The following is a 72,089-nucleotide window of genomic DNA, read 5'->3' as shown; positions in this document are numbered from 1 at the left end:
GAGGATACAATTCCGTCTCGTGGAGTATCTGTGCGTTAGAAGTACTCCATAGTCGGCAATTTTGTTTGTTCACATTGCCGTTTAAATCGAAATGGGCCTCATCAGACATGAAAAGGCAGTTTTGGTCTTCTTCCACCATTTGCAGGATCTTCTGGCAAAATTCCAAGCGAATCGGCAAGTCTGCTGCATTCAGTTTGTTAACCATTTGAATTTTGTAGGGAAATAAGTCTAAATCTTTGTGCATTATTGTTTGCAAAGACTGTCGGCTGACACCAAGTTGAGCAGATAAGCTTCTTGTTGAAACCCTTGGATTGCTTTGATCGTTTCCTCCATCCGAACTGGTGGGTTTCGATGATAAGGCCTTCTTGCAACAGTTCCTTGCTCAGCAAAATTATTCACCAGTCTCATTATGGTCCATCTGCTCGGGGGATCGCCGCCAAACATCCGCCTGTACTCTCTCTGTACCAAAACTACGGACTCCAGTGCGTGATAGCGGCGGACTATCCAAATTCTTGTTTGCGTGTCCCAGTTATCCATTTTAATAAATTTTAAAGATCAATCTGCAAATTAAAACAAAAATGGAACAGATAACTTAAAAAGAAAAAAAGTTATTCAATTTTTTTTTGGTAGCGGCTTTCATCAGCCACCCTGTACTTTACATGCCCGTATTGCACTTTGTACCTGCTTAAATACACATACATTCACAATTTCAACAAAGGGCGTTAAGCAGTTATTTTATCGTTTGCAGCAACTTAAGTGGACGATATTGCCGATTCCAGTGTTGTTGTTACTCCTGATAGCAACATGGTTTTTTTTTGTTGCTTTTTTGCCACGCTCAAAATTAGTTGCTCACCTTGCTATTGCTGATACTACTTGCACGACGTCAGCTTGCCGTTAAGTTGTTATTGTATTTTTCAAAATATTATAGAATTTTCATCATCGCGTTTTGTTTAGAAACTTTTAATTAGTGTTGCAGAAACTTTTTCAATTAACACCACCTGCAAACTATTTATTTCCTTTTAATTTAGTACGCTGCCATTAAGAATGAACAACAACGCGCGCGCTCTCAAATACACCCGCATGCACACGCACCCCCACGCACACACACATACACCCTTCTAAGCAAGCAAACAAAAATGCGTAGCCCACTCAGCGCACTTTTGGCGGGCGGCAGATTGAAAGAATCTTCGTGTGAGTTGCGCTACCTAAAGCGCAAGATCCTTAGTCCTTGCCCGCTTTCTCATTCTCTTTCGCATTATCCTTATCACTGCCGTCATCATCGTTTTATTTTATTGCTGCTGTCAACAATAAATTACAAAAATATAACTCCAGCTTCCCTGTTCAAATGCATCAGCGTCCAAACGATTGGCTGGCTACAGCCACTACTGGTGACCTTCAGAGTGTTTGCTTTGTATTGCTAAGATTTCGCTCTGAGAAAATGAATTTTAAACCCTAATAAAATAATAAGTTTTCGAGTTCTTCGGGTGTGCATTGAAAGCTTCGTTCATTCCTTACCTTCGCACTTTACTGTAGGTAACAAATTACACTGCCCCGCTGCTATGTTGAATGGTCCATTCCTTGGCGAAGTGCTGCAAATCTGCAAATGCTTGGTATGCGTTAATTGCTTGAGTTTGCCTGTGTGCGCCAACTTAATTGAAATATTGAGAAATTGTTGTACATTTGGTGGTGCATTCCAAAGTAGTAATGGCATTGGTTGGCTGTTAAAGCAGTGAAATTGCAGAAATTTCTATTTTGTAAACCTGACAAAAGAAACAGTCAACTATTGTAATTGCTTTAGATTTAGCAAAGTGTGGAACAGGCGCGAGGAAGGAGGTAGAAATGGCTTCTCAAAAATAGTGATATTCTTCTACACTCAACAAGCTCTAATTAGATCAAAGTCAAGTTGCATTAGTGCAGGCAAATGTTCGAGTTTTGAACTACTCACTTATAGTTTGCTTTGCAGCTGAAGAAGTTCGCTGTTCTATACTAGCAACTGGTAGTTTGCTGATTTAGTAATTAATTACTGAGCGATTTCATATCAAGTAATTAAAGTAACGGGTGAGTTTTTAGCTATTATCTTTTTAAACAGTTGGTTTAACCAGCTGACGCACGTTTCGTGTTTTGTTTCACTGTCAAACATCTTCAGTTTTGTCTATAATTTAACCATGAATCGTTTTACAAACGAACAACGCTTGGAAATCATTGAATTTTAATATAAAAATGCGTCTTCTGAGAAAGTTTATCGCGCTCTTCTTCCATTTTATGGTCAGTTTAATCGACCCACTGAAGCAGCTATTCGAGCTATTGTGACTAAATTTAGAACTAAATTTACATTATTGGACATCAAACCACCAACACGCTTACGTAGAGTGCGAACTGAAGAAAATATCGCAGCTGTATTGGCCAGTGTTAATGATGACCATCAATTATCGATTCGGCGCCGTTCGCAGCAATTGGGTCTGCGTCGAAGCTCATTTTTGGATCAATGGGTACGTAAATAAGCAGAATTGTCGATTTTGGAGTGAAGATCAGCCAGAAGAATTGCAAGAGCTAGCAATGTATCCAGAAAAGGTCACAGTTTGGTGCGGTTTATGGACTGGAGGTATCATTGGACCGTACTTCTTCAAAGATGCTGCGAATCGTAACGTAACTGTGAATGGTGAGCGCTACCGTGAAATGATATCCAACTTTTTTTGCCCAAAATGCAAGAGCTTGACTTGCATGACATGTGGTTTCAGCAAGACGGTGCCACGGTTTCACGTTCGGGACTTGTCAATTGGCCACCCAGGTCGAGCGATATAACATCGTTAGATTATTTTTTGTGGGGCTATGTTAAAGCTCATGTCTATTCAGACAAGCCTGCTTTAATTAACGCATTGGAAGGCAACGATCAAGCACTTATATGTGAGATACCGGCCGAAACATTGAAAAGAGTATGCCAAAATTGGACTAAGCGGATGGACCATTTGAAGCGCAGTCGCGGCCAACATTTGCATGAAATAATCTTCATTATTCACATTAAATTATATGGACTGTACTATCGATTTAAATAAAAATTTCATGCTTTTTTGTGAATTTTACGTGTGTTTTTTTTTTAAAACTTTCCTATAGCTCTTAAAAAATGGCCCTTTACTTTCCATTTATTTAAATATTTTTCTTTCTTTTTTGATATGAAATAAATTCTTTAAAAAAGCTTTGGGAAACTTTTAATTTTATTTCATATTTTAAAAAAAATTTGGATTTTGATGAAAATATTGGAGTACAATAGAATTTTTTAAGTGAAATATCTTCAGTGTTTTTTTAACATTTTTATATATTATTTTTGTTAAATCTCATTCTTAAAAATTTTTTTCGGAAAAATTTTTAAAATTATTTTTTTATTTCAAAAATTTGTTTTAGGAAATTTACTATTTAAAAAAAATTTGGAAACTCTTTTGGTTAAAACTTTTAAGATTTTCAAAAATCATGAAATATGTTTTTTTTTAGAAAATTTTATACCATTTTTTTCAAAAATTTAAGAATTTTCAAAAATGATAGACGAAGTTCTTTTCTTAAAGCCAATTTTTTGGGAGAATTTTTAATTGTATTGGAAGCGTTTTCAATTATATTTATTAATTTGAAAATTGTTTTTTTGGACTATTAACTAAAACAAAATGTTGTAATGTCTTTTTTTTAATTTTAGGATTTTCAAAAATGATAAAACAAAATTTTCTGGATTTTCAAAAATGATAAAAATAGAATTTGAACAATTATTTTTTTTTTAAATTTGAGAATTTTCAAAAGTAGCAAAAACAAATTTCTCTTCTCAAAACTAATTTTTTTCCAAACAATGCGAAACTGATTTGGTATAAAATATATTCTTAAAAAGTTTTTATTTTGTTGGGAAACATTTTTAGTTTTATTTATTAAATTAAAAAAAATTTTTTGGGAACCTTAATAATTAAAAACATAAATTAAAACATTTACAAAATGTTCTTTTAATTGTTAGATTTTCAAAAACGATAAAACAAAATTTATTAGAAAATTTTATATAATAATTTTTTAAAAATTTTTGAATTTTCAAAAATGACAAAAGCAAATATCTCTTCAAAAACCAATTTTTTTCAAGCAATGCAAAGCTGATTTGGTACAAAACATATTCTTAAAGAATTGTTACTTTTTTTGGAAACATTTTTTATTTATTATATTAGTTTAAAGAAAATGTTTGGGAAATTTATTAATTAAAAAAATTACAACATTTACACAATTTTTTTTTAATTGTAAGATTTTCAAAAATTATAAAACAAAATTTTTTGGAAAATTTTGTATTCTTTTTCTTTCAAAAATTTTAGAATTTTCAAAAATGACAAAATAAAATTTCTCTTCTCAAATCAATACAAAACAGATTTAGTATAAAATGTATTCTAAAAAAATTGTTACTTTTTTGGAAACATTTTTAATTTTATTTATTAAAAAATAGGAAAAATTTGAAAAGAACCTATTACTTAAAAAAAAATTTACAACATTTTACAACATTTGTTTTTAATTGTAAGATTTTGAAAAATGCCAAAAGAAAATTTTTTGGAAAATTTTATACATTATTTTTTTTTTTTTTCAAAAATTTTAGAATTTTCAAAAACGACAAAAACCAAATTTTCTTATCAAAAGCAATTTTTTTCCAAACAATACAAAACTGATTTGGTAATTAAAATTTAATAAAATTAAAGTAATCCAAATATTTTACCGTTAAATTAAAAAAAATTAATTATTTGTGAGCTTGGGTATAATGAGGAGTAAGTTTAAAGAATTTTATAATTTTTAGATATATTCAATGGCCATATTTTGGAACAAACTATTTAAGAATTGTTTTTTGGTAATTTGTTTTTATTTTTTTTTTTAAAAGTTTTTGAAATTTCAAAAATGACGAAACAAAATTTTTTCGCATTAACAAAAAAAATACTAATTTTTATAATTATTTTTGCGTATATTTGTTTTGGAAAACTTTTATTTGGAAAATTTGGGCGTGGAAAAATCTTCTTAGACATTTTTTAAATTTTTTATTCAAAAAGTTTTGAATTTTCAAATATGATAAAATGAAATTTTTTTCTAAAAAACTTGATACAAAATATCTATTTTTTTTAAATATTTTTTAAGCATATTTTATGAAATTTTAATGAAATTTTGTTTTGGTTTTAGGTCAAAACAGCCGAAACAGTGAAATATTCCTTTTAAAGAACTGTATATCAAAAGTTTCAAAAGTGAGCAAATTTCAAAATTTTAAAATGTATCAAACATTTTTTTAGTTTATTTCTTATCATCTCAGCTTACACCTAACCTAATTTTCGAAAAATTTAGAACAATGTCCAAAATGCTTGAATCTCTTGACATGGAATCCCTCTGTTATATATAAACTAAAGCAGACACAGCAACAATACTCTCCGCTTTTTTCAATGGTAGCAACTTCCATTTTGGCAACTAATATTTCACTAAGGGAGCCAATACTTCACGAGTTCCGCTTGACTATCCGATGTTAAAGAAGGAATTTACGTATTTTGAATTTTTTTTTTTTTTTAGTTTATATATTTTTTATATTTAACTATCTGTAGTAATTTTTTCCTAATCTAATCTCATCCAATACGATGGATGGCAATCCTCACCGATCTTATATAATATAATTCAGTACTCTACAATCCACTTGATTCGATTCCATTTTAATCCATTCTAATCCAATTCAATCCAACCAGTTTCAGTTCAATTCAATCACATCGAATTCAATCCAACCTAATGCAGTCTAATCGAGCTTCACCTAATCCAATCTAATCCACTCACTCATCTAATTCCACGAAATTTCGCTAAATTCCATTATATTCCAGTCCATTCCATTTCTTTTTGTTACATTCCATTTCGTTCCACTTCGTGCGAGTCCATTGCGCTCTCACACTTTTCACTCCAAAACTGTCTAGCTGGGGTTCTTAGGCAATTCCTTCCATTGTATTTGTACTTACGAGCATTCAAAGCCTATTATCGAATATTTTGGTTTTCATTCCTTTATATTTGAGATAGTTTTAATTTCTGCTACCTTTCGAAATATGTTTGAATTCAAATACATTTTTTTGTAATAAAATTTAGATATTCTAAACACTCTCAAATTTCCCTTCTTTTCATACAAGCGACTATTACACACAATAAAATGACAACAACATTTGTGTATGAGCATTTTTGTATAACGACAAAGGGTAGCCAAACATAAAAACAATAAAACACTCAGCCACCGACTTGTATTAAAAGCGAAAAATGAATATCATCGAAATGAGTTTGCAGATTTTTGCAATAATTGTCGGCGCATTTTTCGCAAAATTTCAACGCTACACAAATAGCATTACATAACTTTGTGTATTTGTATAGATGTGCCCGATTGCCTGTACAATGGCGCCCGCAACATTTGGCGCCGACCGCAACGCTTACACAACTCAAAACACCAATACGAGCAACAAACAACAACAAGTAACTCCTGTGGCCGCCACAACATTGGCGATGCCAATACCTGGCATTGTCGATACGCCTACACAGATATACTCGTACGTGAAGGGTACGTTGAGTGTGTGTGTGTGGGTGTTTCCATTTATACGAATGTTAGTTTGGAAAAGTGCTATGCAAACATTTATTTATAAGTGCGATATGAATAGCTCTCCAAAATCCGCAAATACTTTGGTCGGCATTGCTCTTTTGCATATAGGCAGGTATGACCACCACATTTTCAGCTATCGCTTAGATTGGCTTTCACTAAGCCAACAAAACAACAAATATTAGTACTAACTTTATGGTATTATTTTTAGTTGTTTAGCCAATTTTATATATACCTATACATATATTTTTTTTTGTTGCATATTAAGTTGAGTGGATGTTGTAGGTAGTCACACAATAGGCGTATAAAATAACTGGTGACACTATTGGCATGTGGCCACCAACAATAATATCACTAGCAGTGGCACAAAGCTCACAAACTCATTTAGTGCGGCCACCAGCTAACCATAACTTAAGCCGAACTCTCATCTGGAGTACCGCAAATGTATTGGCAATCACCATCGCCATCACCATCGCAATCACCATCAAGCACCTACGTAGTATCGAGTTTTGTTGTTGTGTTTGTGGCTATCTGGTGCTTCTACCGCCATTTCATTACTTTTATTACAAAACTTTTCATATTTAATTTTACATTTTTGTGCTACTTTTGCGCCGGATATTTGTTAATAAATATAAAGTTTGTTGTTCTCTTTCCATTTGGCACTCTTTGTTTGCTATTCTTGCGGTGAAAAGCATGCAAATTTATCGTGAAATTTTTTTATTAAAAGTAAAGGAAAAACCTTTTGTTTGTAAATTGACTGTAGTGATGGAGTATTTAGAATGTTTTTTATTCATATAGTTCAGTTTACTTTGAAAGTAATATTTGTGGAAAATAGCAAATAGAGATACTCATTTATTTGTGTTGTGTATTTATCAGCACTTACGTATGTACAGGCCGCGAAAAAAATCTAGCACCTCAATATTCTGGCCAGTTGTGTAGTTATTTTTTTCCATAAAATTATTAAGGGACAATGGGGAGTTGTGAGACGGGTTTTGTTTTTGGACCCCTATTACTCAAAATCTTAATATTCTGCATATGTCAACGATGGAATCTTTAGTCAATGAATACTGGAAGCTATTGGTATGGCCTATTTAACAAAACTACAATTTTCCTTAAAATTAAAATTGTATATAATAATATAAAATATAATACAAAAATGTGGGGAGTAGTGAGGCACCATGGTTTAAATCAATAAAAATGACTTATTTTAGTTGTTAGTTCTTTATTAAGATGAAAAATAAAAAGAAAAGACAATTGTTATAAAAAAGTGTATAAAAAATGCAAGGCCATTAATCTGATGATTCGCAGTGAGAACATGTATAATAACCAATTCGTAAATTGGCACACTTTAGGTGCACAGCTCGATCGCATACAATGCAATGAATGGAGTTGTTTCTGCTTAATTTTTTCGGCATTGCACCTTTGCAGATGATGCAAAAATGATATAGATACAAACAATTCAAGAATATTGCGAGGTACTTATGAAAGATGCGTTAAAACGTCGAAAAAACGGTGTCTCACAACTCCCCACATTTGTTGTCTTACAACTCACCAAATCGTTTTTTTTATAAATGGCCGCGTAGTCATAAACACATCGAACGTTCATGCCCAAGTGAAGGTGTAAATTCAAAGCTAATAGGACAATTAATAATTTGTATATATTAACATTTGCAATTTGCTTCAACAATTGATCGAATGTATCGCAAAACAAATGATAAAAAAAACTTACCGAGAAATTCCAAAACACAGTAACTGGAGAGACGCGTCGAATGCGTGTAAATATGACCAATGCTAGCTAAAAAGTGAGATCGCATCGAGAACACTTGTTGACACTTAAAATGGAATGTAAACAAATGAATAATGCCGAAAGGTAACAATGTCTCACAACTACCTGTGTCTCAAAACTCCCCATTTCCCCCTATTATTTAATAAAAAACAAACCCAAAAAGCTCAAAAAAACATATAAATGAGAACTTTAAATTTTATACAAAAAATAGAAAAATTGGTAGAATTTTTATCAAAATTTAAATATTTTTATTTGGAATTAAAAAAATAGGTATGCAGTTTTAAAGCTCATTCAGTTGTAATATACTAAAGAGCAGCTTAGAAATTCCTAGTAGATCATCGATTTGCCTTTTTCAAGACACATTCCACTCGAAACACTCCCTTTCATTTTCTACTTTCCCTATCATCGTCCCATTCTCAACAGTGAAATGGTTCATTGCCATGCACATAGGAAGAAGGTAAATGCAAATACAAGTATGTGAATTTATATACAAATGCGCATATCTTCTTCTTAATTGGCGCGATAACCGCTTACGCGATTTTAGTCGAGCTTAACAAAGCGCGCCAGTCGTTTCTTTCTCGTGCTAACAGGTGCCAGTTGGACACACCAAGTGAAGCCAAGTCCTTCTCCACCTGATCTTTCCAACGCAGAGGAGGCCCTCCTCCTCTGCTACCACCAACTGGTACCGCATCGAATACTTGCAAAGCCGGAGCGTTTGTATCCATTCGGACGACATGACCCAGCCAACGAAGCCGCTGGATCTTTATTCGCTGCGCTATGTCTATGTCGTCGTAAAGCTCATACAGCTCATCGTTCCATCGTCTGCGATATTCGCCGTTGCCAACGTGCAAAGGTCTAAAAATCTTACGCAGAATCTTTCTCTCGAACACTCCAAGCGTCGCTTCATCGGATGTTGTCATCGTCCAAGCTTCTGCGCCATACGTTAGGACGGGCATGATGAGAGTCTTGTAGAGTGTTAGTTTTGTTCGTCGAGAAAGGACTTTACTGCTCAGTTGCCTACTTAGTCCAAAGTAGCACTTGTTGGCAAGAGAGATTCTACGTTGGATTTCAAGGCTGACATTGTTATCGGTGTTAACGCTGGTTCCTAAATAGACGAAGTCTTTTACAACCTCGAAATTGTAACTGTCAACAGTGACGTGGGTGCCGATACGCGAGCGTACCAACTGTTTGTTTGAAGACAGGAGGTACTTCGTTTTGTCCTCGTTCACCACCAGACCCATTCGCTTTGCCTCTTTATCCAGTTTGGAGAAGGCAGAACTAACAGCGCGGTTGTTAAGGCCGATGATGTCAATATCATCGGCATACGCCAATAATTGTACGCTCTTATAAAATATTGTGCCTGAGCGATTAAGTTCTGCGGCTCGTACGATGCTCTCCAACATCAGGTTAAAGAAGTCACACGACAGTGAGTCACCCTGTCTGAAACCTCGTTTCGTATCAAACGGCTCGGAGAGGTCCTTCCCAATTCTGACGGTGCTGCTGGTGTTGAGCAACGTCATCTTACATAGCCGTATTAGTTTTGCGGGGATACCAAATTCAGACATAGCGGCATACAGGTAACTCCTTTCCGTACTGTCGAATGCAGCTTTGAAGTCGACGAAAAGATGGTGTATGTCGATTCTCCTTTCGTGGGTCTTTTCCAAGATTTGGCGTATTGTGAATATTTGGTCGATGGTAGACTTTCCAGGTCTGAAGCCACACTGATAAGGTCCAATCAGTTGGTTGACGGTGGGCTTCAGCCTTTCACACAATACGCTCGCTAGAACCTTATAGGCGATATTTAGAAGACTAATCCCGCGGTAATTGGCACAAATTGCAGGATCGCCCTTCTTATGGATTGGGCAGAGCACACTTAAATTCCAATCGGCAGGCATGCTTTCATCCGACCATATTTTGCATAGGAGCTGATGCATGCACCTTACCAGCTCCCCGCCGCCATGTTTGAATAGCTCAGCCGGCAGTCCGTCGGCGCCCGCGGCTTTGTTGTTTTTTAGCCGTGATATTGCTATTCTCACCTCGTCATGGTCGGGTAACGAAACGATAATTCCGTCATCAACGATTGGGGTATCGGGATCTTCACATTCTCTGTGACATGCGCAGCTGTCACTGTTTAACAGGTTCGAGAAGTGTTCCCTCCATAATTTAAGATTGCTCTGTACGTCAGTCACCAGATCACCGTCTTTGTTCTTACAGGAAAACGCCCCGGTCTTAAAACCTTCTGTAAGCCGCCGAACTTTCTGGTAGAATTTTCGGGCGTTGTTCCTATTGGCCAGCATCTCAAGCTCTTCGCACTCACGTATTTCGGCCTCTCGTTTCTTTTTTCGGATAATACGTCTCTCTTCCTTTTTCAGCTCTCTGTAGCGATCCCACATGGCTCGCGTTGCGCCCGATCGCAGCGTGGCTCTATAGGCGGCATCCTTTCTTTCTGCGGCAGCATGACATTCCTCGTCGTACCAATTGTTTTTTCGGGCTCGCCGGAATCCGATTTCTTCTTCGGCGGCGGTACGTAGAGAACGAGAAATGTTGCTCCATTGTTCGTGGATGCCGGTTTGTTGGGCAGTACTCTCTGAGAGCAGGAGTGAGAGTCGAGTGGCGAATCTTCTGGCTGTCTGTTGTGATTGCAGCTTTTCGATGTTGAACATTCTTTGCGTAGGTAGATGCACGTTTTTTGCTGCACAGAGGCGTGTGCGCAGTTTGGCTGCAACAAGGTAGTGATCCAAGTCGATGTTGGGTCCTCGGATCGTACGTTCATCTAATACTCTAGAAGCGTGTCTTCCATCTATCACAACATGATCGATCTGGTTTCGTGTTTTTCGATCAGGAGACAGCCAGGTGGCTTGATGAATCTTCTTATGCTGGAATCTGGTGCTGCAGACTACCATGTTTCGGGCCCCGGCGAAGTCGATCAGCCTCTGTCCGTTACCGGATGTTTCGTTGTGCAGGCTGAATTTTCCGACTGTGGGACCAAAAATTCCCTCCTTGCCCACCCTGGCGTTGAAGTCGCCAAGCACGATTTTTATGTCGTGGCGGGGGCAGCGCTCATAGGAATGTTCCAGGCGCTCATAGAAGGAATCTTTGCTCACATCGTCCTTCTCTTCCGTCGGGGCGTGGGCGCAAATTAGCGATATGTTAAAAAAACGCACTTTGATGCGGATTGTTGCGAGACGCTCGTCCAACGGAGTGCACGACAGTACTTGGCGCCAAAGTCTCTCTCCCACAACAAATCCGACACCGAATTTGCGCTCCTTTACATGGCAGCTGTAGTAGACGTCGCAAGGTCCTATGTTTTTCTTACCTTGCCCCGTCCATCGCATCTCTTGGATGGCAGTGATGCCAGCCTTTACTCTCACGAGGACATCAACCAGCCGGGCAGAGGCACCTTCCCCATTAAGGGACCGGACATTCCAGGTACATGCCCTCAAATTATATTCCTTATTTCGTTTGCAGGGGTCGTCATCAGTGTTGGAAGTTCTCATCCGAGGCTTTTTTAATCTTTTCATTGGGAGGGATTTTTAAGTGGCGGATCCCAAACCCAGCGCACAACCAGCTATCCTGGGATGCTTCGCCTTCTCACGTTAGCTCACTCCCGAACGGTTGTTCGGAAGCTAACCAGAGGATACGTGGGCTAATCCCGGACGTTGTGAGCTGCTTGAACCATATGTAGAAGAATCGTCCTGGCCACTCCCAAGTGAATGGCGATCAGTAACTTTCCCCACTTGCGTGGACTTCTACACATGGAACCATCCTCCACCATACATATATATGCTCACTCAAGTAGGAGAGAGCCAGATGTCAATCATTGCCGAACGCGGGGGCCGATTGTGCCTCTTTGTCGTTCGTTCCGCGCTCTCGCTTGCAGTTCAAGCAAGGTAACGGCGATTGAGCAAGGTAACGGCGATTGAGCAAGATAACGACGAATGAGCAAGATAACGACACATGAGCAAGATAACGACCCAATGTTTAGTGCATGCAGCCGGCTACATCGAATTATAAGACGTTATCACGTCAAAAAAAAATTAATAATTGTAAAAGTTGTGGCTATTTGTGTGGACCCTGTTTCTCCAGTAGTTCCTTGCGGTGATCATCACAAGTCTTGGAAATTCATCTAAAATCAATTAAACAAGAAAAACTAGTTTTATTAATAAAAATCTTATGTCTCATTGAAGCTCTTTTTTCCAAAATAGACAATATGTCTGCTTCAGGAAATGTTTTTCAGATTTTCGAGAAAAAGCCGACAGTTAGTAAAAAAATCGAAATTTTTGAAAAAAAAAAATCTTTCGATTAGGCACGACTTTTTCAAAAGCAGCGACTTTTAACTTACTGTGATCACCAGTTCAAAAAACATAGTCTAAAAAAAACCCCAATTAAAGTTTTGTTATTTGCTCTTGAACGTTCCGGAGCGGCTGAGCGCCCTATGTTAATTGTTGAATAACTCGAAAAGTATTTCTCGGATTCACTTAAAATTTTCACACAATATTTCTAAGATATCATACTTTAAGGAAATGTAAAAAAAGAAATTTTTTTAAAATTCTGACTACCCTTAACCCATTAATAATATTTAATAAATAATTTGTGTTATAAATAATAAAGTATCGAATACATCGGGGAGGCGGTATTTTGAGCTATTCGATTCTGCTGATTCTGATTCTGGTGTGCGTATTGAAGACGGCGCATGCTCTGGCAGACCAATCACCGAAAATCTTAAAAATCGTCCAGTCGCGCCAATACGGCGTAACTTTTTCCATTACCTGGGAGTTGAAGATTACTCAGAGAACTGATTGTCATAATTTGCACAAAAATCACTATAACTTTGTTAGCTTCATTGCCGAAATAAACCGAGAAAATGTTTGCAACTTGGCACCAAAAAACTGCATAATTTATTTATATTACAACAAAGTTCATCTACTATTTGGCTTACATCTTATTTCTTTATGCAATCCGTACTTTCTCTATTACTAAAACTACAACTCGTGCATATAACAAAAGTGTTTTTCTGTTTGCCAGGCAGAAATCTGCATTTACTTACTCCTATTCAGATGCAGCGAAGCTTGCTTTTGGCACACTGATCTTATGTAAGTAAATATTAAATGGCTGCTTACAAACACTTTTTCTACGTTCTCTCACATTTATTTAACTTTCAGCACTACAAAATTACAATAAAAAAAAACGAAGAGAAAAAGTTTGCAAAAGTTTAGAAAAGTTAAATAAGAGTGTTAGCAGACCCAAATAAAACACTTTACAGCCACCTTTGCGTGCGTTTGCAGGTGAAATAAGTAAAAAGTATTGCACTCGTATTCCCACTTTCACAAAGAAATATAATATTAGTTGGAGAAGTGGAACTATTGCAAGCAAAATTTGTGCATCTTTCTAAGCTCTTTGGCAGCAGCACAAAATTCTCGCTCCGCCCACGCATACATTTCTATTCACTTATATGCATTTAGTTTCAAAGCAAAATATCAAACATGTTTTGCATAAGTGCAATGGTTACTTAGAAGATTTTGCAAAATTTATATCTATGTTTTTTTTCGTGCTAAGTACAGCTGAAGAGCGTTATGTGGACTTTGAAATTTGGCTACAGCAAAACTTTGCCAAAAACAAAACTTGACTGAAAAATAACTACAAAAACGCATAAATACAGAATTTTTGAATAGTTTTTGCATCAAATTTTGCTTAATACACGTATTTTGTTTTAAGTTTGCGTGTATGTAATATAGTTGTGTGGGTGCATATTTTTATTAAAGCAATTGCGTGGCGTATGAGTAACTTCTGTGCATTAAAAGTTAGGGTGTAGTTGCCTAATAGAACTAGTTCTATACTATGCTTAGATATAGCACTTTGAAACTAGCTGGGTGTGAATAAAGAAAATACAGGCTTTCAGTCTGCACTGCTAAAATAGGGAATGTTTCACAGAGCGCAGCTTCAAATTAGCCCATATGAGGCCGATATGTAGCAGCAGCCAGCTACGGGTATCCATAGCCAGTGGGTATACAAAGCTATAGCCATAAGCGATAAATTTCGGTTCGAATAAAGGCTGCCACTTTTCATATTATATGATATGTATATATATATATATATATATATAATTGGCGCTCCTCCTATTTGTGGCGTGCGTCTTGATGTTGTTCCACAAATGGAGGGATCTATAGTTTCAAGCCGACTCCTAACGACAGACGTTTTTATGAGGACCTTTTTCATAGCAGAAATACACTTGGAGGTTTGCCATTGCCTGGCGAGGGGTGCCCGCTATTAGAAAACAACTTTTTCTTCATTTTAGAGTTTCATCGAGATTCGAACCTACGTACTCTCTGAATGCCGACTGACCGAACCTGACCACCATAGGTAAATAAAAGACAGCTCTCATTCGAGGCTTTGCGTAGTTTTTCATTGGGGGAGATCTTTTCGTGGCGGATCCCAAACCCAGCGCACAACCAGATATCCTGGAATACTTCGCCTTTTTACATTAGCTTGCTTTCAAACAGGTGTTCGGGAGCTACCCTGAGGATACTTGGACGAAGCCGCCCGGAAGATGTGAGCTGCTTGGATTTGTATGCAGAAGAATTCTCCTGGTCCCTCCGAAGTGAATGACAATCAGTACTTTCCTCACTTGCGTGGACTTCTACACATGGAACCATCTTCAGCATCCATCCAGACTCGAATCTCAACGTGGCAATTGAGTAGTAAAATGTTCTCTCGACCAACAAAACTCACACTTTGTAAGGCTCTCATTATGCCCGTCCTATAGTGTGGCGCGAAAGCTTGGACGATGGCAGCATCTGATGAAGCCTTGGAATGTTTGAGTGAAAGATTCTGTGGAAGATTTTTGGATCTTGGCAAGTTAGCAACGGCGATGAAACGATGAGCTGTATGAGCGTTATGACGGCGTAGACAGAGATCAGCGAATAAAAGTCCAGCGGCTTCGTCTTATGGTCCGAATAAGCTTCACACGGTAGAAACTCTTCACGGTAGAAACTCCTCTGCGTTGGAAAGATCAGGTGGGGAAGGACTTGGCTTCACTTGGAGTTTCCAACGGGCGCCGGTTAGCAGGAGAAAGAAACGGCTGGCGCGATTTGTTAAACTCGGCCAAGTTATATAAAAAAATAAAAAATATATTAATACATATATAAATATGCAACGTTGTTAAAATATTTACTCTAAGAAATATGAAATAATATCGGCTAATACATCCGAGTTAAGCAGCATATTTACTTGTGTGGCGCTTCAGTCTTGTGTTGGTTGCGGCCAAATCCAAAATATCGCGCCAGCTGTTTGTCGCCTGCGCTCGCTGGTGCCAGTTAGAAATTCAGAGCGCTGACGTGACGTTTTCCTTCCCTGTCTTTCTTTGGGGTTACCGAGTCTTAGATTCGCTTTGCTGGAGCGGCTTCGTTCATCCGAGTGGCACGGCCAAGTCTGCATAGTCGCTGTACCTTTACATGCTTAACTATGTCCATGTCCCTCTATAGTTCATACAGTTCGCTTTTTCTCCTTATATGGTACTACTTACTAACGCAATGGTCTTGCGGAGAGCTTTTCTCTTGAAGGCTCCCCAAACTTTTCCCAACTGCTGTTAACATCCTCCTTTTAACATCACCCCATATAAAAGGGCAAGAATGAATAATAAGCGTTTTCTAGAGCTCGATTTGGCTTAAAGAGTGTTTGTTTGGGCCTTCGAGATAGAAAGTTCTACTTCTTAGTTGCCTACTGTGGCCAAAGTAACACCTCTAGGCAAGAGTATTTTCCCTTTTAGAAAGGCATTATTTTCGTTGTTGGTCTTGTTTTTGATGCTGATCCTAAGATAGACAAAACCTTTCACAACTTCATATTCCTAGTTGTTAACACCAACATTCTTGCCTGTTAACAGCAGGTTCTTGGTTTTGCTCTTCTTCACCATAAGACCCTCGTTGCTCGGCTCCATATTGAAACTGGAGTATGCCCGGCATATAGTGTGGCTGGTTTTGCCGATAATGTCGATGACATCGGGGTGTGCTAGTCGCATGGATCTCTTGTGGAGGCTAGTACCAGTGCGGTTCAGCTCGGTAGCACGAAAGATTTTTTCGAGTAAGAGGTTGAAAAAATCACAAATTAGAGAATCACGTTGCCTGCTACCTCGTTTGCGATCGAAAGGGGTAGAGGGGTTACTTCCAACTCTGACAAAAAAAAATACCGAAGATGAAATTAAAAAAATATACAAAAATGCTGGGGAGCAATTTGGAATTAATGGCTTTGTTTGAATAAAAACTCAGGCTAACGATTTTTTAAATACAAAACGTTGAAGCTCATTTGAATATTTGGTATAAAATAATTAGCAGACGATTATAGAGCCCGAGGAAAGACCACATGCAGTTTTAAAAGCCACTGGACTGAGCCGAACTCTGACCTAACTTTTGTAAATTGTTTTGTAATATCTCAGTAACATGATGCCAGAAACATGATGCGGGCAACATTTTTTTACGCCGACTCAAAATGCACATTTAAAATTGAGCGAAAACTGACAGTTCATTTGCGCGTAAAGTGCCTGAGTTCAAATAGTCCGAAGACATGGCATTTTCAAGCAAAACGTCTTGGCAAAGAGTGCAAGTAAATATTAAATAATTTAATTTTATATTTTTTTATATCCTTGCTTAGTTCGCTCCTGATGCTAGGGCCTCGGCAAGACTCTTCCATCGTTCACGGCTCTAGGCTGTTGCTTTTGCAGATCGCTACCTTGCGTGTAGCTCAGTGTCCTTCTCGTGATGCTATCTGGTGGTTTTCTAAGCGTTTGATTTGGAATGGATACCATAGAATGAGCTCCTCATTCGTCAACCTTCATAGGCCGTCGTTGTAAATGATTTTCGGCCAGAATATTTCATAGGCATTTGTTGATGAAAGATTAAGACCTCTGCCAGAGACCAACCATGTTTTCCTTCCGTAAAAGATCACTGCCTTCCCAAATGAATTGAATAGTCGCAGTTTAGACCGCCTGGAGATTTGCGAACCTTCCGATACTGTATGCATACGTCCGAACGCTGCCCTTGTTTTGTTTAGCCTGCAATTGATAGTGCAGCCGTCTGTCCTGATAGTGCAACCGAGGAAACAGAAGCTTTCGCCTAATTCCACCAGACACCCGTCAACCATTGTAGGTCTTACTTTATTGTGGTTGACTCTCATAACCTTGGTCTTGGCGATGTTGACCTCCACTCCGACAGTGCATGTCAGTGCGACTGGTCTATTCCCCTTCGCCTGCATGTCAGTAAGTTTATGAGAGAGAAGGCAAATGCCATCGGTGAAATCCAGATCCTGGTCAGTGTCAACGTCAATAATCCATTTGACAAATCATCCATTTGACAAAAAAAATGCCAATTGCTTCTAAAGCGATGCTCGTGAATTCGACATTTCTTCTCATTTCACAATCAATTTTGCTCGCCACATTTCTCGGCAAGTCAAATGCATGTTGCTGGCGAAATTTCAAGGCTGTGAAGTACTTACTAGCCTTAAGGCTTGATTGTAACCCCAAAAACTAATCCGAAAAACTACCGCAAGTGGACTAGTTACACATTAGTTACTCTGCAAGCATTACACATTTTTGTTTGGGTTACTAAAAGATATTCTTTGAATATTATGAATAGTAAATAAATATCTAATGGAAAACTTCTTCGTATATGACCTTCAAACAAAAAGTTTGCAATTTCGCCTGCATACATGCAAGCACCTGTTCGTGCGCAAATACTTTACTTTGACTAAACAGTTATATGCAAACTGCATACATATACATATACATATGTGCTTCTGTATGTAGTTGGGTGGAATAATATGCACATACATTTGTGCTCATACTGGCAAAAGTTTTCAAATACTCAGATAACAGCTGCAGAAAAATGAGAAGCTCGAGTGAAACATTTTCATTTCAATCCGGGGAAGTGAGCTTATTATTTTGGAAATTTCAATTATTTGCATTTTGAATTAGTAGAAGAAACTTTTCTATTTATCTTAGTAAATAAAATATAGATTGATGTTAGGATGACTGAGGGAATTGCAGCTGATTTTAATTGTTTTTTATTGCGATCTTTAAAAAAAATATTTTTTATGCATCAGAAACGAAGTAAGGAGAATTTATTACCGTATACCGTCGCAGTAAAACTGTTCATCTTTTGAGGATATCCATTTCTTGATGACTTCATATGAATAGAACTGCTGGTCAGCTACACCATGTGCTATCAATCGGAACAAGTGATAATCGGATGGCACAATATCTGGAGAATATGGCGGGTGGGGTAGGATTTCCCATTTCATGTTTCCAGGTAGGTTTTAACGAGTTTGGCAAGGAGAGGCCGAGCATTGTCATGCTGTAGAATCACTTTTTCATGCCTCTCCGCGTATTGCGCCGCATCTCGCGCAGTGCTCGGCTCAATCGCATCAATTAGAGTCAATACCGATCACCAGTGATGGTTTCGCTTGGTTTTAACAGTTCATAATAAATAACACCAACTTGGTCCCACCAAATACATAGCATAACTTTCGCAGCGTAAATATTCGGCCGAGTCGATGACGTAGAAGCATGACCGGGCATCCCCCATGACTTTCTTTTCTTTGGATTGCCATAATGAATCCATTTTTCATCACCCGTCACGATGCGATGAAGAAAACCCTTCCCTTTTTGCTGCTGGAGCAGTTGTTTGCTGGCGATACAGCGAAAAAACGACTTACAACATCACTTGGTTTTAACTCATAAGGAACCCAAGTCTCCTGTTTCTGAATCATTCCCAAAGCATGCAATCGCTTGGAAATGGATTGGCGGGTAACTCCTAATACTGAAGCAAGCTCCTCTTGCGTTTGACTCAGATCCTCATTGAGCAATGCCTCCAATTCAGCGTCTTCGAAGGTTTTTGGACTTCCTTCACGCGGACGGTCGTCATCATTAAAATCACCATCATCGTCTTTGAAGCGACGGAACCAATCTTGGCACGTTTTTTCACTTAAAGCAGCATCTCCATAAACTTTTTGTAGCTCTCGATGCGCTTCAGCCGTTTTTTTTCGAATGAAACAGGAAAATCAACACTTCCCGCAAATCACGATTATTCAGCACAAAATCTGACATTTTCATAAAACCAAAAGTATCTGATGCCAAAACAAAATCACTAATGTGTCGAAGCAGTTTGCTTACCATATGTCGAAGCTTGGTTTACGATGTTTAGGTTATGTTAGAATCGACTAGCTCACACTGCTGGTGGCATCTATTGACAAACAGCGAGAACTTAGTTGCGCACCTAATATTATCAACTTAAGCCTATATTTTTGTTATAATTGCGATCTGAAAGATCTATTGGGTGGATTCTGAGGACTTCAAAAGCCCGGACTATCTTTCTGAGTCCAACTTCCTCAATAAATGCAAGGTTTTTGAGTTGTGCGTGAAACACATTTCTTTTTATTATAGAAAAGTATAAAATACACCTTGGCATACTAAACGGATAAGGTATCTAAAGAATGTGAAAAAGAAATTTGACAAACTGTATAAAAGGACTGGTGCTGGGACGTATTATTTTAAATTTCAGTACCATTTAAGTTCTTTTACAGATATTACATGTTGAGTTTTGAAAGCAATATTGTTTCTAACTCGAAGGTCTTTCGGCAATTCATCGAATCAAAAAGGTCTTGTCCAACGGTGTCAAATAATGCTTTTTATAATAGTAAATTTGCAAGTTCTGCCATAGATTCTGCCAATTTATTTTCTGACTTTTTTGCTTTCATTTTGAACACGATTTGGACTTGGCTTCTAATATCCCTCCAATAGTTTTTCCTTTCTTAATTTTGGGTCATTGTGTCTATCTGTTGTTGATGCCGTCAGTGGTGTTAGGAAGGTGAAGTCCACATCTAAAACCGACTTGTATATCCTCTCGGCTATCTTGCTGAAGAACTGTTGGTGTTTTGCTCATTTATTATTCGTATCATTATTGGAACCGTAGATTGTTCTTACATTTTAAGTAAAATTCCTAACAAGAAACTTCGACAGTACGAAACCTTGTAAATTGGCTTCTCGACCACTAATTGCGGGGTGAATGCTTTGATTTTTGTGGCAGGTGCAGATTTAAATTTATTTTACAATTCTTCTGGTGCTGATTTTACATGGCCGTACGGAATCTTAGTCAACCATCTTAAATCGTTTTTTATTAATTAATTACTAATTACTAAACTATTGTACATTAGCTTACAATTATAAGTAAGAATGTATCCGTTGAAAAAAAATATAAATAAATAAAAAAGAATAAAAAAATTAGATTTACGTTGAGAAATGGCTGAGTTTCAAGTCTTTCCTAAGCTAACTGGGTGTCGTAAAAAATATGTAAATTACGATATGTTTTGCTGTTGGGCTTTCTGAGTATTTTGCAGAGGATCAAAGGAAATTTTTTTTTTTTTATTTTATGGCAAAATTGTTATGATTTATTGTAGTTAGGAATAAGTTATTGGTTGTATATCTTAAGAAAAAGTAATTAGAAGCATTTATTTTGTGTAATTAGTGAATTTATCACTCAATTATGCTAAGTCTAGAAAAATAATACAAAAGAAAATATACAAGGAGAAGTCCAAATTAAACAAGACTGGCGTCATAAAAAATGTTTTTGATGGCGCCATCTTTTTAAGGAGTTGGTGCTTTGGAAGCTACATCTCTAGCTGACTTCCAGTGAAACCTTGGTGGCATTCGGCTTAGTGGAAGCGAAGTTGTTGCGTCTAAAGTGTCAGTATGTTTGTGTCATTGGTCCAAAAAAGAGTTTCGAACAAAGTGCGAATATCAAATTTTGTTTTAAAATCGGAGTACTTCCTTTGCAACATTGTAACTGGTGATGAAACGTAGTTTTTCCAACGTGAACCTGAAACTAAGTGTCAAAGTGCCAAATGGAAGGCCCTAGACGAGCCACCACCCAAAAAATCGCATGTGGAGAAGTTGAAAATCTAGTCGATGCTCATTTGTTTTTACGATTTCAAGGGAATTGTCCACAAGGAGTTCGTGCCAACGGGCCAAACCGTCAACGCAATTTTCGATCTTGTCATTTTGAAGCATTTGTTGCATCGCACTCGTCGAATTCGCCCTGAATACCGCAAAGAAGGAAGCTGGCGCTTGTTGCCTTATAATGGCCCATCTCCTCGACTCACTCTTGTGACTGATTTTTTGACTAGAATTCGCATGTTAACCATCAATCACTCACCGTATTCGTCTGAAATGGCTCCCTGTGACTTCTACCTATTCGGAAAATCGCATTTGGCCATGAAAGTAAAACGTTTTGCATCCGTAGAAGCCATCCAAAAGGCGTGCACCGATATTCTGAAGGACATTCCGGTCAATGACCTAAAACACTCTTTCGAAAAGCTTTTAGATCGTGCAAAAATAGTGTATCAAGACCAGAGGGGTCTATTTTGAATAAATAAACTCTAAGATATAAGAACAAAGCTCCTGTCGTTTCCATTTTAGCTCAGTTTTGTTTATTTTGCTTGTAAATCACTTGTTTTTAGAAACAAAGTATTATTTCAAGGACTTCATTCTCTCGGTGGCACAAAATTGATCATCCAATTTTTGGTTTTGTTTAAATAACTTTTCTACCGAATAAAACAAAAATTCTTTGAGTGTTGAAAAATAATTATTTTGACCTTTACGCACTCCATTGTTTGTCTGTTTGTATACTGCAACTGCAAAGAAGCGAAGAGCCTTATCCCTTTAAATCAAGAGCGATAGTATATGTAAAAGTGAAAAAAAAATTACAAATTAAGCGCAGTAGTCGCTATTTATCCAGGTTCAAACTCTCTATTTATAAATCGCTCATTCGACCAGTGTTGACCTACGGCACATATATCTGGAGCATAAATCTTGCAGACGAGGGGCGCCTAAAAATATTTGAGCGCAAAATATTGCGTAAAATATTGGGCGGAATATGCGAGGAAGATGGGAGAGTAGACAATCAGGCACAAAAAGGAGCTGCTAAGTCGACGACCTCAATGGCAAAGATATTGTAAGATTTATCAAGTCGCAACGCATCGATGGACAGGTCATATCATCCGCATGTACCTATAGCGGAAAAACTTCTGCTGGACTAGAATGCTTTATGCTCAACACTGCGTGGCAGATAGAGAACAACTTGGCTACATAACATCACCGAGGTCCTGAAAAAATTAGGTATCAAAAACTGGAAATCTCTAGCGCTGGATTGTGTTGAATGCAGGAAGATTGCTGAGGCAGTTAAAACTCACCCCTCACTCACTTTTTTCCTTAACGCTAGTAGATGTTGATGAAGATGCTCCTAGTAACAATTTTTAGTTGGAAGAAAATTTTGAGTTATGATCCAAAATTCGGCACCAAATTCAACCAAACTCTTTTTGCTGAAGAGTAATGTTGCATAGCGTAATTATTTTAATAATTTTAATATTTACAGTGTAGGATAAAACCAATAGTTTACATGCATTTGAGCGAGAGCTGGCCGACTTTGATGGCGTTGCTGATTGGCATTTTAAAGCAAATTTTAATGGAAAATCTTAATATTAGAAAAAAATATTTAAAAAATATTTAAAAAATGTAAGGTGTGTAAAGCTTTGAGAAAATTACAAATAAATCATTTTTAAACGAAGCCGAACTGAAACCGAACCGAGCTTTTCTGTCCGAACGTTAGCGAAGCCAAGCCCACGGCGAAGTTCGAGCAGTCTCTAGTTGGGGAAATAACCAATGAATTGCAGAGCACTCACATTTAGTTAGATTCGCTTGTTCACCTTCACCTCCTCATCTATCCCCTTTCGCAATTGCATTAAGCGCAAACACATTTAGTTGTTATTTAATATTATACTTCTTGCCAAGCCGAAATGTCAACAGTCAGCTGCAAAGGCAACTGCAAAGAAAAGCCAAAATCATAGCAAAAAAAATTTTTTGCAAATGAAAAGTGTAGACCAACCGCAGAATGGCACATTGATAAGAGGGAATTGCGGCATAGTGGATGCATGCTAAGAAGAAGCGGAATATAAATTCATTGAAACAACAACAAAAACTGGCATAATACAAAGCTAGTGCTGCAATAATAATAAAAACATACAAAACTATGCTGGAGCAGCATAAACTTTTCGCTTCAGTACAAACAATTTTCACAAAGCTTTATTTATGTTTGAGCCATAACTTTAATGTTGTCTAAATAAACGAAAATTCCGAATGCAAGCTGCTGCTGCAACAACTCTGCCATGCAGCTGGCAACAATTCGGCTTTGCTGATGTTAGCAACATTTCGTCGTTGTTCTGCTCTAAAATAGATACTCACTTTTTTCCTTAATGCGCGCCGGCTTCAACTGTCACCTACACTTGAGTGGCTTCAGAGTGCAGTGGGTGTGTGTGTGTATGAGTGTATGTGTGTGTGAGTGAGTGAATGTGTGCTAAACTTTCCTCACTCAAGTCTAAGATTATTGCATTAACCTCCACTGCTTGCTGTACCTCTCAACCCCACTCCACTCCATTCCATTCCACTGCCCTTCTCCACAATCCAGCTGCCACTACTCTTCTTATTTTTGTTCGCACATTGCGCTTGCTACTATTTAGCGAAATTTATTTTTGTTTGCAATTTAGCTAACTTTTTCTTTACAATTTTTTGTTCACTCCTCTTCGCTTTTCGCTGTTCTTTTCCCAAGCGCTGCCATTTCTTCTTACTGAAACTACTTTCAGTTACGTTTCTATTTCGGAAAACTGCTAAATAAATTCTTCAAGTTATTTCTTATCATCAATGGGAGGTTAGCGGGTGAATAACGGTTGCGTGGTAACTTATGCTTGTATCTGTTGCTAAATTTACTGACAAATCCCAGCGAACGCATTGGTACAATTTAGAATTTACTAGCCCGAGAAAACTTCTATGTATTCTTCTATGAAGGCTTCAGAAAGTTCAACGCATGGCGCTTATATGAAACAGCAGTGCGACTAATCTCTTGATGGGTTGTCACTAATTCCATGTGATTGTGCAACAACTATCCTCATCTCGACTTTGGTCTAAATTTGTATAATTTTAAGCAGCAATCTTAAACTAAATACCCAAAAGCATTTCGTATAAAGCAGTCTGTAAGATTTATCTGTAGACTGAAAGGAGTGAATGAATAAATAATAAATGCTTGCTGGGTTCAAAATAGCTGCATGTGCATACGTAGATACATTTTTGCTTAAAGAGTTACACAATAAAGGATATCTTCACGATAATTGAATTTCTAGTTTTGTAGTAAATTTCAGCACTGGAAGATAAGAATTAGTTGCCGCTTTATTGCTTTTAAGTTGGAACAGTTTTTTGGCTTTTACCGAAATGCTGCCATGAATTAAGGTGAGTTATATAGTGGACCGTTAATGCTTTAAAACAAGTTGGTTGTGCGTTTGTTGGCAACAACGAACTACTTCTCAAAGATCATGGGAGGTACCTCGGAGTAATACTGGACAGTAAATTTCAGTGGAAGCGCAATGTTGAGAAAAGGGAGAAAAAGGCCATGCGCTGTACCCATGTAAAAGAATGCTGGGCTTTACTGGGGTCTATCAGCCGCTCTTATGCATTGGTGCTACACGGCAGTAGTTAGACCAATATTGCTGTAAGGGGCCTTAGAATGGTCGACTACGACAAGAAAACTGACATATTTAATGCCACTGGAAAGGATTGAGCGACTCGCTGCTCTGTGCATTACAGGAGCGATGAAAACCACTCCAACGGCGGCGCTGGAAATGTTACTCAGCATGCTACCTTTTGACCTTATGGCGCAAAACCTGGTAGTGAAATCCGCGATGAGGTCAGTGACTGGTGGGGTATTCACCTGTAGAAAGTGGAGTTCAGGTTGCACAGACTACATGACTCCGTGCTTTAATTGGGTGAGAAGGTTTCGTACTACAATTGAAGAGTAGGGATGGCACAAAGGCATGAAGCCTGGCCATAGAACTTTTCACATCCATACAGACGGCTCTAAAACTTTAAACAGAGTGAGAGCGGGCATTTACTGCTCAAAACTAGGGATAAGGTAGCTTATCACGCTGCTAGACAGCAGCAGTATTTCCAACCGGAAGTTTTTGCTGTAGGGAAAGCCGCGAAGCTAGCCTACGCAAGAGCAAGAAAGTACTCAACACTTAATATATACATGGACAGTCAAGCAGCAATAAAAGCAATACGCTCATATTGTATTAAGTCCGAAAATGTTCAACGGAGCAGGAAGGCCAAGAAAGGCTAGGCGCAAACAATAGGCTGCATATCTATTGGGTACCTGGTCACAAAGGCATTATGAGGAACGAAATAGTAGATGAGATGGCAAAAAGTGCTGTTAGACTAACATTTGAACAAGAGAACGACATACCAAAACCGCTAAATACAATATACAATGAAATGGACGACTACACGAAAAAGCGAGTGGATGCTAGGTGGACTAATCTGATCACATGCAAAACAGCAAAAGTCATGTGTAGAACTAACAGCAAAAAACTGACTCAATTCGTACTAACGCTCTCACAAAAAGGCTGCAGAACTATCACAGGTTTGCTAACAGGTCATAATCTATTGGCTGCACATGCGTGCAAGATAGGGTTTGCTAACACGGACAAATGCAGGAAATGCAGTGAGGATGTTGAGCAACTTTAGAACACCTTTTGCGCGTTTGTCGAACATTATTAAAAACGCGTTTAAAATGCCTTGGAGTCCATTGTTTGAGGGTCTGGAGGACGTCTCAAAATCGGATCTCCCAGCTCTGTTTAGATCCGCCAAAAGCGCTGACATCCTACATGATGTCTACTTTCGGTATTCATAGAGGTCGGTATCCATCTGGTATCACTAGAGACCAAAATGTGTATGCTTGGCTTATTGTCAACCAGGCTAACCTAACTTAACCTAACCTGCGGTTGTTCAATAAGTTTTGCAGTATAGTCTACCTTTCTCCATACACTTGTTCCAACTAGATTCCAATTTATGAATTCCAACCAGGAAGTGAGAATCTGAAAGAGCTGCGAAATACGCTTCCACAGCTGCCCCCTCAATTAATGAAAAGACTTTCCGCGCAGCCATTTTTGTAGATCTGGAAACAGATGGAAGTCACTAGGGGCCTGTGAATTCGGTGGATGCTCCAACAACTCGAACTTAAATTCATGGAATCAAAATGCTCTTGTGACACGGTGCATAATCTTGATGAAAAAAAATATTTTTCTCCTGCAAACTGAGTCTTTTTTCACAATTCTTTTCCTTCAGCTGGTCTAAAAGTTCACCAGAATATTCAGAATTTATTGTTTTACCAGTTTGTAAAACTACACAAACAAAATTCCTTTCGCATTCCAAAAATTTGATGCTAACACCTTCTAGGCCAATTTCTGGACACAAACTCGTTTCGGTGCTGAATAACCAGATTCAGACCACTCTTTAGCCTCTTGTATTGATTTAGGATCATGGTGATGGACTCAAGTCTCATTCATAGTGATGAATCGCTACACAAAGTCCACTTTATCATTTCGGAAATGCTCTAAATGTTGCTGAGAAAGACGCACTCGAATGTGTTTTTGTTCCATTGATAGCGAATGCAGCACCCTTTGTGCACACAGGTTTCTGAAACTTAATAATTCAGTAAAAATATTGCTTACACTACCCAATGAGTTGCCTAGGGCTTCTGCTAAATTTCTTCCAGTCACTGCACGATTTTCCATTGTATTTTTTCTGCGATTTCCGGCTGTTTTTGAACGCCCTTGACGTGGATCGCCTTCAAGGCGTGTACGCCCAAGTTTAAATTCATTAATTCATCTTTCTACTGTACTAATTGATGACGGAACATTCTTATACCCTTTCAACATTCGTTCATAAATTTCCTTTGCATTAAAACCTAGATACTTGCGATACTGGATTTTCTCCATTTTAGAAAATGCTGTGGCGCGTCTATACTAAATGGCTTGAAAACAAAGAATGAATGGATGGATTGAAATGAAACTTCACATGCGTTCTTATCAAAAGTGCACCAACATAACAATGAAAGGCTAGTAGCAACGCATTCTCTAAACATACCGTATAACTTATTGAGCCAAATCAGACCATCTTTATAATTTCTAAAAATTATTCGACGGCCGCATCACTTGGAATTAAAAGTAACCTATAACCTGCTTAAAAAACGTATTTACCTATCGGCGAAAGAATCGTTCAAATCGGTTTATCCATTTCAAAGATATTTGATTACAAACAAGAAAACAGATAGGTAAAGTGTTTCATTGTGTTTCAGTGTACATCTACAGTATAGTTAAGTTATTTGCGCACTGTTATTCAATAAATGCAAAGTATTTATATGTAAGTACAAGGAACGTAGAACGAACAACTTGCTGGCATTAGTTCATTTTAATTTTTACTTTGAACCGTCTTTCGGATGCAACAACCCCTGTTTCCATTTTAGCAAAAAGCTCCACATGGAAAATTATTGTATCTGTACTCAATGTTAAATATTTGTCCGCTCTTGGCCTCACTATTCCTGCCCCTACCCCATGGGCTTGTGTTCAACTCTTCGAGTGCTTGTATAGCAGCTTCCTCTTGTGGTGCTATGACAATCGCCTAAACTTAAACGTTTGAAATTACCTCTCTATCCCTCTCTACTTGGCCAGAAGATAGGTGTTGAAATAATTCCTTCTACATTTTTCTTGCGACGAGCTTTTAGTCGAAACACTAAACACTAATTAGTCGAAACCCTATCAGCAAATGGCGGGGAAACTGCGCAAGTACGAGTACTGACTAATTCACCTAATTCCCTTGATTTGGGCTGCAGTTTGAACGATTACCAAGATTTGCTAAGTTGTAATATAGTATCGCGAATGATATTTGGTATATCTCCCAAAAATGGAGGATGACAGAAATAATACCCTTTGAATTGAGCACCTCTTGGCAGTAAGCATAAAATAAAAACTTTAGGTGGTGAGGACATAAAATCAGAGTCTAAAAGTGATAGTTAAACTGGTCTAAAGGTCTTCGTAACCATTCGCATCTCTCCAAAAACAAGGAGGAATGAGCTTCAAATTTGTGGGTGTGCCTTGGTGTTCAAGGCAACGAACTGGTGAATGAATTGAAATTCAATTTTGAAAAAGGCAAGCCAAGAAGCAACGAGATAATGGTAGCTCCTAAAACACTTACGCTAAAAAGCTAATTGTATTCAAAGCTCTTGAAAGTAAAAGGGTTGACAGTCAAGGAGGAAACGAGTGAAGTAACAAAGAAAAAGAGAAAGATACAATAGAGTACCTCTACCTGTGAAAATTCTTTGGCAAATCTGAAAATATCCTCCAGTTTGAGAGAACGAATATTATTTACTTTCATGACATCGAAACCCGAAATTCGTAGCAAAAGCAGGACACTCACAAAGAAAATGCTTAGTGCTATCCGCTTCCTCTAAGCAAGACATGCAAATCGAATCCTAAGTGATTCCAATGGTGGTCAAATGCTATGCCTATGGGTTGTGTCCTGTAATAATACCGACCATCAACCGAACGCCTTTTCTACCAAGTTTTAGAAAAAAGTTCGATAGTTTTCAGTTCGGGCTTCTCATAAAACGCTTTGCAGTTCTGCAGCGTTCTAGATTGGACCATGGCTCTTTCTGTAAATTGCAAACATAATCGCTGATCCAGTTCATGATTTCTGAGGAACTGATTCCGATTATTGGCTCTTGGTCCCTGTGGGGTAGCCGCTGATCCACAGTTGGCCCATTCAACGGCGATATCATTTCCTTGGTTGATGAATTAGTGAACTGTCATTATATGGATCATCCAACTAGCCCGGAGTTTTTAGGGTCAAACATAGTCGGAACAGTCGAGTACATCAAAGGTTTTATTAAAAAAATTCATGAAAATAATTTGTGTAGTACTGATACTTAAAAAAAATCAAGTGCTTTCAGATGAGGCCTGACAGAGGGGTAGCAAAATTTCTTTTCAGACAGAAAATGAGTTTGTTATGAGCCCTGATAGGACTTATTATGAATACAACCGGTGGGCACGACTTATGATCACCACAAGCATTATCGACGATCTGCAGCGTCCTTCCTGTTTGGAGGACGAGGATAATGCATAGAGTTTTATCTGCCGCTGAACAGCTTTCACTAGACATAGATGGTTTATTTTTGGATCGGATGTAATGAGAGTGGACGAGCTACATTAACTTTCCTTCGCCAAACTATTGCAATTTAAATAGATCCCCACTTGTCTCTTCCTATCCACCAAATCTTCTTTCTAAGCCTTCGGCCGCTGCAGCCTATTTGGAGTATGTAGGTTCGAATCTCCGTGCATGAAACACCAAAATGAAGAAAACGTTTTTTCTAATAGCGGTCGCCCCTCGGCAGTTAGTGGCAAACCTCTGAGTATATTTCTGCCATGAAAAGGCCCCTCATAAAAATATCTGCCGTTCGAAGTCGGCTTAAAACTGTAGGTCCCGGCATTTGGGGAGCAACATCAAGACGCTCGCTACAAACAGTAGTAGGTGCTCGACCACACACCTATAGGAAGTATATGCGCCAATTATTCATTTATTTGTTGAGCCTTAAGTGCAATGGGGCAGTCGCCCCTAATCCTTGATCCTTGATCCTTGATAAGGCCATATAAGTAAGCTAGTAAGTGCAGTGGGCAATACTGCTGGAGTGGCTGGACAATTTTGAGTCATTCACAATTGTATTCCATATCATTTGTTCCAGTTCTGGTGGTAGCTGCCGCAAAGCGAAAGTTTATTCAGAAATAAATTAAAAAATAATTACACAGACAAAATTAGTAATCGACTATATCATGTCTATGTTATCTTAATCGATTTTCAGGTGTAGGAAAATTTCGAAACATGAAAATTTCAAAATGCGATATCTCTGCGAAAAAAAATGATATTTGAGCAAACAAAACGCCATTTGAAAAAAGAAGGATTGTATTTAAAGATGCCATCCTTTAATTTTGGTGAAAGAAAACATCTGCAAGGCTACATAACCTCAAATATGGGCAAAAATGGGGTTTTTTGCACTTTTAGGTTAGGATATCTCGAAAACTCAAACTAATAAATTAATTTTAGTTATCAATCCGAATTTTGCATGGACAGAGAAGCAGATATTAGTTTAAATTATTTCGGATACTTTTCCTTGTAGACTAGTGTTATCAAAGAATTATGAAAGTGGAGCCCTAAGTAAATAACTTTTTTTTTTTAAGATAATATTTTAAATTTAGATTATTAGTCTTTAATAATTTTTCTGTTTTCTGAGTAGTAGTCAGGAAAATTAAGTAATTAAAAATTAACTAACTTAATTTAAGAAAATTCTTCAAACAATTTTCTATATAAAGTATTTCACTTAATTAGCCTTCAGCTTTTTTTTTCGCACAATTTCAAAAGGATACGCTCCAATAATGCCCCGGAAGTGAAAAGCAATTAAACAAAGAGCATACACATCGAGAAAGGGAGAAGCAAAAAGAAAAGATTTCAAATTCATTTCACTTGAAAATCCTACAGCGTAACACGATTCACCATCAACATCAGCGTTTGCAATATCTTTGAAGTGCTGCACGTCCAGCCGTCAAAACACGTCTTTTTCTTATCACTGCCACAGCAAGCTGATCCGCTACTCAGCCTGCAAACCTGCAAACCAGCAAACAGCCACTTTACTACCAACCCTCCGCATCGCCTATTGTACGGCTGTCTGACAAAATATGCACAAAGCGTGTTTGAACGCTGAACAGTACTTTGTTTTGGCCTTCATAGCCCTGCCTGGCTGTGGGCAGGTGAAATGGAAGAACGCAGGCGGGTGCGTTACTGCTCGGCTTTAGCTTCAGCTGCAGCTTCAGGTGTAACCTCAACAACTCAGCAACAACTCAACGTGCAGTAACTGAAGTGGCTGCCACACAACGGAAACGACGCAGCGGTGAGTGGCGGTGAGTGGCAGTGAGGTGAAGTGACATGTCAAATCAAGTACGGATTCGAGAAGATGAACGTCTGAGCACACGGTGGGGGATGCCAACCTGCAGTTTACAGCTGCGTTGCAAATTGCGTTTCTTGGCTGTTGGGTCGGTCGGTGACAGCGTTCGAGCAGATGAACGTGCCGTGAAAATTTTAATTTTTTTTCCAGCTCTTCATCTACTTGTACAGCTTTGCTCTTGCTTTAGTTGGGAGTTATTTTTTTTGCAGACCTTTTACTTGCTTAGTATTCTTTCATGGCAACAGTCAGGCTTGTCGATGTGCATGCTAAAGTAGCTAAAGCTGCAGTTGTTGTTATTATTTGTTGTGGCCGTTACTGCTACTGCGTATGGCAAGCGAATAAGGGAATCTGTGTATGTATGTGTGCGGCTGAGCCTTGAAACACGCACACACACACACGCATAGTGTATATGAAGCAGTCAATATTTGCACTAAGATATTTATGTGCCCCTAAGTATGCACTAAAGAGTAGTTTTCCGCGGCTAGACTTCCTTCGTAGTGGCGTAGTGGCTGTGATGCTGCTGCTTATAGTCGCTGGCAAAACTGGTAGTTGAGTTAGACAGATTACCTATGTTACCGCCACCATTATTACTGCGGTGATGCGGCTGCTGTTGTGTTTTTTTTTTTTGTTTTTGTTTTCCTCTCGTGTGGCCAGTGTTGTTGCTGCTGCCGCATGGCTGTTGCCTTGGTGCGCGAGAGCGAAAGCGCGCATTAGTAGTCGTTAAGTTTTTAATGCTTTAATGGCGCTCGATGTGCGTGCATTGCATAGTAAACGGCCTTGAACTCTGCGGATGGGAAGACTGCATGGAAGTTTTAGTTTTTAGCGTGTGTATATGTGGGTGTGTGTATTAGAGGGGCCAGTCCCGGGTTGCCGGTGTTGCTCAGGTCCCTTATATTGATGGAAACCAAAGGGGTTTCCAGTAAATGGTGTTATTTTGATATTCAAAGAAATGTGGTATTTTTTTAAACAAATGATCGGGTGTGTATTTCATTACAAAGAGGAAGGTGCGCCGTTAATAATGGAAAATAACATCAGGCAAATGACCAACACGACCACGCTTACAGCACAATATCCTTTTCATGAAATTTTTCATAATTGAATTGCAAAGTGGCTGCCCTATGTCCTCGATAGCCTCACGAATTCCATCTTTGAGGTTTTGAATCGACCCTGGGCTGTTGGTGTATACCCTCTCTTTCACGTGGCCCCAAAGAAAAAAGTTAAACACGGTGTTAAATCACAAGATCTCGGTGGCTAATTGTGATCACCTCTTCGAGAGATAATACGATCCGGAAACTTTTCCCGTAAAATATCAATGGTTTTGTTGCTTGTGTGGCACGTAGCGCCGTCTTGTTGTAATTAAACGTTGTCCAAATCAATACTATCCAATTCCGGCCATAAAAATCGTTAATCAACTCTCCATAGGCTTTTATATATTTAAACAACACCCGCTATCGGAAAACCCTTTAATTTCGGGATTTCGAAAATTTTGAAATATAAATTTAAGGCAGTAAATAGTTGTTAATTACAAAATTTGATTACAATAAACGTTTTCCAAGTACCAAAAAACTAGTTTTAATTTACTTATACAATAAATATAAATACAAGGTGCAGTCCAAACAACAAGAGCTTTGCCCTGATAACTTCGAGTGTATTTATTCAAAATAGTCCCCTCTGGCCTCGATACACTGTTTTGCGCGATCTGAAAGCTTTTTGAAAGAGTGATTCAAGTTATTGACCGGAATGTCCAAGCCTTTTGTATGGCCTCTACGGACGCAAAACGTTTCCCTTTTATGGCCAAATGTAATTTTTCGAATTGGTAAAAGTCACAGGAAGCCTATATATTTTTTACTATGAGCACCAAAGCGTCAGTCAGCTTGAACTGTTCTATGGCTGTGATTAAATGGCTGTAAATAAGGTTTTCCTTAGTACCTTAGATTGACTTCTCTGTATACTTTGTAGGTTTGATTTATTGGCAGTCCTCAAATTTCTAGTCCGTAGGTCCGTCGGCCTAACTATTGATTCATATATCATTAGTTTATTAAATAAGCTTTGGGTTGAATGTTTTCCTAGTAGCCAGTAGAGTAGGCGGAATTTGTTTTTCATCTCGTTTCTCTTGATCAGTATATGTGTTTTTCCATGTGAGCCATGAGTCAACTGTGATATCTAAATATTTTGCACTTGAGTGTATTTTTATTTCTTCTCCGTTAATTTGGATTGGATTTTGTAGCTGATAGCGTGTCTTGCAGTGTTTTTGTTGCTACTTCTTCATTGTTGTTAGCTGACATTAAAACTGTGTCATCTGCAAATGTAGCGATCATTGATCCTCGAGTAGTTGGGGCCCAGTACGCTTCCTTGAAGTACTCCAGCTGTCGCCGTCAAGATTTCAAAGCACTCATCGTCGTATTTTATGAAGAAGTGCCTATCAGTTATGTAGTTTTTAAGGATATTAAATATGTTAAGTTGTGAAATGTTTTTTAGCCTATATAGAAATTCTTTGTTCCGTAGCTTTCGATACATCCAAATACACGGCAATGCAATATTTCTACTTATCGAAAAAATTTTTATATTATTAAATTTTTATATTTTAGTTTCATTTATATTTTTGCAATTAAATTTTTACTGATACTAAAAATATTATGCCAAAAAAGATGTCCCGCAGTGAATCCCGCAATCAAACGGAGAATCACTCTTGCTAATAGGTGTTACTATGAGCTAAGTAAGCAACTGAGTAGTCGAGCCCTCTCTCGTATGACCAAACTGACACTTTACAAAACGCCGTAATGCTTTATGGCGCAGAGGCATGGGTAGTGTCACAAAGTGATGCAGCCTCTCTTGGGGTATTCGAGAGAAAAGCTCTTCGTAAGATCTTCGGTCCTGTGCGCGTTGGCGAAGACTACCGTTCAAGAATGAACCACGAGCTGTATGAGCTCTACGCCGACATTGACGTAGTTCAACGCATCGCCATCCAATGCCTGCGTTGGCTAGGGCATGTCGTGCGTATGGATGAAGAGGCTCCAGCAAAGAAGGTGTTCGAGGGCGAAGTCCAAGGGAGCCGACACAGAGGAAGACCAATGCTCCGGTGGAAAGACCAGGTGGAGAAACCCTATGCTCGCTTGGTGTACAGAATTGAAGAAGGCACGCGAGGAGCAGAGGCGCCTGGAGGGAGCTAGTGAGGTCGGCCGTAACTCGGTAACGGATTGTTATGGCCATCTAAGAAAGTAAGTAAGTGAATCCCGCAATTTCGAGACTATTTTAAAAATATCCCGAAATCCCGCGTTAAAAATTTTACACTAATATCGGCCTCACACTTTTATGCATTCTCGGTTAGAATTCATTGTCATTTAATGGAATTGTAAAAGGAAAGCATGAATTTACTGCGGGTATTAAAGCTCGATGATGAGTATTGAAAATACCATTTTAGATAAGATTACGCATCAATATGTATGTATGCGTGAATATCCGTTTGCAACCTACAGAAATTTTTGCTTAAATTTTATTTTAGCATGAATGGAATATTATAGCATTTCAATACATTAAAAAAATGAAAAATGTCAATCAATTTAAAGTCATTGTTTGGGAGGGGAATTAAGCCACATTTGGATGAGAGAGCTACGACCGTTTAGGGAAACCAGCAAATCCTTTTGGCATTCTCAAATGCAATTTTTTTATAGCTTAAATACTTTTTAAACTATGCACCTGAGTGTCTTCCGAAAATGGGTAGAAAAACGGTCAAATACTTAGCGGAGCGATATTTCGCTTAGTTTGAACGTAAGTATCAGGCCAGTCCATAAGTTCGTGCGTATTTTACCCATAATTTCACTTTTGTACGATTTTTGCATACAAAAAATTATTCGCGGAATGTAACGGAACTATTTATATTTTCTTTGATATATTGTGCATTCAACAAATGATTTTAATCGCGGGCAGAAGCACGTGTTGTTAAAAAATAAAATGGAATCTTCGAACGCGTATAAGATGCATATTTTGTATTTTTTTTATAAAAGTGGTAAAAATGCAACAACTGCTGCTACACAAATAAACACTGTTCACGGAGGGGATACTGTGAGTGTAAGGATTGCGCAAATTTGACAGTCGATAGCTCAGAGGTTGAATTCATCGCATGGAACAGTTCACAGGCACCTGATTCAGTTAGGAAAGATTTCAAAACTGGGAAAATGGGTTCCGCATAGACTTTCTGTCGCCTACCTTCAGCAGAGAGTGAATATGTGTTCTCAGCTGCTGTAACGGCTTGAAAATGAAAGTGTTTTGAACCGTATCGTTACTGGTGATGAAAAATGGGTCCTATACAATAATGCTGTTCGCAAACGCCAATGGTTAGATAAAGATGAAACACCAGAACCGACCCTTAGAGATGGCCTTCACCCCAAGAAGATTCTCTTGTCTATTTGGTGGGATATGACCGGTATTGTTTATTACGAACTTCTGGAACCCATCCAGATGATAACTGCTGATTATTATACCCATCAGATATCAAACCTGAATGAGGCACTTAATAAAAATCAACCGTCTTTAGTGAATAGACGCAAAGTTTTGTTTCCTCACGACAACGCAAGACCTCATACCGCAAGACAAACATTAGGCAAGCTGAACGAGCTCGGATGGGAGCTAATGCCGCATCCAACATACTCTCCGGATATTGCACCTTGTTACTATCATCTTTTCCGTGGACTTCAATCCCATATGAGTAACAAGAACTACTCCTCAAAAGAAGCTATAAAAAGGGATATCGAAGCGTATTTTGACCCCAAGGACAAACAATTTTTTGAGCAGGGAAATATTTAAAAATTTGCCTAAACGTTGGGAAGACATTGCGAATAATGAAGGAAATTATATTATTGATTATTAAATACTTTAAACATCTTTTTTATTCATTTTAAAACCACCTTTAAAAAACGCACGAACTTATGGACAGACTTGATAGTAAAATTTCGCGAGCAATATTTTTGTATAATTTTTTAACCCATGAGCTCCCTGAAATAGGCTCGTTTTAGACACTAATTTGAGGAAGTTTAAAAAATCAATGCTCTCTATAGATATCAGAGGTTGGAAGTGTGCCAAAGAAAGATTCCTGGGAAAATTTGGCTACAGGTGTTTTCAGACAAATTCTGCATAAAAGCAACGACAGAAACTAAAATAGCAAAGTGCCCCCCTTATAATCGCGGGCTAAGATTCGTGAAGCGTATCACTTTATTTGCCGATATGGTTGTTGTTCTTTTAGAATATTGTACATTTTGGTATAAAAATTTTGCTAAAATATTTGGAAGAAATACTAACCATTGCCAAAGTTATTAAAGTGCTATTATTTTTGGTCATTTTTTAAATGCCTTTATAATGTAAATGCAGCATTTTGATGAAATTTCTTCTGTTTGAAAAGTGTACAAAATTTAATGAATTATGGGAGTGACAGTACTTTAAATAAAAATTTATTAAACTACAACTTATATTAAAATTTTTTAAAAATGAATAAAATGTTTTTTTAAATAATATTAACAATTTTTTTATTCAAAATTATTAAAAAAAAAGTGTATATCAAAAATTAATTTAAAAAGTTAAAAATATTTTTTTATTAAAAATTATTTAAAATAAAATTAAAAGTTTTTTTTTATTAAAAATTAATTAAAATAAAATTAAAAATGTTTTCTTACTAAAAATTAATTAAAATAAAATTATTAAAATAAAATTAATTTTTTTCATGTAAAGTTTTTTTCGTTAATCATTTTTTTAATTAGTATTGTATATATAAGTTTTAATCCCCTGAACAAAGCTTTTTTGGAAAACTATTTTACTCCTTGCATACGACAATATTTTTGAAATAATAAACTAAAAACAAATCGGACATTTAATGCACAAATCAATGATATCATTTGCGTAAGGTGGCACCATGAATCAAACAAATATTCAACTGTGGTGATAAGAATAAGCGATGCAATGAGGGTCACATATGAAAATAGCCCGCGAAAAGATTTTAGTAAAGACGCATTCAGCCTTCCCTAAACGATCTAGAGTTAAAGGCCACGAAGGTTTTGCTCTGTGTTTGGCGGGATTTCAAGGAAATTATCCACTATGGTACGCCTCCGTCAGACTAAATACTCGATTTCCTCCCTTACAGTCAACAATTTAGCAGATTAAAATAAGCAAATTAATAGAATAGACAGAAGTGGAGAACAGCAAATATGCTGTCATTTACAGTAACAAAGTTAGGACGCACACATTTTTAACGTCTTGACCGGAGCTTCACGAGATTAGAAGGAAGGTTCCATTGCATTCCTCTTACAGTCCAGACCTCACACTAAGAAGTTATTGAACTTCTTTTTTCAGATAAGTGCAATTTTAAAAACTGGCGTTTTTTGAAATTTTTTGTGAATAAATATTTTCGTCTACAAGAAACTCATTTTTATATGGAATAGAGTGAAAAATGACATAAGAAAAAAAAAAAAAAAAAATCGTTAAAACTCAACGCGGTTTTTTAGCCTCTTAACACTTGCACTTTATTTTAACAAAATTTCATGAGACGATGATTGCGTTGGGGTTGTGCTAACCGCTTTATGCTGCTAATGATATTCATCGGGTTTTTGATATCAGCAGGTGTAGCAAAAAAGTGAAAGCCAAGATGCCTAAATCTTAGTCCTTCGAAAGCTTAGCTGCCCTGGAGAAGGTGCTGAGATGACTCTACCTTATCTTCCATACAACTGACGCGAATAGGAATTGAGGTGAATCCAAGTCTCACAGCATGCATACCTCGCGGATGGTGTCTTGTGACATTTTCTCAACCTCAGAAAATCCCTCGAATGCCTCCGATCTACACGTGGTCAAAAGGAATTTACGACCTTACAAGTTTTTATATTTGCCTTTCGCTCACTGAGCTGGCGCTAAACCCTTCTTTCCCTGATCAGACCACAGCTGGTCAAGGGGATCCCAATCGTCTCCCTCTCACGTGTTCCCTACCCGGGCAGCTCATCCGCCTCCCAGTTTCTCGCAACGTCGCTGTGACCAGACACCCAGATGAGCCTTATGTCAAAGAACTCGTATGCAATCGATAGTGACACCAGACGCTCCCTCACCAGTTTCGAAACCACCATAATTGAGCCCAGGGCCCTAATTGCATCTTGGTTATCAGAGTAAATATTTACTTTCTTGACAATCAATACGCAGGAGAGTACTCAACCAGCTGCTTGGAACATTAAGCAGTGGTTCGGTAACCTAAATTTGAGTCTGATGGGAAACGCTTCGCAAAATACTCCTCCGCCAACCTTTCCTTCCAACTGTGAGTCACATGTGAGGCTATTAGGTTAATAAGTTGAAAATTTATAGGAACATTTTTTGGATTGTTGAGGATTTTTTATAATTTTTCACGATATCTGATTTCTTTTATATGGTGTCGATGAAAGCATAATGAATGAAACAAAAAAAATTAAAAAACATAAAAAAGAATTATTAAAAACAAAATTTAATTAAAACAAAAATTAAATTAAAGAAAAAATTTAAAAAAAATTTTTTTTAATTACAATGCTTACAATGTTTTTCAAGTTATTAAAAAAAAAAAATTAAGCAAAAAAATTTTTTAAACAAAAACAATTGCAGAGACTTTTTTTAATATTTACAAAAAAAAATTTTTAAGGAAAAACAAAAAAAAAATTTTTTGTAATTGTTTAAAAAAATTGTTTTTGTTTAAAAATTTTTTTTTGAAATTTTTTTAAATATTTACAAAAAAAAGGGCGGAATTTAGAACAATGTATATTTTGGAATTTCTGGCAAACTATAATGTTTTTTTTAATGAAACTTGCTGGAGATGTTAGTGAGGTGTTAAGGAACACTCTTTATAACTTTAAATTATTCGGGAAATAATAATTTTTTAATTATTTACATTCAAAATGCCCTCGGGAACTTCACTATAATTTTTTAACATTTCACTAAAATTCACCAAATATACACCCCCACGCGTGTTTTTACCGATTTTTATGCTAATATTCTAACTATATCTATTAAAATTAAATGCAAATTCATTTGCCTATGCAATCACATTCCAATTTTAAGCGCGAACAAGAAGAAGATTGGAATTACAACAGTATGGTGTTGCCGGATGCCTGCAAATGAAAACAAAAATTAAGTACTTGAGTTTAGTGTTAATGATGGGAATGGGGGTTATTGCGCCTGCTTACTACATACACGCATATGACGTTTTAATTTTGGGTTCAATGGTTTTAACACGGAAAGGAGTTTTACGCAAAAATACTGTGTTAATTAATTTAATTTAATTTTAATTACTTTATTATTTTTTGTGATACGCTTAATATCATTGTTTTTAAGTTTAAATGAGTTGTATGTTTTTATTTTCAAAATTATTTCTCAACTTTAAATTACAGCAAAAAATACTGCAGTTTTACAATGAACCTTCCACTGAACATCCCTGCGTGCGAACTTCGTTTTCATTTCAGGTGTATGGCAACACCAACTTTTCGCTAAATTAGAGAACTTTAACATTAAATTACTTAAAAACTATAAGCCTCCGGCAGGTTCTGTTTTCAGTTTTAAGATGGGGATACACCCCTCTATCACCCCCTTTTTACCGTTTTTTCCAAAGCGATATACATTATACTAAATTTTAGCCAAAAAAATTGTTTAAACAAAAAAAACTTTTAAACAAAAAAAAATCTCAAAAATTCATTCATTCATTTCATAGGAACATTTTTGGGATTGTTTTTTTTTTTAATATTTACAATGCTTTTCAAGTTAATTAAAAACAAATTCAAACAAAAAAAACAGTTTTTAAATAAAAAAATGTTTCAGATTTTTTTAAATATTTACAACAAAATTTTTTGTTTTGTTAAAATTTTTTCTTTTGTTAAACATTTTTCTTTTATTTAAACATTTTTTTTTGTTTAAAAATTTTTTTGTAAACATTTAGAAAAATCTCAAAAATTCATTCATTCATTTCATAGGAATATTTTTGGGATTGTTTTTTAAAATATTTACAATTATTTTTCAAGTTAATTAAAAACAAATTTAAAGTTTTTAAACAAAAATATGTTTAAGACTTTTTAAATATTTACAAAGCATTTTTTATTTTGTTAAAAAAAAATCTCAAAAATTCATTACTTCATTTATAGGAACATTTTTTGGATTGTTCCGATTTCTTTATAATTTTTGAAGATTTTTTGGTTTCGATGAAAGCATGAATAATTAAAAAAAAGATAAAACAGAAATACTAAAAAGAAACTAAATTAAAGAAAATATTAAAAAAAAATGTTAATTAAAAAAAAAATTAAAGAAAACAATTTTTTTTTTAAATAACTTGAAAACCCTTTCAAATCTCAAGAACCCATTCGCCCAGATATGACCGCCCCTATATATTTCATTTATTAAGAAGAGTGATTTTTTTATATTATTGGTTATATTCTTAAGTAGGCTAATATCATCTGCATGCTATGCTTGGTTAATTTGCGAAATGGTTTGCTAGCATTAAAGAACTCTCCCCACTCTCATTACCCGATTGCTGTACAGCTTCAACAATCCGCATTAAAAGGCAAAACCATTATTTGCGCATTTTTCTTTAGACCAAAGCCAAGCGCAACTCTTACAAATTCAAAGATAAACACAACAATATGATATCCGATTTTTTTTCTTTACACATTTTTTAATTATTATTCATGGAACAAATCACTTTACAAAATACTTCGCCGAGCCTTTTGCCAACAGCGTCCAAAAAGTCATCAGCGAATTCAATGTACGAGCAGATTTGTGGTTCATAAATTTTGTCGCAGCACTTCATTGAGAGCAAAGGAGAATTGCGGCCAAAAAACAAATGAAGTAACAATCAATGCAACACCTACAACGACACATGCACTTAACTATGTTTGTCCGGTGTAGAGCAGAAGAGTGCATACGCAAAGAAAAACCGAAAAAGAAACACTAATGAACCACCAGCAGAATGCCTGCCAACACATTTTGTTGGCCACGGCTGTTTGTCGTAGTGCGATTGCACTTTGGCAAATGCGAATTGAAAGTAGAGGGGTGAAGGGCAATATAGGAGCAGCTATCATCCAACAGCCAACCAACCAGCTAGCCAAAGAGCACTGACTCTGCGTGCTGACGCTGAGTGACTTGAGTGGAGTGTCGGCGAGTTGAAGTGTGTAGTGTAAGTAATTCCGCAGCGTAAATGTAGTCGATTATAAAAAGGAGTTTTTTGCATGCAATAGAGGAAGCAATGCAAACATGAGAAACAAAAAAAAAATGAAATGAACGAGAGACTTTGGCACAGCCGCTGCCAACACCATTGACTAGCAAAAACAAAAACAGTGAAAGTCGGTGAAAAAATTCAGCGAAAACAATGCAACACAGCAGCGTTATAACCAGTGAGAGGGAGAGGGGTGGAATATTAGCAGAAGTGGTGAAAAAGGAAGCATCAGTGAGGATAAACGGAGTAGCAGTGATGAAAGAGGGAGCAGCAGTGGTGAGAGAGGGAGCAACAGTAGTGATGGAGGGAGCAGCAGTGCTGAGAGAGGGGGCTTTAGTGGCAGCAAACAACAACGACGACAAACCAAAAAAGGAGAAAAAAAAACAAAAAAGCTACACATAAAGCTAGCAACAACAACAACATCAACGGTAACGCTGGCAATATAGCAGCGGTGTGGACAGCAAAACACTCACGCTATGTGCACAAACACACACGCCCAGCAACAATAGCGAAACAACAAAAGCAAAGAGGTGCAAGAAAGTGAGTACATCAGGCCAAGCAGCAGACGGCAGGCAGCAAGTAAATGGCAAATGGTAGAGGCGAATAATGAACGCAAAGGCAAAGGCAGAGCGAAGGCGAAGGCGCAGTCAAAGCACAAACACAAGCAAACAAATAAACAACCAATACGAAGTGACAACAATACTGAAACAACAAAAACGAAAATAAGAACAAAAAATGGTAGGCAAAATAGCAACAGCAAGAATAATGTAACAACATTGCTGCGCGGAAGCGTTGGAAGGAAGTCGCAGACAATAACAATGCAAACGAAAGGATATTAGGTTCAAACAATGCCAGTGAACGAACCAACGAGCCGACGAACGCACAAATGCACGAAATGGGCCTAACAATATTTTTCTTCTTGTATTATTGTTGTTGCTTCTGTTGCTGATGTTGTTTTTGCTTTCTTTGTTGTTATTGCCGTTTGTGTTGTTATTATTGTTCTTGTTGTTTTCCGTATTGTGGTCGGGCGCTACTATTGTCACAATCGCAACAAAGTGTTATGGCTGTTGTTGGTCGGTGTTGTTGTTGTTTGCAGTTTTTGGCATTGGTGTGTGCGGCGGCTCTTGCAGTAATTAATTTGCTGTATCTTTCCGTTTACACACGCGCACGCCCATGCGCACGCATAGCCACACAGCCACCCACACTCACATTCAACCAGCGCAAAGATGCCCTGAAGGAAACTTCGATATGTTGTGATTGGAAGGATGTACGCGGATTTAAAAACATATACGAAGGCTTGTGGCCAAGCAAACCTGCATCATAAAGATCCTAAAGAGGAGTAAGGGTATACTTTTTTGTTTGCATTTTTATTTTAATAGTGTGTCCAAATTCCCCGTCGATCGGTGCAAAACTGACGAAGTTGTGGATATTTGGGCGCCTGTTGATTCAGACCTGCGCGAATTTAAGGCGTTTTGAAATTTTGTAAAATACCTATTCTTTGTATCTTGCCAAATGCATGGTAAATAGTTGGGAGAATACTCAAGGTACTACGCATTGGGAAGTCATACAAAAACTGCGCAAAGTAGACATAAGAAAAATAAAGGGTGAAATGAAACAACGAAAATTCAAATTTACTGGGCAAAATATAACATTTTTGTGTAGAACCGTTCATGACAAAAGATAATCCCATTTAAATGTTTACTGAAACTGCGTTGTGATTCGGCCACTCGTAAACCACAATTTTGAATTAATCGCTGGAGGGCTCTGGACTTCGGTATCTCATGAATAACTTTAGTTATGTTGGCTTTCACTGACTCAATGGAAGCCATCTAAAAACAACTTGGAACTTACATGCCCTTACACAAAAGGTCACACGATCTTGGTGGCCAATCCACTGGTCCAAGACGAGAGATAAATTGCTAACCGAAACGTCGACGCAGTAAATCCATTGTTTCGCGGGATGTGTGGCATGCATCAACGTTTTGTTCGAACCAAATTTCCTGGAGATCACGGGGTTCAACTTCTGGCATCAACAGTTGCTTATCAAGGTGTGTTAGCGTTCGCCAATTTCTGTTACATTGGGTCCAGTCTCGTATTGGAAGAAATATGGGCTAATAATTCCTGCAGCCTATAGGCCACACCAAAGGGTTGTTTTCAATGGATGTAATGGCATTTCTTGAATGCCTTAGGGTTGTTTTTCAGCCCAAATACGGCAATTGTGCTTATTAACGTAGTCATTAAGCCAGAAATGGACCTCATCGCTAAACAAAACGCGGATCTCTGGCGAGTTTTTCAAGAGCCCAACGAATGAAATTATGACACTTTGGAAGACCCCCCAGCTTTAAATCTTAGACCAGCTGTATATTATATGGTTTCAAACCAATAGTGCTAAGATAGGCCAAGCTGTTGAGATCGGCACCAAATCGAATCTTTTGGGTAGTCGGCAACACTCTCATTTACAGCGGGAATATTCTTTTTACTTCAAGCTGTACGTCGTCAAATCGGTCGAGTATCATCCATTAATGTAAAATTCTCAATTTTCCCCATGGTTTGCCGAATAGTGCGTTCGGTAGGACGGTTATGAACACCATAAGTTGGCCTGAGCGCTCGTTAAACACTTTTCACAGGGCGTCGATTTTCATAATAAAATTCTATGATTTCTAAAAGTTGGTGAAGCGTAAGCTTGTCCATGAAGACATGTCACTGAATGCTGAACAAAATTGTATGTCTAGTTTTACAAAGGGGACGCGTGATTTGTCAAAAAAGTAAAGTACCTCAAATCGGATCACTCTTTGGCTTTGTTCTATTAACTTTTTGTGAATTGGAAGACCTCAGCACTATGGATATCAGTGAGTGATATTCTGAAGCTTGTGAAATGTTCACATTGGTTTTATGTGATATTAGGAAGTTCCCCATTGCGGCATCGCAATTGAATATGAGCCTAAGTGTGGTTTATAATAGAATCTGCTGTAGCAGAGTATTCCACTATAAAATTCGTTTGAAGAGAGTGTTAAGCTTTTTCGCTTTCTAGAGCCTCCAGACCTGACTGTACTCAATTTGCTCTTCAGAAGTTATTGCAAACAGAATTTTATTAAGTATCAATGATTTAATTGACAGGCTTTGTCTTGTCGAGGGTCTATGCTACCGAGCGCAGTGAAAAAGAGATCAGGCCCCGCAGGCTAAAAAATATTATCGCAAGAGTTTGTGCCCAGAAAAATTTTGTTTCGCATTTTGTATCTTAGCAGATCGTTACTTGAGTATCTGATATTTTGCATTTTCTTAAACTTAAGTCATTATTTTGACGCATCTATTCAACATAAAAGAGAATTCGTCGCATGTATCGAAGGCGACTCTGAAAAATGCATTCGAAATAAGTTTAGATTACTGGACTATTCTTTGGAATTCATTGTAGTGCAGCAGGGACTACTTTGAACGTGATAAAATAATTTTTAATGAATAATAAATATCTGGTTTTTCATTGACTAATTCTCGGTGCTTTTTATAGAATATATTATATGGGTATATATTTTTTAACTTACTTTCAAAATTTTTAACCGCTTAAAGCCTGTTTGTCGCTATCTGCATTTTGTTCCTCCACGCAACCTCACAGTTAGCCAGTTGGCAATTTCCGCTGTATGCATAATCATTTTGCCTTCATATGCACTACGTACATATAACATATTATATACGTATTTCCTACAAACAATTGTTTGCGTGGCCCAACTTGGCTATTTATGCTTTGTATGCATTTTATGCAAATATGAATAATTCATCTGATGACAATTAAGCGCAGAACTAACCATGAATAAGCTGGTGTGCATTAAAGATATTCGAACGCGAGCACAGAGTTTGCTGATTGATATTAATACACACACACAGCGCTTCACAGGTATGTGTGCAAGTGTGCAATTAGTTTAAAATATGAGGTTACGTATACGCACCGGTGTATACGTTTGATAAAGTGCACACAGGTAAAGCCAAACCCACAGCTTAAGTTTTAAGCCCACAAAGGCTGGCGAAAACTAGCAACGATAATAACTGTAATTAAAATTTACATACTGTGGTGGACATAAAAATGATAGAACCTGAAAACAACTTATCAAGCTGTCAAAAACAAAAACAAAATGTTTTATGCGCGTGAAACTCCGGATTCTATATAGGAATACTGCATACTCAGTTTTTTCTTTCCTCACGAACATATTTTTCTAAAGGCCTCTGTAGTTTCAGAGCACTACATTTGATATTAATATGAATATCGAACGGTATTGGATATATCCAGTTATTAAGAAAAAATTTTGCTTGCCTTTCGCCACGAAAAATATAGTTAGCCCATCTTCTACCGGTAATAGATTCCGTGTAGATAATTGCGTGAAATTTTATATGGTTGGTATTAAAGGACTCCTGATCACCTTTACAAATTTTCAGACCGATAGATCTTCCGGATGCACCAGGACAGACTGTTGCGAAAACGCAACGCTGGTTGAAACGCTGTGATCTTATTCATAGAAATAATATAACTTACGCAGAGTTGTAGGTGGGTATTTTTTTGAATTCTCTTTATTAATATAGTTGTATTTCGTTAAGTTTACAATGCAATAGTTTTGCAATATTTAAAAAAAAAACATTATTTTTTTCTTATTTCCTAAATCTGTATGGTATTCATCAAAACATGTTGGATGTAATCTCAAATCACATTTTGTACATTCATAATAAGTTTGTGAGTGACACATAGCACATCCTTTACGTTTGTTGCCTGGAGGTTTCCATACGACATGATCATGAACATTTATGCGAGGTAAATGGACTGGTCTCTCTGCTTCTTTGATGTCTGATGAATCACTTATCTCATAAGAAACTTCTTCACAATATAAAAGTAAAGACTCTGCAATTTCAGTTTTAAAAGAAATTTGAGACATATGGCGAGTTCCTTCTGCCTTACAAATCAGGCAATGAATTTTTCATGCGTTAACAGTGGTACTATTGACTGAATTAGTCCATAACGGCCACCACCATTTTTGTCCACGAATACCAACGCGATAGTTAGCTACGGCTTTTTTTGTTTTTTTTTTTTGTAAGTTGTTTATTTATTTGTTTTTAATAATGTTATGTACTAAAATAAACAATAGTTTTAAGTATATAATATGATTATACAATGACTCTAGACGAGTTCTCAAGTACATGGCGAGCTTCTTATAGATATATTTAGTAACATTTTATTAATTGAAGGTATTTTAGGTGTGTCTGCTTTAATTTGAAGCTTTTATAATATTTTATGATTATATTGCAGAGAAAAAAACCTGTAAAAACAGTGCATGCTTAGTTTTTTTAATAGAAGATAAAATGGTTTAAAAGGAAGTTATGTCGGGTATTCGGCATGAAATAGTGTTTATATTTGTGTATTGTTTAGCCACCAGCATTTTTTATTAATATCAAGGGCTTCTATTTTGTCTCTGGGGGAGATGTATGTATCAAAACGTTGGTTTTCTCTGTTAAGGGCTTTTGACGTGACTGTTTTAACGTTGGCTCTTCTATGAATGTGATAAATTATCGGTATATGGTCCTTATTTTGTATAAAACCGTTCTTATCAAGATAGAGGAATGTTTCCGGTGGTGTAAATCCTTTTTTAATGGTTGACAGGAAATATTCATCGCTTTCATGGTAAGGTGCCCTTATTGGAGTGTTATTATTATTGTGAAGACAGCGCATTATGTGTCTCCTAATTAGATGTATTATATGACAGTCGATTCTGGGTACTTTGGCTGTGTTATATACTTTTGCATTAGTTACATATTTGGTGTAGTAGCTTTTTGCTGTCCTATATAAGGAAGTGCATGATCTTAGAATCCTTCTTTCCAGTTTTCTTATCCTTTCCATGTAAGATGGTGACAAGTTATACCAAATAGGACACCCATATGTGAGTATAGGTCTTACCAATGCCTGATACATAATTGATTTTAGCCTGTTATGCAGAAATTTCGCCGAGAACATTTTCTTATAAACATAATATGCTCTAGTTGTTTTCTTTATTTGGTTGTTAATGTGGTGATTGTAGTACAAGAACTTATCTAAGTATATGCCGAGGTATTTGACTTTATCGGTTTGTTGAATTGTGGTATTTGTGCTCTCAGATTTAATTTTGAAATTTTTCCAGTTTTTTTTTACGTTAGTGTTGCATTTTTTGATAGGGGGACGGAATAGCATATTTTCACATTTGTTGGTGTTTAATTTGAGGTGCCAGTTGGTTGTATATTCTTCTACAGTATTGTATTTAAGTTGGAGATGTGTGTTTTGTTGGCAATTGTAGGCAATGAATTTTTCATGCGTTAACAGTGGTACTATTGGCTGAATTAGTCCATAACGGCCGCTACCATTTTTGTCCACGAATACCAACGCGATAGTTAGCTACGGCGTTATCATATAGGTCTACCTCTCCCATGTGTTGATTGTAGTCATGAATAAGTCCAGGTTGTTCAACAGATACTTTTTTCTTCTCGGCTTTGCACCAACGTTTTGAGACAGCTAGTGGGTCGACAGAATTGAAATTAGAAATGACTGTTACTTCTGCATTATCTTGCCAATGAGCAACAAATAATTTATTATTTATCTCGGAGCAGTAGTCGTATTGGTGTTTTTTCAGTTTTTTTCCAGAGCTTAGCAATTTCTCGCACCTCTAAGACGATTTGATCTTACAGTTCCTGCTGCTCTGAAACGTTTTTCACTCAACAAACAAAACAAATAGTATGACGAATAAAAATTATCAAAATATATGGCATGGTTATCTGCATTTCGAACGTTTTCTTACAATGATAGAACAACAGAAGCGCCTAAGTCTACATTCTTGTCATAAGGTACACTCGATCCTCCATATGGTGCTACTGCACATAAATAACCGCTGTCTGAACAAAGAGCCCAATACTTGAAACCAAATCGAATTGGTTTGTTACGAATAAACATTTGCGAATGTCGACCAACATATGGTATCATTTGTTCATCAATTGACAGAAACGTTTCAAAAACTCCAAACTGCATGTACTTACGATTCAGTGCATCAATAAGTGGACGAACTTTAGCAAATCTGTCTGTGGCATCAATGCCATAATTGTCCATTAGATGAAATACTCTTTTGATCAACTGGAAGTTATTACGTGATAAAGCTTGCTTTACTATAGGTATACCAAGTGTTTGCTGTGTACTCCAATAATGTTCAACGTGAGGTACTTCAGGATAACCACTTAGTATCAAAATTCCGATGAAACGATATATCTGTTGTTTGCTAATATCCACTACGATATTATTTTGGTGAGCATACATATTTGTATTCACGACCAGCATTTCCATTATTTCTTCGTCGAAGAACTGCAGAAACAATTCAAATGGTGTTTTGCCACCTGAAAGAAAAATTTTATGAGCCAAAAATTATCATAGGAATAAAATATTCAGACTCACTCATAGAATCAACAATATTGCTTTTTAAAGATTCCACACCTGATTCGTCAGAGGGTCCAAACTTAAAATCAATTCGTTAGGTTTTTTTCCAGTTTGGTGTACCGAAATCTTTTTCTGCTGTGTACCTAGTTGTTTTTGCAGAACAGGATGGTCCATCATCAGGTATTCCAACTAAGCATGACGGCGGCGACGCAAAATCTTCCACATCTGATTCATGTTCGACCTCCAACTCTCCACAAACATCCGTCATAGCTGGTACCTCTGTTATCATCTCATTATCGTCAATAAGTTCTTCGTCACTTACAGCATCAACATCTGCTGGTGGAATATATACAAACGAAACACTTCAATTACTCCCTTCTAAGTTATGTTTTCTTAAACCATGTGAAAAAATACACTAAAACTGCTTCAGCGTCCTCGCTTTTCTTGCCAAAACTAAATCAGCTGAGTCCACGCAAAGTGGTTATTAACTTTTTTAGATCCAAAACAAAAAATATGTTACTTTGTTTGGGCGGAAGTGAGTTTTGAGATGTATTCGGGCAAATGAATAGTTTCGTGTTGCTTTCTTAGAGTCTTTTTTTGCTTAGTTATGCACTAAATTCTTCAACAAATGCTCTTCTAATACCCTTCGCCATTTGGAACCGATCGCGCAACTTATTGTATTATTTTTAGAAAACGAGCGATGCAGCGATTTTTGGGCTCTTCCATTTCATTTTTTTAAGTCTATAATCACAAAAGTCTTGCAGATAAGGTACATACATATATTTACTTATTAATAATTCTTAAATGCTAGAACAAACGAGAGCTATTGTGAATAATACTCGTATGGAAAAGTAATCTTGGCATAGCAAAGTTTAGGACGAATGGCGGTGATAGAGGTGCTGTCTGAGTAGCACTGCCCAGAGCCAATTAGCACAATGACGCTATTGTGATATACCACTTCTAGAAAAACAGATTTCTATTAGTTGAAGCATCTTGAATCATTTTTTTCTGCAATTTGTTTCAAGTGAGCCATCGAGAGTTCCCCCAGCAATCTGTGACATAGAGCGCCCAGCACTCACACAGATAGCGAAAGACTGTTCGCTTAGATTCTTCTTTAGGTTCTACATCTATCGTTGTACCCATACACATCTTCTTGGCATGGACTCCGATAGACCAGTGGCCGGTTAAGGTTGACGTACTTCTGAATAATGTCTGTTCGTGGCTTTCTTAACAGCTTGTCAGTTCTGGAATTGTTGTAGTCTGGTCACATTCCTTACTACTCCTTCGCTATTTTCCAGGTATCATTGCTTCATCTGTCAAGGGTTTGCTTCTAGAAATAGCGAGAAGATCTCCCCTTTGCGCACGCCTTGAGGGCAGCCTATTTATACCGGTTCGGTATGGGATGCCTTCTGTCTTGCCGGTTCATCAGCTTCCTTCTACGTTCTTATGGGCAAGTAACCAGATGAGAGTGATGTCTGTCGTGCGCGCTAAAGACTAAGTTCTTCTTTGCATTCTCTGACGATTTTTGAATTGGTTATAGGTGATTAGGACGATACTGTGGATCTGCAATCTGTAGATGCTATTTTATTCAGTGAGAGCTCTCGCAGGAGCAGCAAGGTTTTAGTAGTTTAATTTGACTGCTTTGACATTAGATGGGTAGTAAAATCTAAAAAAGTTATGTGAGAAACACTGAAGCCGATCTATTCAAGAGCTTTGGGATAATCAATAGAACCACAAATAACATAACAAAAAAAAAAAATGACAAAGACTGAAGCGTACGTCGGTTGGCAAGGCACCTTAGTCTTATTAGGATGCACCGACTACTATAGGGTGGTAGTGGATCAAAGAAATGAAGAGGTTGCAATCGAATAAAATTTTGTTGTGCCCTTTCAACTCTATTCGAGAGAGAGGCATAAATTTTACTCCAAACCAAAGATGCATATTCGAGACGAGAAGAAACAAGGTTAGCTCGAAGCGGTTGTCTTGTGAGGCACACTCAGTTTCATGGCCCATTGTGATGCCGCGTGGGGAACTTGTCCTTATCTCTCCGTAAACCAGTGAGTACTTAAAAAAAAAATGTAGCACAGCCCTTATTTCTATAACTCCGAAGTCCTTTAATTTAATAAAAAATGTTCTACCTTAAATTGTAAACCTATACGTCTAGATATAGCTGGACGATGGCACAGATGATGCGAGATCGGCTCTTCCTCATCTAGACAGCTTCTTCTGAAGTGTTTTTGCAGACCTATCAGGCAGTGCCCGTTATAAGCAAAATCAGTGTGCTAAGACTCTGCTTATTTTGGCTCAGTAGAGATTCTGTGGGAACTAGAACGAACAGGGAGTTGTATAAATTTTTCTAGTACAGGGATCTTCAAAATCGCCTGAATAACGTATCAGTTTGAGTTCTGTGGATTTAAGAGCCTAATCAGCCGTTAAAAGTTTAGTTACTTCTGGTCTACTAAAGTCAGCTCTGCTGCTGATAACACTCAAACTTATATTCTAGAATCCTACTGTCAGAATTTTCACTTTCGGGCTTTTTTTGCAACTTATCATATTTTGCACTTAACGCTGCATCCCCGCAAAATAGTTATGCAACTTAAATTTAGTTAATTTAGTTTATTAAATTATATTATTTTATTTAAAAGAATTAAAATTATAATAAGAAAAAGTATTAAAAGTTTGAAAATGTCAGTAAAGTATTTCATTTACGGTCATATCCACTGTTCATACGTTCATGTCCACCGCTGTATGACTAGAATGAAGCTTACAAAGCTAAATCTATGATAATTCGCATAATTTGTTGTGACAAAATTTATTTATTCGGCATGGCGTTACTCAGGTGAAAGTTCGTATAATTTTTGCTTTGACTTATCTTCATTAAAGCTTAAATTTTTCATAGAGCTTAACAACAGATATTAATTAAAATTAAACATTTTATTTGCACCGTGAACGTGTCGTGCGTCGGCTGGAATTTCTCGACACATTTGCAATTCGACTTCATCTGTTGTAAAATTACCAAAGTTGCCTTTACGTGACAGACATTGTCTAGACGCGTGAATTTAAGCTGCGAGCGACTTTTCGTCACAGAAGTGAGAATGATGGTGTTGCTATCCCCTTAATTGTTGCTAAAAAAGAAAATTCTTTTGGCAAAAATGATTGCCTTAGTTTTTAAGCACTGCTTTATTATTTGAAAAATTGCTTAGAAGAATGTCATTGAACAGTGTTTGTCGTAGTGGTAGGTATTAGGATTAGTATTTATTTATAGGTGTACCTTAAAGTGCCATTTAACTTTCATTGCCTTGAGTCTTAGACCAGGTTTGTGGTAGTTTGTGACGGCAAATAGAATAAAAATAAAAAAAAGAGTTTGAGACCTTTCCCATTTTCGTTGACTTGAAAGGCGCTTCACTAGCTCGAAAAGGGGCAGTACTTATCATAAATATTTGTGCGGTTATAGTACATTCGGACTTGAATGAATAGCGACTAAACTGAATTCCTCAATCAAATGAATAGTAAATTTCTTACATTGAGTACTCAGTAGGGTGAACACATAATTTCTTTTGTACTGAGCAGAGTTGACAAACATCAAGAACTGAATGAAAAATGTGTTATAATAACATCAAAACTTTTTACAGTCAATGATAATTGACAAAGCTATCGAGTGAACTGAGTAAAACAAAAATTTTCTTGATAGTAGACTTGCCCTTTGAAATTTTTGAGTCGAAGCTGTAAATGAATATCTTAAAGAAAAAAAGAAAGAAATACGTGGGTTACCTGTTATATTTTGCACCTTTGCAATACTACGTATGATGAGCTGTAATTCGATATTTTATATGTATATATTGTACATATATACTAGCAAACCCGGGCCGCTTCGCTGGGCACACTAAAATAGAATAGATATGGTTTAGAACAGAAAAGATATGGTTTTCATGTTATTTATTTCATTATTCTTTATTCAAGCGCTTTGGCATAAACAATATTTTTTGTTTTTCTATTTGTTTTTGAGTAAATATATAATGTTGTTGGCTTTCCAACACGTGAACAGCCAACGTATAGTTGACCATGGGTGAATACTGGTTCTTCTAAATTCATCCCGCACATTTCTAAAGTTTTCCCTTGTGATTTATTGATAGATATTGCAAATGCTAATCGAATGGGCAGTTGCAAACGCTTGAATTCAAATGGCAATTCAGGTGGAATCATTGGAATTCTTGGTATTAGAACGACTTCATTCTTGAATTTGCCAATTAAGATAATTGCTTGGATAATTTCTTTTGTTTTTTCATTTTTTTTCACCATTTTTTTCACTCATGGTGTATCGTAGCTTATCGCATGTGAACCGAAATAATAAATCCACAAAACATAATTTCATTTGAACATTTGAATTTCTCTTTAAATTCTCAAATTTCGTAAGAAATTATTCACCGTTCCAAAATCCACTCCAAAAAAATTCACAAAAAATGTTTACACTTTGCACTTACGTCTTCTCCTTATGGCGTCCAAATCAGAAAGAAGTATTGACACATTGTAACTCACACTGTCAATTTGACATTATGGCTGGTTCGAAAGAACGCTATACGCGTTGCCGGTGTTCCGAATTACAACCAAACTTTACGAAACCCATTTTCAGTACTTACTTAACAATGTGTGTAAGTTTGGTTTAATTCGGTGCAAAGACATGGCGGGTCCACGTTTTGGCATATATTTCGAGACCCTAGTCATCAATAGGTATGAAAATTACCCGTATTAAAGCATTTATCAACAGCTTTCATTTGATACCCATATTGTACATACACAACCAAAGGTTACCCGGGTCCACGTTTTGACCGTGACCCCAGTCACGGAGCGGCATGAAAAATACTCTGTACTATAGAAATTATCAACAGCTTCCATTTGCTACCCATATTGTACAAACACATCCTAGGGTTACCCGGGTCCTCGTTTTGGCCTATTTCTCGAGACCCTAGTCAGGGAACGATACGAAAAATACTCTATACTATAGAAATCGTCAACAGCTTCCATTTGCTACCCATATTGCACAAACACATCCTTGGGTTACCCGGGTCCATGTTTTGGCCTATTTCTCGAGACCGTGGTATCCGATTCTTAAAATTTCAAAACACAAACCTTCTCCACATGTGTTTCTTCAATGCGGCAAAGTTTGGTTAAAATCGGTTGAGCCATTCTCCGTAAAGTTCATCACAACGCGAAAAACGGCTGAATTTTTATATATAATATATAGATATATATATATATCTAATCGGCGCGCACAAATTTTTTGGGTGTTTGGCCGAGCTCCTCCTCCTATTTGTGGCGTGCGTGTACAAATCGAGGGACCTATAGTTTCAAGCAGCCTCTGAACGGCAGATATTTTTTATGAGGAGTTTTTTCATTGCAGAAATACACTCGAAGGTTTGCCATTGCCAGCCGAGGGACGACTGCTATTAGAAATAACTTTTTCTTCATTTTGGTCTTCCACCGAGTTTCGAACCTCCGTTTTCTCTGAATGCCGAAAGCTAGTTGCGCGCGTGCGGATTTTGTATCGAAAATATTGGTATAAGTTAGGGGGCGTCCATAAATTACGTGAGGTGTTTTTTTCAATTTTCTGTACCTCCCTCCCCCCCTGATTAGATGTCGTGAGATTTTATTCAACCCCCTCCCCATCCCCCAATCTCACGTGAGATTTTTCAAAATGTGGGTTTCTTATGTAAACGCGTTGGATTGTTATTGTAAAAAGAAAAAAAATTGCTTCGTGCTTTTATTTACGACTAGTTAAGACTAGTAATCAATATTGCTGAGAGTTATAAGTGTAATAAAAATTTAACAATAGAAGACTTAAGTCGTAACTACTGCGATTAAAAAAAGAATATATACTCTAATTCAGTCCATGGAGAATCATGCGCGGTTTCAAGAGAGACTATTGGGACCAACATGTCCATATTATTTTCAGTAAAATCATCTATCCACTCTAAGCCGGTGACGCTTGCGCACAGTAACTCAGAGAGCTGCTCGCCTGTACTCTGCAGCTCTTGTGATAGATGCGAAGTAAATACTGCATGTACTGCAGCATTTTTTCTCTAAATCATCACGTATACTTGGGCAATAGAGATCGTAAGGCGTGCTGATAAAGGCATTCAGCGGTTGAATCGGTAGGCGTATTAGAAATGGAGCAAATGATTTTCCGTCATGTTCTTTAAAGTCCGGAATTATCAAACGTCAATCAACCTAAGTGATGGGGTATGGAGGTGGCAGAAAACGGTCGTGAAGAATCATATGCAGACCACTCCGGCGTGGGCTGCAGCAGTTCTGATCATCGCATTTCACAACCTAAAAAAAAGTTAAAAACAAACTCTTAATAAACATTTTTTGACATTCGCGTTCGTTAAAAAACTAAAAAAAAAAAATAGGCACACATAAAAATTTGATATGAATCAACTGCAATGTACCTGGAGTAAATATTGGCTCTCTCTAAACAAAGAAGGTTGGAACCTGTCCGTGTGTCGCTGCCACTCAGCTCGTACGCTCTTGTTCATCGAGTCGCGCGTTCGGCTGATAGTTGCGCGAAAACAAACGGCGGGCTACACTGTACCGCAAATTCAGATTAAATTGAGCTATTTAGTATAAAACAAATATGGTGGTTTGACAGCAGTAATGTATAACGTCGAAGTATGAATGAAATTATTTTCTTTCGAACGAATTAGTGAATGATCTTAATCATACTACGATTACGCTTAAGATTAAATCTTAACCATGCACAATCTGGATAATGGACCCCCTTTGCATAAAGTTAGAAAGAAAGTTTTCCCTTACGAGCTTTATTCCCCCTAAAGATGGACTTAGGTTAGAATTAAAGGCTGCCTAAATGAAGGCCCACTCGGGCAAAGAATCAAATTCGTCCACTGTGATGCCATATTCGGCCAAAATCGCGTAAGCGGTTATCGCGCCAATTAAGAAGAAGAGATGTCATACAGATGAAAAAGCAGAGGGAGAAAAACAGGGGGAAAAACAGGGAAAATCAGAACAAAAACTGAAAGCAGACGAAGAATGATGGTCAAACGGTGACTAATTACATTCGCAACCGCTTGAAGCTAATGATGAAATTCTCCAGGTGTGTGATGTTAAAGTCTGCTTTATACGCAGATGTAGCAAAAAAATGAGAGCCCAGATATTTGAATTTTAGTCCGACGAAAGAAGGGCTGCTGAGGAGGAGGTGCTGAGATTACTACACCGAGCCCACCAAACAGCTTTTGCTGAAAGGACTTGAAGCAATCCCAAGTATCACCGCAGAGATATCTATCGCACTATGTCTGGTGCCCCCCAAATTTGAGAGCTGCAGCTTTGTGAGTTTGCTCGAGCGCCCTAGAATCTACCCGTGGGCAAAAGAATCTTGCGAACTTGCACGTGAGATGGAATGACACGTGACAGTTTTTGTGCGATAAATTATTACGACTTTCGATGTGTATTATAGAGACAGGAGTGCACTGATCAGTTTACTTTGACTTTTGGCTGATACATTGACTTCTAACTGGGCCGTCGAGCTTTGCAGAATGAGTTTCATAAACGCCAGCCAAAAACGGTTGATGTGCCAAAACAGTCGATGCTGGGCATCATTTGATAATGTCAAATCATAATGTGATATACTATAGGTACATTTTGCGAGATAGAGGCATTAATGAGACTAGCATATCTTTATCAGTTCATGAACATTTGGTCCAAAAGAAGTTTTGTTCGCCTTGGATATCGAATAATTTCCCAATTTGCACCAAAAGAGGACTCGTGTCGATTCGTGTGAAGAAAAGTTGAAGAAATTTAGTCGAAGTAGTTTAAAGTACGTCTATGACATCGTATCTGATGGCGAATCTTGAATCTAGGCATACGAGCTGGAAGCAAAACATCAAAAGGCAGTAAGGGTATTTCAAAACGAGCTAAATCTTATAAAAATGGTTCGGGGAAGAAGCACTTCAATGCGAATGCTCGCATGTTTTTGTCTGGAATATCTGTTCATGTAGCCACTGTTCATACAAGCTTTTGTTTGTCAGAAGTTTTTGGAGAATCAAGGGAAACCAGCTGCCAAATACAATCCATCTTTCACAAACCAATGCGAGCTTTCATGTATCGGACAGCACAAACGAGTTTTTGAGCACTCAAAGTGTAGAATTAATGGTTCATCCGCCTTACAGCCCTGACTTGACTTTTAATGATTTCTTTTTGTTCCCGAACAGTGGTGAAAATTAAATGTGAGATCCACATATTTCAACACCTAAAAAAGCTGTTGAAGCCTTTGAACAGCTCGCTTTAGAAGCACTCACTTCTGAGTGGCAAAAGTGCTTTCAAATGATTTGGAGCGATTGTAGAAGTTTATTGACTTCTAAGGAAAATATTGTTAAAAAAATTATACAGCCGTTTTCATTATTATTTCACTCTGTTTCTTGTTTGGGGCGAAAATGCAAACGGTAACTCCCGTGTCATTCTGAAAAATTTGTTTTGAATTATAAAAATATTATGAAAGAAATTTAATATTATTAAATGAAATTTTTTCATGTATGATAAATGAATTAAATTCAGGGGTTTTTAATTTGCTGAGTTAGGTTAGGTTAGGTTAGTATGGTTGCTCAAGGAATGAGCACACTTGTACGAAGAAAAAGGGGGCATATTTGCGATATTTCCTGAGCTGAGTTCTATAGGCAATATTAGTTGATTCAACAAGCATTGGTCGAATTACTTTACTATAGCAGTACTGTACTTTAGCAAATATTTTTAGCAAAAATATGTACCATCTCTAGTACGTCCGCAGATTAATTATTTGAGACCCAAGTTAAATCATTTTATTACATGGGAACATTTCTTGGAGAATAAGGTTTTACTTTTTGGACGCCTGTAAAAATTGGAAAGTAAATATATTAGAATTTTTGTTTGCTTCCAAAGTATATATTATCGCATTAAAAAAGCTCCTATGTTACAATCTGATAAACGGACTTGGAAAATTTTTTGGAAAATTTCCTTTTTGAAACATTCAAAAAAGTAGTAGGGCCTCGATTAGCTTAACGCCTATTCTCAGACTTTCTAATTTTAAGTAGTGGTTTTCTCACTTTTCCAGGACTGGGTAATCAATGGCTATTTCATGTGTTATGGTTGGAGAGTAGAGTGTTTTGTTCCATCACCGATAATTCATACCTTCACAGCGGATGAATTATTCCCAATAGTCACCAAGTCATCTCTATTTATCTCAGACCAAAATGTGTGAGTCAATAATCAAATTGTGGCTATTACTTACGTCGATTTTGCGACTGCTAAGTTCATTCTATACCTCATTACAATAGTACAAAAGCGGCACATATGATAAGCTGTGAGTATGTATTTATTTATTTTTATTTATATATTAGGTGCGCAACTAAGTTCCCGCTGTTTTTTTTTTTTGATGAAAATACAACTTTATTCTGAAAAAATGGTTACAAGTGAATCATTGATTCATTTACGAGAGTGAACAAGTGCACATGTGAATCAAAAACTCTAAGTCGATTTCGATTTATCAATATTAATTTCAACAACCAAATAAACATTAACAATTGCTTTTTAAAGCTGAACATATTTAAGTTCAACAGTGTTATTATCCCAAAGTGAAGTTTTGTTAATTAAATTATCACAGTAAACATTTAACACGTGAACAAATGAGTGACCAACGCTCACCTTCAGAGCAAGGTCACTCTGTGCAAAGATCAACTGACATAGTCAATGAATTAAATGCTCTGGTTTATCAATACCAAACGCAAACAACAAATCTAAATGCTGTATTACAAGGCAACCCAATTAATGTGACACCTTTGAGCGAAAATTATGATAATTCTGCTACTGAGGACTTTGAAATGAGTAATGAAAGTGATAGTAAAGTGGAATGGCAAACTGTGACAAGCAAAAGACGTCAGTTAGGCTCTCCCACTATTGATCACAAGCGAACAAGGACAGAAGGCAATAAAAACATAGTAGAAAATATTAACAATACTATAAACAACAACCACGACAATATCATAATCAGCAACTCCAGCAGCACAAACATGTTTGCCGGGTTACAAGACGAATCAGACGGTAATAATGGACAGCAGAATGAAGAAGAGACTACACCAAAACCACCACCAATTATTATACCAAATATAAGCGACATTAGCGGTATGATTAAGTATTTTGTAAGTGTTATTAATAAATGCGAATTTAGTTATAAAGCTCTGAGAGATGGTCAAATTCGAGTAATGGTGAAGTCTATAGATTCATACAGAACTTTAATAAAAGCTATGAAAGAGAAAGAAATTAACTTTCATACATATCAACTTAAGCAGGAGCGTGCATATAGAATTGTCTTAAAGAATTTACATTTTTCAACTCCAGAAGGTGAAATAAAGAAAGAAATAGAAGCATTAGGTTTTCAAGTTAGAAACGTCAGCAATATAAGAAGTAGATTTACTAACATGCCCTTGTGCATGCATTTTGTCGACTTAGAACCAAACAACAACAATAAAAATATCTTTAATTTGAAACATCTTGGTAATGCTATTGTTAAGGTTGAGCCGCCAAAGAGGGTAATTGATGTTGTACAATGCCATCGGTGTCAAGAGTTCGGACACACCAAATCATACTGCTCTAAGCCGTACAGGTGTGTGAAATGTGGTCTAGATCACCCAACAGCTGAATGCGTAAAAAGCAAAGATACTCCTGCCAAATGCATTAACTGTTTGCAAAACCACCCAGCGAACTATAAGGGTTGCAAGGTGTACCAAAGCCTTGCCAAAAAACCAAACATTTCAGATAGGAGGCAAAATTTTGCATCCTATTCTTACACTGCTCAAGGTTTTCCTCAACTAAATAATTTTACACAAAGAGAAAACATAAATGCCAATCCAAATATATCGTATGCCCAATGTGTCAAAAGTAATTCTAATCAAGATAATAATGTTCTTGAAAAAATTGAAAACTTACTTTCTAAACAAATTGAACTCACTCAAAGCTTGTTTAAAATGATGTCCCTTTTAATGGAAAAACTATGCAAGTAAATCTACGAATAGCGATCTGGAATGCCAATGGTTTAAGTAATCATACCGAGGAAGTAACAATGTTCCTCAATTTAAACAATATTGACATCTTGCTAGTGTCTGAAACTCATTTCACGACTAAATCATACTTTAAAATTGTAGGGTACGATCTTATTTGTGCAAACCATCCACGCAACAAAGCCCATGGTGGCTCAGCCATTTTAATTAGATCTGAGATCAAATATGAAAGTCTGGAAGAAGTCAAAGAACAATACTTACAAGCAGCCGGGGTTAAAATTAAATGTTATACCCATGAGTTACCAATATATTCAGTATACTTCCCTCCGCGATTCAATCTTAAAGCTGACCAATATGTTGAGATTTTTAAAAATTTTGGACCCAAATTTTTTGTTGGTGGAGACTTCAATGCAAAACACCCTTGGTGGGGCTCTAGGCTCATCAACCCAAAGGGCAAAGAACTCGAAAGATGCATTACCCAAAGAAACTTTTCTATATTATCTACAGGTACGCCAACTTATTGGCCAAGCGATCCGAAAAAAATTCCGGACCTTCTTGACTTTGTGGTATACACTGGCATACCCAGTTGTAAGTTAAGCATTCAGAACAGTAATGATCTCAGTTCAGATCACTCTCCTTTAATTGTTATATACAATGACAACGTTTATCACATTTCCAAGAAATATAAAATACTTCGACCAAAAACTGACCTCGAATCTTTTCAATATTGGATTGATAAACATATTGATCTGAATGCGCCGTTAGAAACGGGAATTGAGCTAGAAGCAGCAATAGAATCATTTACGAACCTTATTCATGAGGCCGCATACCTGTCTAGCCCGACAAAGGACCAACCCATTTCTAATAACCATTCCCAAGTCCCATCAGAGATATTGCTGCTCATTAATACCAAAAGAAGATTAAGGAAAGCCTGGCAGGAAAATAGATACCCTGCTCAAAAGAGAGATCTTAATAGAGCAAAGAAACAACTGAAATTAAAACTTGCTGATTTTAAAAACCAGACTTTTAGCTCGTTTATTAAGCACCTTGAACCCACTAAAAATGATGATCACAGTCTTTGGAAAGCTACCAAATACCTTAAGCGACCAACCAAACGTAAAGTAGCAGTACGAGATTCAGTCGGCGTATGGTGTAGGAGTGACGAAGCCAAAACAGAGGCATTTGCAAAACACCTCTTTGAAACTTTTCAGCCTAATTCCGTAGGTACCAGCAGTGATGAAGTAGAGATATTGAACTTTCTCGAATCTCCATGTCAAATGGACTTACCAATCAGTAAGATATCAAATAATGAAGTTGCTACAGAAATTCATAAATTAAATAACTACAAATCACCTGGATATGACTACATCGATAGCAAAGTGGTTAAGGCTCTTCCTGAAAAAGCTATACAATTCCTAACCATAATATACAATGCTATTCTTAATTTATACCATTATCCCACCCAGTGGAAATGTGCCATTGTGGTCATGGTACCAAAACCCAATAAACCCGAGAATAGTGTCAAGTCTTACCGTCCTATTAGTCTGCTGGTAACATTTTCGAAAATATTCGAAAGAATATTTTTGCAAAGAATGTTGCCTGTAATTGAGGATCATAACATCATACCTGAACATCAGTTTGGGTTTAGAGTAAGACATGGTACACGAGAGCAGTGCCACAGGGTCGCAAATGTAATTACAGCTGCACTGGAAGAGAAAAAATACTGTTCTGCAGCCTTTTTAGATGTTGAACAAGCATTTGACAGGGTATGGCACCAGGGACTTCTGTTCAAAGTAAAAAAGATATTACCAGCACATTTCTATCTGGTACTTAAATCTTATTTAAGTGACAGACACTTCTATGTAAGGCACGGGGATGCCTCATCTGAAATTTATAACATTAATGCCGGTGTACCCCAAGGTAGTGTCTTAGGTCCTGTCCTTTATACTATATTTACAGCTGATATGCCCAATTCAGAAAAAGTAGAAGTAGCAACTTTTGCTGATGATACAGCATTTATCGCTTATGACGAGTCCCCTGTAGAAGCTTCATATCTTTTGCAAAATCAACTCCAAATTTTGGAGTCTTGGCTTAACAAATGGAAAATAAAAGTTAATTCCGAAAAATCTACACATGTCACTTTTACATTAAGAAGAGAGCAATGCCCTGCTGTATTTTTAAATAATAAACAAATTCCCACTAGTGACAGAGTTAAATATTTAGGGATGCATCTTGATCGACGCCTCACGTGGAAAAGTCACATTCAGGCTAAGCAACAACAACTAAAAATTAAAACAACACGTATGCACTGGCTGCTTGGCCGTAACTCTCAACTTAGCCTAGAAAACAAAATACGGATCTACAAAGCTATTCTGAAGCCCATTTGGACCTACGGAATACAGCTATGGGGAACTGCTAGCAACTCCAATGTGGAGATCTTGCAACGTTACCAATCGAAAACATTGCGAAGCCTTGTTAATGCCCCTTGGTTTATTACCAATGAATCTATCCATAAGGACTTAGGTATTCCTTTTGTAAAGAATGAAATTCGAAAATATAGTACTAGATATCTGAAACGATTATCTAATCACATAAATCCAGCTGCTATTTGTTTATTAGACACAACCAATGAAACTATACGGTTAAAACGCAATCATATCTTAGACTTGCCATTCCTCTAGTATGAATCTACTCAACCTATAAACTTTAAGGTAAAATTAAGTAAGTTAATCTTAAGTGATAATATTAACAAACAATGAATTTAAGCAATCTTGAAGTACTAATGAATTTTAATAATTTAAGAACGAACTGTACAAGTTAATAAGCTGTTGTAATTTCTATGTAGATTTGCACAAAAGCAAAACTACCGCTGCCATTATCTTATAAGATCTAATTTGCTGAATGTCTTATAGTAGATAGATTGCAAATAAAGTAAGTTATAAAAAAAAAAAAAAAAAAAAGTGAATCATTAAAAGTATTGCCCATCGCTAACTACCTACTTTTTCCCATCTTTCTGGTAGATTTCGTAAACCGTCGCAGTAAAACTGTACATATTTTGAGGCTCTCCAAGGATGAAGCCAGTTTTTGGTGTCTTCATATGAATGGAACCGCTGGTCAGCTAGACCCTGTACCATCGATCGTAACAGGTGATAATCGAACGGCGCAATATCTGAAGAATATGGCGGGTGGGGTAGGACTTCCCGTTTCAGTGTTTCCAGGTACGTTTAGCGGGCTTGAATCACAGCTGTAGAATCACTTTTTCATGCCTCTCCGCGTATTGCGGCCGCTTGTCGCGCAATGCTCGGCTCAATCGCATCAATTGAAGTCAATACCGATCCCCGGAGATCGTTTCGCTTGGTTTTAACACTTCATAATTAGTAATACCAACTTGGTTTCACCAAATACATAGCATAACCTTCACAGCGTGAATATTCGGCCGAGGCGACGACGTAGAAGCATGACCGGGTGATCGGGCAGTCCCAGTGACTTTCTTTTCTTTGGATTGCTGTAATGAATCGATTTTTCATCATCCGTCACGATGCGATGAAGAAACCCCTTCCTTTTTTGCCTTTTTTGCCGCTGGAGCAGTTGTTCACAGGCGACACAGCGAAAAAACGACCTTCAACATCCCTCGGTTTTAACTCATAAGGAACCCAGGTCTCCCGTATTTGAATCATTCCCAAAGCATGCAATCGCTTGGAAATGGATTGGCGGGTAACTCCTAATACTGCAGCAAGCTCTTCTTGCATTTGACACGGATCCTCATTGAGCAATGCCTATAATTCAGCGTCTTCGAAGTTTTTTGGTCTTCCTTCACGCGGACGGTCGTCAACATTAAAATCACCGTTTTTGAAGCGACGAAACCAATCTCGACACGTTCTTTCACTTAAAACAAAGCTCTCTTTGCGCTTCAGCCGCCGGTTCTTTTGAATGAAAGAGGAAGATCAACACTTCCCGCAAATGACGATTATTCGGCACAAAATCAGACATTTTCACAAAACCAAAAGTAAATGATATCAAAACAAAATCACTTATGTGTCGAAGCAGTTTGTTTACCATACGTCGAAGCTTGGTTTACGACGTTTAGGTTATGTTAGAATCGACTAGCTCACACTGCTGGTGGCATCTATTGACAAACAGCGAGAACTTAGTTGCGCATTTTTTTATAAAAATATAGAAAATTCTTTAACAAACATGATTCAGCTTTCAAACTTTGTACAAGAATTATAAAAGTTCTACAAATTTTTAACAAAATTAGAAAAAAAAATGTTATCAGAATTAAATAAAAAAAAAACTGGTACGTAGTTTTATAGCCCATTAAATTTTAATATAACAAAGTGCAATTTTCAAGTTGATCAAAATTTGCGTTGATTTCTGATAATTTTTTTTCTTGACGAAGTTTCGTATTTGCGCCGTATAAAAACACGACACGTATTCGTTGTATGCCTAAACCCGGTAACGGAAAAAATTATCAAAAGCCAAGGAGAATTTCTGGCTATTTCAATTATTTATTTTATGATTTATTACATATTGTGATATATACAAATTGTTTATTCTGAAAAAACAGGTGATCATTTACAGTATCCCGACATTTGTCCTGCAGTGTGTTAGCGAGTTTCATGACCTTGGCGTTGTCTTTGATAACAAATTTTCTTTTAATAACCATATAAATTATATTACTTCAAAGTCCTTTTCGATGTGGGGCTTCGTCAGACGGAACGCCACTCAGTTCTCTGATCCCCACACCATTAAGTTACTCTAAAAAGATCTTATTAGATCTCATTTAGAATATACTGTTTTTATTTGGAGATCTTGTAGTCAGCAAGCTATTAATAGAATCGAATGTGTGCAAAGCAAATATTTCTCAAACATGCCCTTCGGTCTCATGCCTCTAAGTCTCAAGTCCTTAGAAATTCGTAGGTCTTCTAGATCTCTTAGGAACTTCTACCCTTTTTATGGGAAAAAACTTTAAAACTAAGTATGCCAGTAACGCTCCCATTACTCGTGCTTTACGGGAATTAAATTCCGTTCATAATGATGTTGTTCTCGATTTTACGCTTTCAAGAGTAGCATTTTTAAATCTCTTGAATTCTATATATAATGTAGTTATTTTCAAATACATGTAATATATCAGTAGTTTAATCTAAGCAACTTTTGGATCATAGTCTGTAAGGATTGTAATTCATAGACTTAAATAAATAAACATTTTTTGAATTTTTTGCATCAACCAATAAGAGCTTATTTTTAAGTGATTGCTTACATGACGATATCCAAAGTAAATAAATCTATTTGAAATTCTTATATGCAAATATTACTAATCCCACAGCATTGATGTTTTGTAGCACAATAACCGATATTGGCCGGCTTTCAAGGAGATGTCGCTTCATCACTCAAAAATCGAAGAAAGTTTATCGGCTACATTGTGCCAGTTGTTTAATCTGCCTTGAAAGACATAGAAAGGCTATGCATGTACGACTTCGCGATTTAGTTTCATTTTTTAACAAGACGAATTTTTCAAGTACCTACAAACACAACAAATATCAATCGTATTACAGAAAGTTCAGATTGCGATTAACAGTAAAACTTTCAAACTTTATCATGCCAATTATTTGATTCAATATTAGTGTTGCCGTTTCTAAAAACTTAAATAGTAAACTAAAAATAAATAAAAAAATAACAAAGAAACATATAAAGTCATAACTCAATAGACTTTTGTTAAGTAAATAGGAAATTTTTATCGAAACCATTTCAGAGACGAAATCTGGCGCATAAAATAAAAAATTAAAGGTTGCGAAAATGTATTTAAAGTCTAATATTTTTTTTATCATATTTTGCTTATCATTGTAATTGTAATGCTTTCAAACTTATCTGGTATTTTTTCTATTTTATTTACTATTTACTATTTTCTGTATATGTCCCTCTAAAATGAATAAATATTGAAATTGTCTTTGTTTGCTTAGTCGTAGCTTATTATTTTCCGTTTAATCTACAGTCCGATGCATAAAATAATATTATTTTTGCTCTATATTTTTTGTATGTAAATATTTCTTTTAACTTATGCTTGATAATGCAAATACGGCGCTCATGGCTTATCATACCGGCAAAGGAATGAGATACAAGGTGTTCCAAAAGTATCAGTTTTATACCTATGAGACCGGAATCCATGCATAAATCAATGATTTTTTTTATAGAAAAGTGAATTTTTGAGCTGCTTTTACTATTTGATTTTATGGCTTGCAACACTACTAAAATTTTATCTACAACGCCGTGATGATGATGTCCGCTGCAAAATGTTCTAAGCGCTATGAATTGAGGGCATGCAACTGGAATGTTTTTGTTTTGTTTTACGAAGAGCCGGAGCGTTTGTATCCATTCGGACGACATGACCCAGCCAACGTAGCCGCGGGATCTTTATTCGCTGCGCTATGTCTTTGACGTCATAAAGCTTATACAGCTCATCGTTCCATCGCCTCATACTCGCCATCACCAACGTGCAAAGGTTCAAAAACCTTCCATAGAATCGTGCTCCAAGCCCTCCAAAGGAAGATACGATCTCGCCCTCAAAGAGACGGTTTCGCACCTCTTTTGTGCTGCTCCATCCACACTTAGGTTTACTTTTTTAAGTAGAAAATTTTTTAACGAATTAGAAAATTCAGTTCTGCAGAAATCTAAAATATTCTAAAATTTATAAGAAGTACACACACGGTGTCACAATGGCCTCTGAGCCTGAGTATATCGCATAGTGGACAACCGCTTCAATCTAACCTAACCTATCTCTTGGTAAGAAATTGTGATGCCAAGACGATCATTTTGCGATAACCGAAAGGTGCATTTCTTGCGTTATAGTCGTGCGCATAGTCCTGAGATCTATACCTAGAACATTCTAGATTCGCAAATGGCTCTCTGTAGCGAAATTTCTTAGCGTAATATCACATGGAATGCTCCCTATCAAAACATTGCAGCCGAAACAAACAGCACGCCATTCTCACTTTCACTCTCAATTCTGCTTTCAAAGAGTACTGGGCAACAAAACGGTTGCAAGAGCAATGAGGGGACATTTCTTTATCACTACTTATCGTCATCAAAGAGGATTGAAAATTTCAATAAGCTCACTGAACCCATTGGTAGGCCAAAATCATGCTGAAAATTAGGTTGGGCGGAGATCTGGCGATCGGGCGAAAGGCGAGCTGAAGGGATTCGCGAGCGCTTTCTCAACACAGGGAGGGAAGAACAGAAGGTAGAGCTGGTATCCCGTAGAACTCAAGACACTATTAGAAAGGTTAAACCCCCAAAAATTAAAGAATCAAAGTAATTAGGCAGCTCGTAGTAGACTTTAAGATCGAAGGAAAGTTTTAAGTAAAAAACTCGGATAGCAGAAGCCATGGAATTGACATTCTGAGCCATCCTGAGTTATTAAGTTTAGAATATGTCTACGGATGGCTCGGAGTTGGTTGGGAATATTCTTCATGAACCTTCTCATCAAGCTCAAATTCAGGCTTTCGGACCACTGTAATGTTTTCCAAGCGGAGGTAGTTCCAATCAAGGAAGCTGTGGAGTGTTTACTTACTTCTGTAATTACTGCAAAAATAGTTAAATATCTATTGCGACAGCCAAGCGGCAATTAGGACTTTAGGCTCGTTGTTTGTGCGTTCGAAATTAGTCGGGGAATGCCTAACTACTCTCTCGATTGCATATGAATACTTCCATGTTAAGTTTATCTGGGTTTCCGGTCATAGTGAAATAGAGAGAAATTGCTGAGCTGATGCCCTGGCCAGACAGACCCTGGAGACGGTTTCGTCTCAAAATGAAAGGATTGGGATTCGCTTGAGAACCTGTGGTCTACCCCTGGAAAGATGGGGTTGACGCGGGACCCAGTGAGCGCTGAACATGAAAAGTCGTCAGATGCTTCTGGCCACGGGTAGATCGAGGGTGGTCGATGGAACTTCTAAGGCTAAGAAAGCTGCAGCTCTCAAATTTTGAGAGTGTCCTTACCGAACCGAGCATTGTCTGTTAGGTGTCCCTGTGGTGAGACTTGGGATTGATTCAAGTCCTTTCTGCAGAAGCTGTCTGAGGTTGAGGTGGAATCTTCACAGTCCCTTCTTCACAGTTGTCCTTTTCTCGTCGGGCAATGATTTAAACAACTGGGCTTCTCACTACACCGGCGGATTTTGCGGGATTAAATATCACACATCTGGCGAAATTCATCTGTAGCTTGAATCGGTTAATACGAATGTAAACATCCACTGTTGGTCCTCCTTCCCTAATCCACATCCTCTTCTTCCTTTCTCCACCTGTTTGGTGATTTTCATTCTATGTCTCACCGTCACTTTATGGTATCACAAGGGACGAATTTTGGTTATTTCTCCAAGTGGGTCTCCCCGCATTGGTCGCCATTTATTCTATCCCAAGTTTTAAGTAATGCGCACATTTTATATTTTGCATTTTATTGAAAGCAAATATTCTCTTGGAGCACCTTGTATGCGGAAACCCCTCCGTCAACAGGCTTCTTTCTATTCTTTTAATTTTAGCTGCCACAAATTGAAAATGAATGCGCTTAAAAATCATCGAATGAAATCGATTTAACTGACCCTGAAGGTTTGTGAAAGGCAATATTGTACAAAAAAGGCAAAAATATCGAACTACACAGCCACATAAATCAACGAATTACATTTTCAATATATGCAATGCCTGCTTATTTTTATTTGGCTACTACTATTTGTTGTCAAAATAGGTCTGACGCTTGCTGTCGTCTGTACTAAAATGCGTACGTATGTGTGTGTGTGTGTGTGTTTGAACGAACTTATGCACGTACTTACTTTTCGGAAGCACATAGTTGTTGTTGTAATGTTAAAATTTGTATTTTTCCTGTTGTGCTTTTTTGGGATAAAATCCACAATAGCCGAATGCTGATTGCGATACGCAGCGCCATCGCAGATAAAAGAAGGCAGCCGTGCAGCAACCAGACGTTTATTGTCGCATGAGGAAGGTGTGGGTTTTTTTGTGTCTATATGTACATACATCAATGCGTGTGTGTGGAAAACGCACGAATTTTATCAATCGAAACGAATCGATATTCCATGGAAAATTGTTGTGCTGCTGTTGTCATCATTGACGTTGTTGGTGCTCGACTTTGACGATTTTTACGCTTTTTGCACACGTCGAATTTTCTTTTATAAAAAATTGCTACTGATTGCCTGCGGTATGGATGCTTTAGTCAGTCATCAAGCTTTCCGGCTGGTCGGGTGGACAGTTTGTCTAATGCAACCTTTTCGGTAGCTGCCATTGAAGTTAGAACGTAATTGAAGTTGGGTATGGCGGCAGCCTTGCTGAAGAAATGTTGCGAAGATGTCGTGCACAGGGCTGATGGAATGTCGTATAGACGGATGAACGGACGGACGGATGGACGGAAATAAAATTGTTGTTCAAGGCATCAACTTGAATGACAACGATGGTGACGATGGATTTTTTGGTGACGATGGATTTGTTTGCCTTTCTAATCGCGTTGATATGAAGTTGGACCAAGAAAATGTGCGCTTTATTTGGCTTCATTTTAGTTTATTGACGAAAGGGGGGATGGTGATCTGTGGCGCATTATGGGATTCGCAAAATGAATTGAAAGCGGCTGATGTGAAGTGAAAAGGAAGTATAGAAATGTGCAAACAAATCAATGTGTGGGCGCCTATGTACGTATGTATGTGTGTATGTAAGTGCCGCACGTGCGACAAGTGGACGGAAATATCGCAACTTGCTCGGTACAAGCAAATAAGCCGTTTTTATATTTTGTTTTTGTGCAAATACACTCACATTTACATATATGTACATATGCAGACATAGAGAGTAGGGACCCATTGCTACACATAGTCATTATTTGCTTTTGTTGCTTAAACATACCTACATATTTGTGACAACTACTGATTCATTCTCAACTGCTCGCTCCTGGCTTCTTATCTTGGGTTAAATTTCCAAAGCGTAGCATAATAATTTTGCGGTATCGTTTTTTTTTTTGTTTCCTTAACCCAGCACCCAGCCGAAAGATGGAAAATAAATTTAATTGTGGTGAATTACTTAAGTGGTGATACGAATGTCACTGCTGTTGGTAGTGCTGGTATTAGCGCTGCATGCAGAAAAGTGGCGACAAGTCTGTCTTCGCTGGCGTCCTGTACGTAGCTGCTCAAATTTATTGTATTTGCATAAGTGTGTGTGTGCTTCTATGGCAATGGAGTTCGAGTACTCTTCACCACAAAGAGAGTATAACAGTTTGCTTAGCTGCGCATGCACGCGCGTAGAGGGAATAAATTTTGTCTGAGCGGTGGTGAATATGAGACCAACTGAGTGCTTCGCATATTTGGGAGATGCAGAGAATAAATTTGTGTTAGATTTATGCTTCGCGATGTTAAAATGTTGTTTTTAAAGAACTGAAAATAAATGCTGGCACATGTTAACGTGAAATGGAACGAAATGTAAAGACTTCATCAATACAATGGAAAGGGAATGAAGTTAAATAAATAAGAGGAAGAATTGAAGGAAGCCGAAATGTACCAAAGTAGTCATAACAGGGAAAGCTATTGCTTTATGAACAGTGCCAAAGCATCTGGATAGAATTAGGCAATAATGCACTGGCATAAAATAAAAAAAAAACTACAGAAACGGCCTGGGATAGTAGCTTCCTGCCTCTAACCGTTGTCCACAATAATAGCAACCCGCCATTTGCTAAGTTTTGATAATTTTTTAATTAATTTTTTTAAATGTGTTATTGGTTTTAAAAATTATGGAAAAAAAATATATTTTTTAACTTGTCCACCCACGTTTTTTTTCTTTTTGTTAGTTCAATGCTGCGACTATTTTTGTTTTAATTTAAGGGATATTTCCACATCGCTAAAATTTGAACACAGCCGTGACAGTTAAATCAGGTTCCTTGGCAAATTTTTGAATATAGGATTGTTCACTAAGACTTTACTGCTTCACACCATTAAAAAAAAATGTTAAGAAAACTTTCCTTAAAATTATTTAAAAAAAGTTGAGAGGCATACTTAGCTATTCAAAAAAATATAATAATTAAATCTAAATGGTCCGGTGGCTTTTCAAGTGTATTTTCCGTCAGATTAAAACAATTTTTATACTGAAATGTTTATTTGTACTAAACATTTTTTAATCAAATATAGAACATAATATTAAATATAATATTTTGTATTTTATATTTTAGTAAACACTTATAAATATACTTACATAATCAGGCTAATTGAATGCAATGCAATTTAGTATTACATTTTTTAAAGTATGATACCTTTCGCAATATTCGCCAATATTCTTATATATCCCTGACTTATGGGGCAAGCCTCGTAATTAAATCTCATTTCAAGTCTTCTTCCTGCAATCCTTCCTTGCGAGCAGCACATGCAATCTTTTTTAGTTCTATTCCCAGTGATGTGGAATTTTCTAACTAGTCGTGGCCAAGCTGCTTCAGTATTAGCGCGCCCTTCAGGCTTTCCCAACATGTCACAACAATTTATGCATTACTAAAAATAATTATTTTGCGGTATCTGACCTAGTAAGTAAAACTGTCATGCCACATATATGCCAGCATTGGTCAGGTTGAAGAAGTCACTTGTAGCTGAATTGCGGGCTCAATTGATGGAGGGTAAAATTTCATAACAAAAAAAATAATTGAAAAAATGTGTGACTAAAATAGAAATAAACTTAATAATTTAAGCTTGCCTATTCATTCTAATCCTTATGCAAATTGTCGTTATTTGCTTTAAATTACTACACATTTAGATTGTAATACGTTCCTTGGGTCTATCGCTAAATGAATTCGGCCACCAATTCTAGCAGAACACTACCCTAAGCAGAGCTAAGTAAGACTGATGCAACAACGAAATTATTTCAGTGAAATTTTTGTATCAGTACAGTTTCGGGTGCAAGAATAGACAGCTCACCTTAAGCACTCACTTCTCATACAGTGCTTTTTCAGCGACTTAAGGGGTCCCGGTGGTCTAGAGATCGAAAATTTAGGGTATTTTCAGGATTTTTTTTTTAATAAAAAAATCAAAAATCATATTTACATTTTTTAGACTTTTTATTTAACTTCTTTTACATACAAAAACGAAAACAAAAATTGTTTAA

The 72,089-nt window shown here is 37.1% G+C and overlaps 1 protein-coding gene across 1 annotated transcript; it reads left to right on the top strand.

Moving 5' to 3' along the window:
- The first annotated feature begins 58,595 nt into the window (after positions 1-58,595).
- Positions 58,596-71,795, top strand: LOC128864796 (flap endonuclease 1-like). The gene is made up of 3 exons (XM_054104555.1): positions 58,596-59,108; positions 61,178-61,516; positions 71,742-71,795. The coding sequence occupies exons 1-3, from the start codon at positions 58,596-58,598 to the stop codon at positions 71,793-71,795; spliced, it is 906 nt and encodes a 301-aa protein (XP_053960530.1).
- The last annotated feature ends 294 nt before the right edge of the window (positions 71,796-72,089 follow it).

The sequence above is a fragment of the Anastrepha ludens genome, chromosome 5 (genome assembly GCF_028408465.1).
Source record: "Anastrepha ludens isolate Willacy chromosome 5, idAnaLude1.1, whole genome shotgun sequence".
NCBI lineage: Eukaryota > Metazoa > Arthropoda > Insecta > Diptera > Tephritidae > Anastrepha > Anastrepha ludens.
Note: the sequence above shows the minus strand (reverse complement) of the source record. Positions and strands in the feature narration are given on the sequence as shown.

Bases quoted from the DNA above. Each gene is read 5' to 3' on its own strand.
- LOC128864796 (XM_054104555.1), top strand. From the start codon at position 58,596: ATGAGTGACCAACGCTCACCTTCAGAGCAAGGTCACTCTGTGCAAAGA. The intron at 59,109-61,177 runs GTAAGTGTTATT...GAAACTTTTCAG, and splicing joins GCGGTATGATTAAGTATTTT to CCTAATTCCGTAGGTACCAG. The intron at 61,517-71,741 runs GTAACATTTTCG...CTACACATTTAG, and splicing joins ACCGTCCTATTAGTCTGCTG to ATTGTAATACGTTCCTTGGG.